General features: G+C 35.3%; 4 protein-coding genes across 4 annotated transcripts; all 4 read right to left on the reverse strand.

The window, feature by feature from the left end:
• Positions 1-3,502: 3,502 nt before the first annotated feature.
• LOC145806936 (uncharacterized) lies at positions 3,503-6,455 on the reverse strand. The gene is made up of 5 exons (XM_082904799.1): positions 6,149-6,455; positions 4,839-4,986; positions 4,650-4,742; positions 4,293-4,439; positions 3,503-4,184 (listed from the first exon to the last, which is right to left on the reverse strand). The coding sequence occupies exons 1-5, from the start codon at positions 6,453-6,455 to the stop codon at positions 3,503-3,505; spliced, it is 1,377 nt and encodes a 458-aa protein (XP_082760925.1).
• Positions 6,456-15,282: 8,827 nt separating this feature from the next.
• On the reverse strand, positions 15,283-17,943 carry LOC114275163 (patellin-4). The gene is made up of 4 exons (XM_028217155.2): positions 16,890-17,943; positions 16,044-16,165; positions 15,805-15,946; positions 15,283-15,676 (listed from the first exon to the last, which is right to left on the reverse strand). Exons 1-4 carry the CDS (start codon positions 17,691-17,693, stop codon positions 15,416-15,418), a joined length of 1,329 nt encoding a protein of 442 aa, XP_028072956.2. The 5' UTR covers positions 17,694-17,943; the 3' UTR covers positions 15,283-15,415.
• A 1,567-nt stretch (positions 17,944-19,510) lies between these two features.
• TTN8 (Structural maintenance of chromosomes (SMC) family protein) lies at positions 19,511-36,567 on the reverse strand. The gene is made up of 18 exons (XM_028217154.2): positions 34,985-36,567; positions 33,971-34,207; positions 32,528-32,761; positions 31,019-31,257; positions 30,045-30,311; positions 29,573-29,843; positions 25,207-25,331; positions 24,270-24,379; positions 24,075-24,182; positions 23,866-24,005; positions 23,610-23,699; positions 23,315-23,523; positions 22,984-23,153; positions 22,145-22,254; positions 21,691-22,070; positions 20,964-21,215; positions 19,877-20,104; positions 19,511-19,743 (listed from the first exon to the last, which is right to left on the reverse strand). The coding sequence occupies exons 1-18, from the start codon at positions 35,420-35,422 to the stop codon at positions 19,695-19,697; spliced, it is 3,657 nt and encodes a 1,218-aa protein (XP_028072955.2). The 5' UTR covers positions 35,423-36,567; the 3' UTR covers positions 19,511-19,694.
• Positions 36,568-42,980: 6,413 nt separating this feature from the next.
• Positions 42,981-46,376, reverse strand: LOC114275161 (ENTH/VHS/GAT family protein). Its single transcript, XM_028217153.2, has 3 exons — positions 45,630-46,376; positions 44,039-44,317; positions 42,981-43,580 (listed from the first exon to the last, which is right to left on the reverse strand). Exons 1-3 carry the CDS (start codon positions 46,119-46,121, stop codon positions 43,206-43,208), a joined length of 1,146 nt encoding a protein of 381 aa, XP_028072954.2. The 5' UTR covers positions 46,122-46,376; the 3' UTR covers positions 42,981-43,205.
• Positions 46,377-52,132: the final 5,756 nt, after the last annotated feature.

The following is a 52,132-nucleotide window of genomic DNA, read 5'->3' on the forward strand; positions in this document are numbered from 1 at the left end:
TCCAAAAACTACTAAATAATTAGATACAGATTCACTCTTAATTCCAGTTGGTGAGCATAAGTAAGTTTGAGTAAAATTGTGGCAGCCTTAATTTTAATGCAACAAAGGGAATGCAAGGTTTGGTGTACTCATAAACAACATGACCTATCTAACCAAACTTTTTTTTCTGTCTTCTTGTTTTTATTGATTGTATTCTGTTGGTGAAAATATCAAAAAAAAATTATATTTTATTGATAAATAATGCAAAAAAAAATGAGATACAAATAGATCAAACTGAGGCACGGATATCTCGTTTTCTTTAAAGAGATCAAGCCCACTGCGGTAGGAAGAACCCAAATACTGATGCAGTAGTTACAAAACTATGACTTGTCCCCTCCAGAATACAACAGTCTGACCACTTGTCATATGGTTCAGGCCAACTCTGCACAAGATGGTGAACCCAAAACTCCACCAAGAAAAACACCCTTCTTTGCTAGTAATCTCTCTTGTATAGAAAATAGTTGATGTGTTGGTGTAGAAAAGAATAGAAGAGATGAACTATTTATAGGCCACTAGGATATTACAAAATACATCAAAAAATAATGACCATGAACCTAGAGAAATTGGAGAGTGTATCCAAATATGAATTCACCACCAAATTCGTGAATTCTAATCAAACTACATTAATGAACAAGACAAAAGGACATCAAAATAATGAATCTCCATTCATGAACAAGATAAGATTCATGAATAAGACAAAAGAAGATTCATAAACAAAATATATAAATAAAGAAATAAAAGATATTAAAATGGTCCAACAATCCCCCACTAATTTTAATATGAACAAAGACAAGAGAGATTACCAAACAAAGATAGGCTACTATGCATCACGTCACGCCCCAAAATTCGGACAATTAAATATTAAATTATGACTAACCCCCAATCATATTCCATCATCCAAATCTTAGGGTGAAACAAAAAAAACTAAACGCCAACCAAACCATTCACCACAATTAATAGCTAACCAATACCTCCAACATTAAAGTAACAATACGTAATCAAAATAACTTAAATGATGTACGGTTACAAATCATACCAAAATATCTCAATACTAAGGTCAAAATAATAATAATAATAAATACATAAACTAGTATCAACCCTATGCTCAAGAAAACAAAAGAAGTCCCAGTGATATGCCCAAAATCTATGGTTACTCCACGTCACCACTGTAACATCAACTAATCCTGCAAAGGAAGCTCAATTGCGCTCAAACAGAACGCACCCGAGTTGCCAAGAGGCAAAATGGGTTAGTATACAGATATACTGGCATGAGTACAAGATTTAACACCCATGTGTCCACCAGACACAAACAAAAAACATTTAATTCTGGTTACGGGACAAGACAAATAGTTCCATCCGCACCGAGACGAATAGGTAGTTTCTCGAAATACGGTGACATGTAGTTTCTTGCCCGTACACAACAAAATATAAATTAAGTATAAAATAAACAAAATAAAAATAAAAATATGATGGGTCAGCCCTGCATAAAAAAAATTAGTAAGACTCACCATCCTGCAAAACAAATAAAGTGAGTATAATTTAATCATAAGTAACTTGTTGAAAAAGTATAAAAATGCACCATTTCATACTTAAATAATTCGAATTGATCAAAACTCAAAGAACAAAAGTTGTACAAAATCAAATTTCCTAAAAGACATCGCAAATGAATTTATAAAAAACTGAACAGGTTGAGAGAAAAACTTGATAGAAAAACCTAGACGGAATTTAATCGAAAAATCTAAAGCTGAAAACGAACAAAAATTGCCCTAAGGTGATTTTTTTTTGAAAAAGTTCAAAATACGAAAAGTGTGAAGAATAATGTTTTACTTCAGTTTACACGAAACCAATAAAAATGAGCTCGTTTCGTGGGTTAAAACAGTCTATAAAATCTGCATTACCAAAATGAATCAAACCGACAATAACCAAGCTCATCCGATTATAAGTTCTAATCGATCTTTTTAATAAAAAGCTAAAACACAAAAGTTGTCCAAAATCACGTATACATGCCTCTGCTCAAATTTCATAATTTATTGAGGTCGATAACTATTTTTCAAGATGTACAAATCAATACAATTCACGCTATATTAATAAACTCATAATTAAATTCTTTGTACCTTAACTCCACCACTTCGGCCATCCACTTATGGCCTACACATATATCCCATGTGCCTCCCGTATACCTAACACCACTTCGAAGCCAAACTTGCACGGGGATATCGTCTCGAGTTTAACTCACACTCCCCGGATGGTTAGTATATACGTACGCGCGTAAATCAAAACACTCGTCTACTCATGAGAACGAGGCAACAATATATATATATACACAACATCTCACTCATAATAATAAACATAACGATGTCAAGCCTAAGGCATTCAAATATATCTCATAGTCCTCACTTTTTTATACACCATTTCTCACCACCACTCAAATAAAACAACAATCCATGGAATCATGGTGGAGTATAAGGAATTTATCTATGGGTTCCTAATTAATTTTAATTTCATATAACCATGAGTGTGATTACAACCATAAAATAAATCCATATAAAAACCCTAAACATGGCATACACAACTAATCAAAATAATTAAAATCAATCAATCAACTAATAACCCTCAACCTTACCTACACAACTAAACAAAATAATTAAAATCAATCAATTATCTAAAAACCCTAAACCTTACAAACACAACTAATCAAAATAATTAAAATCAATCAATTATTTAAAAACCCTAAACTTTACATACACCACTAATCAAAATAATTAAAATCAATCTATCATCTTTAGGTAAATATAAAATCAAACTAACGTCAATAAATAAAAATAACGAATTAAATATAAATTAAGGGAAATGAATTTTTTACTCACAATATTTTTTTGAGATCAAAGAATCACTTAAAAGAATTAATGGAGTTACCAAAATAAAACCCGAATCTTTTTTTTTTCCTTCACCTCTCTCTTTCCTGTCTCTCAGCCACACACAGCGCGCGCACACGCACACACACACTCTCTCTCTCTCTCTCGGCGCCGTTCCTGCCCTGTTTCTCTTTTTTTTTTTTCTTTCTTTATTTTCTTATCAACTTCTAAACCTAGTTGATTACATATTATATTATATATATATATATATATATATATATAAACTTAAATCTCATACATAATAACCTAATAAACTATTATATAATATTATACAAAAAATTATAATATATATAAATATAAATATAACATAATGTATATATATATATAACACCTCTCTTTTTTTATTTAACAAATGTAAATATATAAATATTTAGATTAATTAAATAACACATTAAATTCTCATGTGACTACACAATTAATAAAGTTAAAAAAATAAAATAAGATAATAATAATCATAATAATAATAAATAATGATTTAAAAAAATTAGAGTCGCTACAATATACACACCTCAAAAGAATCTCGTCCCGAGATTCAATAGAAGAGAGTACTAAACAAAAAGTTCCGGGTGCATAAGTCGAACTTTCTCTTCTAATTCCCAGGTGATATCGTTCTCATCCTCGCTCCACTGCACTTTCACCAAGTTCACTTTCTTGGGCCACAACTGTTTTACATCTCGGTCTAGAATAGTAACTGATCGCACCACATACGTTAGATCGCCACTAATCTCTAACACTTCTGGTGATACTACTTGGGAAGGGTCTTGTACACACTTCCACAATAAAGATACATGGAACACATTGTGAATCATATCTAAAGCAGGTGGTAGAGCTAATTTGTAAGCCGCATTACCAATTCTCTCAGTGATCTCATATGGTCCCACAAATCTAGGTGCCAACTTTTCCCTCTTTCCGAACCGCATGATCTCCTTCATCGACGAAACCTTCAAAAACACAAAATCTCCAACATTCAACTCAATCCCCTTACGTTTTTTATCAGCATAACTCTTCTGACAGCTTTGTGCAGTCTTAATACGTTCCCGAATAATGTTCACATTCTCCGTGGTCTCTCTCACCAACTCTGGCCCTAACAATGGCACATCTCCTACCTTCATCCAACAAGCAGGTGATTGACATGGCCTTCCATATAAAGCCTCAAAAGGTGTCATCCCGATACTAGAGTGATAGCTATTATTATAAACAAACTCCACCAATGACAAGTGTTCTTCCCAACTACCACCAAGATCGAGGACACAAGCTCTCAACATATCTTCCAAGATTTGATTTACCCGCTCAGTTTGCCCATCTGTTTGAGGATGATAAGCCGTGCTCAGGTCTAACCTAGCATCCAAAGCATGCTGAAAACTATCCCAAAACTCTGCCACAAACAACAGATCACGATCCGAAACTATAGAAACTGGTGCGCCATGAAGTTGCACCACCTCCCGAATATACAACCTAGCTAGTTTATCCGCAGTTCGGTGAACACTGATAGGAATAAAATGAGCAGACTTGGTGAGTCGATCCACTATCACCCAAATAGATTCATTGCCTCGCTTAGACCGCGACAATCCATCCACGAAATCTATAGAGATGCACTCCCATTTCCAAGTAGAAATCTCAAGAGGCTGCAAAAGTCCAAACGGTCGTTGGTGTTCTGCCTTAACCTGTTGGCACACATAACATCGAGAAACATACTCTCCTACGCCTTTCTTCATGCCCTCCCACCAAAAGATCCTCTTTAGGTCATGATACATCTTAGTCCCACCAGGGTGAATCGTATATCGAGACCTATAGGCATCATCCATAATCTCTTTACTCAATTCAAAAATGTTAGGTACACACAACCTGTCCCTAAATCACAATCCCCCATCTGAGTCTACAGACCAATCAGTAGGACAATCATCGATCAAATCCACTACAAGGTCATCGAGCTTGCTGACGAGAAACCCATCTAAATTCTGCATCTGACAAACTTCACCCAATAACGTCGGCTGCACGGTCAAACTACCAATGTATGCCTTCTCCGCACACTCTATTGGTTGAACATCATGCGTCGAAATTAACTCCAAGGACTCTCATTCTTGAATCATCAAAGAAGCTATAATCCCATGTTGTCAACTAAGTGCATCTGCGACCACATTTCCTTTTCCCGGGTGGTAAAAGATCTCGAAATCATAACTACTGACGAATTCAACCCACCTCTGTTGCCTTATGTTCAACTCTTTTTGAGAAAAGAAATATTTAAGGCTCTTGTGATCTGTGTACAACTCAAAATGCTCCATAAACAAGTAGTGTCGCCACACTTTCAACGCAAAAACAACTGCTGCCAACTCTAAGTCATGAGTAGGGTATCGTCTCTCATGAGGTTTTAATTGTCGAGAAGCATAAGCTACAACCTTCTGATGCTACATCAACACACATCCCAACCCAGTTCCACTCGCATCAGTAAACACTACTAGCTTTTCCCCTTGTACCGGTATAGTTAACACCGGTGTTGTAGTCTACCGCTGCTTTAACTCCTGGAAAGCTTTCTCACAATCATCTGTCCATATAAACTTCACATTCTTATGGGTCAACTTGGTCATGGGTACTGCAATAGTGGAAAACTTCTCTATAAATCTCCTGTAATAACCAACTAGTCTTAAAAAAACTTCTCACTTCTGTAGGGTTAGTAGGCTGCTTCCATTCTTTGACCGCAACAACTTTCTCAAGATCTACCGTTATCCCTTGATTGGATACAACATGCCCCAAAAATCGAACTTCTTTCTCCCAAAAGTGACACTTACTGAACTTAGAATAAAACGGTTGCTCCCTCAAAGTTTGTAATACAACTTTCAAGTGTTCTCTATGTTCCTCCTCATTCTTAGAATACACCAGGATATCATCTATGAAGATAATCACAAACTTATCTAGATATGGTTGAAAAATTCTGTTCATCAAGTCCATGAAGTAGGCAGAAGCATTGGTCAAACCAAAAGGCATTACAGGAAATTCATACAACCCATACCGGGTCCGAAAAGCAATAAGCGGTATACTTTCCTTTGACACACCCATCTGATGGTAACCCGTTCTGAGATCAAACTGAGAGAAAATGGCTGCCCCCTTCAACTAATCAAACAAGTCATCAATTCTAGGTAGCAGGTACTTGTTCTTGATAGTCACCTTGTTTAGCTCTCTATAATCTATGCACATACGGAGAGTGCCTTCTTTCTTGGAGACAAAGATCGCAGGTTCTCCCCATGGAGAGTTACTTGAACGAATGAACCCTTTCTGAAACATCTCTTCCAGCTGCTTCTTCGTCTCCACAAGCTCTTTAGGCGCCATTCTGTATGCCGCCTTAGAAATTAGTGCAGTTCCCGGCACGAAGTCAATACGAAATTCTACTACCCGTCGAGGAGGAGGTCCAGGTATCTCCTGAAATACATCCTCAAACTCACGTACCACATCTACCTTACTAATATCCTGCTTAGGGATTTCTACCGAGCATAGAAAACTCGTCATCACCGACTCTTCTCTATCGCTAGAAGTATGGATAAGCTATGGCATACCGGGAATATCTATATTTACAGTCTTTCTAGCACAATCTAGAGTCACAAAGTATTTTCGCAGCCAATCCATACCAAAAATAATTGTAAACCCTTCAAACCCTAACACAATTAGGTCCGCATACAAGACTTTGTCCGCAAAGTCAATCTCAAAATCTTTACACATCTCATAAAGAGTAACTTTCCCTCCTAAAAGGGTCTCAACACGAATAGGTCTGGACAATGAGGTAGTTACAATATGTTCTCTTTCTACAAACTATTTAGATATAAAAGAATGAGAGACACCAGTAGCAAAAAGTACTCTAATGGGTTCTTGAAAAAGATTAAAAAAAATACCTCCCAACCATCACCTTCAAGTTAAACACACAAAAAGAATTCGACCATAAACTACTTAGAATAAATTCAACCACCAACCTAAACCAGCTAACCCATGTTTCCACAATCCGAGGATCACCTAAACTCTCACAAGCCTAGGGTAACCTAGAGCTCTGATACCAAACTATCAGGCCCCAAAATTCGGACAATTAAATATTAAATTAGGTCTAAACCCCAATAATATTCCATCATCCAAATCTTAGGGTGAAACAAAAAAAACTAAACACCAACCAAACCATTCACCACAATTAATAACTAACAAATACCTCCAACATTAAAGTAACAATACGTAATCAAAATAACTTAAATAATGTACGGTTACAAACCATGCCATAATATCTCAATACTAAGGTCAAAAAAAAATAATAATAAATACATAAACTAGTATCAACCCTATACTCAAGAAAACAAAAGAAGTCCCAGAGATATGCCCAAAATTTATGGTTACTCCACGTCACCACCGTAGCCTCAACTAATCCTGCAAAGGAAGCTCAGCTACGCTCAAACAGAACGCACCCGAGTTGCCAAGAGACAAAACGGGTCAGTATACAGATATACTGGTATGAGTACAAGATTTAACACCCATGTGTCCACCAAACACAAACAAAAAACATTTAATTCTTGTTACGGGACAAGACAAATAGTTTCAACCGCACCGAGACGAATGGGTAGTTTCTCGAGATACAATGGCATGTAGTTTCTTGCCCGTACACAACAAAATATAAATTAAGTATAAAATAAACAAAGTAAAAATAAAAATATGATGGGTCTGCCTTGCATAAAAAAAATTACTAAGACCCACCATCCTGCAAAACAAATAAAGTCAGTATAATTTAATCATAAGTAACCTGCTGAAAAAGTATAAAAATACACCGTTTCATACTTAAATAATTCGAATTGATCAAAACTCAAAGAACGAAAATTGTACAAAATCAAATTTCCTAAAAGACAACACGAATGAATTTATCAGAAACTGAACAAGTTGAGAGAAAAACTTGATAGAAAAACCTAGACGAAATTCAATCGAAAAATCTAAAGCTGAAAACGAACAAAACTGCCCTAAGATGATTTTTTTTTTTGAAAAAGTTCAAAACACGAAAAGTGTGAAGAATAATGTTTTACTTCAATTTTCGTGAAACCAATAAAAATAAGCTCGTTTCGTGGGTTAAAACAGCCTATAAAATCTGTATTACCAAAATGAATCAAACCGACAATAACCAAGCTCATCCGATTATAAGTTCTAATCGATCTTTTTAATGAAAATCTAAAACACAAAAGTTGTCCAAAATCACGTATACATGCCTCTGCTCAAATTTCATAGTTTATTGAGGTCGATAACTATTTTTCAAGATGTACAAATCAATACAATTCACGCTATATTAATAAACTCATAATTAAATTCTTTGTACCTTAACTCCACCACTTCGGCCATCCATTTATGGCCTACACATATATCCCATGTGCCTCCCGTATACCTAACACCACTCCGAAGCCAAACTTGCACGGGGATATCGTCTCGAGTTTAACTCACACTCCTCGGATGGTTAGCATATACGTACGCGCGTAAATCAAAACACTCGTCTACTCATGAGAACGAGACAACAATATATATATACACAACATCTCACTCATGAGAATAAACATAACGATGCCAAACGTAAGGCATTCAAATATATCTCATAATCCTCACTTTTTTATACACTATTTCTCACCACCACTCAAATAAAACAACAATCCATGGAATCATGGTGGAGTATAAGGAATTTATCTATGGGTTCCTAATTAATTTTAATTTCATATAACCATGAGTGTGATTACAACCATAAAATAAATCCATATAAAAACCCTAAACATGGCATACACAACTAATCAAAATAATTAAAATCAATCAATCAACTAATAACCCTAAACCTTACCTACACAACTAAACAAAATAATTAAAATCAATCAATTATCTAAAAACTCTAAACCTTACAAACACAACTAATCAAAATAATTAAAATCAATCAATTATCTAAAAATCCTAAACCTTACAAACACAACTAATCAAAATAATTAAAATCAATCAATTATTTAAAACCCTAAACTTTACATACACCACTAATCAGAATAATTAAAATCAATCTATCATCTTTAGGTAAATACAAAATCAAACTAACGTCAATAAATAAAAATAACGAATTAAATATAAATCAAGGAAAGTAAATTTTATATCCACAATATTTTTTTGAGATCAAAGAATCACTTAAGAGAATTAATGGAGTCACCAAAATAAAACCCTAATCTTTTTTTTTTCCTTCTCCTCTCTCTTTCCCGTCTCTTAGCCACACACACACTCACTCACTCACTCACTCACTCTCTCTCTCTCTCTCTCTCTCTCTCTCGGCGCCGTTCCTGCCCTGTTTCTTTTTTTTTTTTTTTCTTTATTTTCTTATCAACTTCTAAACCTACTTGATTACATATTATATTATATATATATATATATATATATATATATATATAAATATCATACATAATAACCTAATAAACTATTATATAATATTGTGCAAAAAATTATAATATATATAAATATAAATATAAGATAATATATATATATATATATATATATCTATATATATAACACATCTTTTTTTTTATTTAACAAATATAAATATATAAATATTTAGATTAATTAAATAACACATTAAATTAATTAAATATCACATTAAATTCTCATGTGACTACACAATTAATAATGCCAAAAAATAAAATAAGATAATAATAATCATAATAATAATAATAATAAATAATGACTTTAAAAAATTAGGGTCGCTACACATCATGAAAGTGTGCTCTGCACTGAACCTTTATTAGTGAAATAACAACCTCTACTCCAGAGTCAGTAGTGGTCTCAGACTTGAACTATGACTACTTAGGAGAAATAAAGTATTACTGCTCACACATAATAATCCAGGTGTTGACATAAGCTTTAATAGCAAGCACATTACGGCCTTGTTCTTATCCCAGTTTTCATGAGCATATTTGAGAATAAATCTTGTTCTCATAGAAAGCGACCCCACTTTCATGCTCACATAGGTGAAATTTGTCAAGGATGTTCCTGTAATTTACACACCCCACTCAACAAGAGCTACAGAATTTCATTAAGAGCATAAAAACTCAACCCTCCAACATTACAGGACAAATGCACTTACATCATAGGGATGGATAACAAAATATTAAAGAGTGCATTTTTTACAACAGCCATATGATTCGTTCTTCCCATTGAACCTAGTTACAGGATCTCTGGTCCCTAGGTTGGGTATCCTCATACATGATTTATGATTTTATAGGCTTCAAACTTATCTCCCTCGATGTATTCCAGACCCTATCTCTCGCCAAAGCCTTGGTTAACGGATCCGCAAGATTATCACAAGATCTTACATAATTCACAGTTATGATGCCATTACTTAAATAGTATCTCACATTACTGTGTTTCCTTCGAATAGGTCTGGATTTACCATTATAAAAATAGTTGTTCACTCTACCAATAACAGTAGTGCTATCACACCGAATTAACACATGAGGAATTGGTTTTTCCCAAAAAGGGATTTCATGTAACAAATTTCTCAACCAATTCACTTCCTCACATGTTGAAGCTAACGCTACAAGTTCAGCTTCCATAGTAGAATTAGCAATTATAGTCGGTTTTTTAGACTTCCAACATATAGCACCACCACTGAAGGTAAAAATAAAACCCGAGATAGAGAGAGAATCACCTGACAAAGTGTTCCAATCAATATCACTATATCCCTCAAGTACCGCAGGATACTTGTTATAAAACAAACCATAATCTTTTGTTCCAGATAAATATCTCATAATTCTTCCCATAGCTAGCCAATGATCTCGACTTAGCTTGCTAGTAAACCTACTAAGAACTCCAACAGCATATGCAATGTCAGGCCTAGTACAATCAGTAGCATATCTCAAATTACCAATCATGCTAGCATATTCCTTTTGATTAATTACTTCTTTTTCATTTGTTACAACAGATAAATGTATGCTTGCATCAAAAGGAGTAACAAACATGTTTGCAATCTAGAAAATTATATTTTTTTAAAATTTTCTCAACATAATGCAATTGATCAAGAAAAATGTTATCATTAGTCTTGGTAATTTTACTTCCCAAAATAAAATTGGTTTCACCAAGATCATTCATATCAAAGTGGCTATTAAGCATATTTTTAGTCTCATTTATAATATACAAATTAGAGCCAAAGAGAAGTAGATTATCCACATATAAGCTAATAATTACATGTGCATTCTCACAAGTTTTATGATATATGCACTTATCACATTCATTAGTCTTATAACCATTCTCAAGCATATAGGAATCAAATTTCTCATGCCACTGTTTAGGAGCTTGTTTTAAACCATAAAGGGATTTTTTAGCCAAAAAGTCAAAAAGTCATTAAAAAAACCAAAAAGCCAACAACCTATACCAAAAAGTCAAAGATTCTCTTTTCTCTCTACTTTTTGCACATCTTTTCGTAAAAAGCCAAAAAGTCATCTCAAGCATACTAGTTTTTTTTTACATCACATTTTAGCCAAAAAGTCAAAAAGTTACTAAAAAAGCATGTTCCCAAACAAGGCTACACACCTTACTTTCTTGGCCAGGCTCCACAAAGCCTTCGGGTTGGTTCATGTAAATCTCTTAATCTAGATCTCCATTTAAAAATGTTGTTTTCACATCCATTTGATGAATTTTTAAACCATAAATTGTAGTTACTGCTATCAATAGTCTAATGGATGTAACTCTAGTAACCGGAGAAAAAGTATCAAAGAAATCAAGATTAACTTGTTGCTTAAACCTTTAGCGACAAGCCTCGCTTTATATTTATCTATAATTCTATCCGGTTAAACTTTTTTACGAAGGACCCATTTACACCCAACAGTTTTACAACCTGGAGGTAAATCCACTACCTTCCATGTTTTATTTGAAAGTAGTGAATCTGTCTCATCATTTACAACCTCTTTCTAGAAAATAGCATCAAGTGATGATAAAGCTTCTTGCACCGTAAGAGAAATTTCTTCCACATTGTAAATATAATAGTCAGGGCCAAAATCTTTTTCAACTCTACCTCGTTTACTCATCCTTAGTTGAATTTGAAAATTTTCTTGTTCTTGAAAAACTTGAGATAGAGTAGAAGAGCTAGGCACGGATAAAATATTTTCAGAAATTATTTGACCCCCACTATTTCTAAATTTGAAAGGAAATTTATTTTCATGAAAAATAGCATCACCTGATTCAAAAATAATATTATTTTCCATATCATAAAATCTATAGGCTATACTATGCAACGCATACCCAAGAAAAGCACAGGCGGTAGCTCGTTCACCCAATTTAGGTTGTTTAGGATCTGCAAGCCTCACAAAAGCTAAACAATCCCAAACCCTCAAATAACCTAGATTTGGTTTATGCCCCCACCATAACTCATAAGGTACAATTTTAGTCTTTTTGTATGGCACTCTATTTATCATATGGCAAGCTGTCAAAATAGCCTCGCCTCAAAGATTTGAGGGAGCACCTGAATCAATAAGCATAGCATTTGTCAAGTCAATTAACGTTCTATTTTTTCTTTCAGCTACGCCATTAGATGAATGTGAATATGGTGGAGTAGTCTCATGAATAATTCTCAATGACTGAACAAAAGAGTTGAATCCAAGAGATTTATACTCTCGGCCTCTATCATTTCTAATTCTTTTAATCTTTTTACCGAATTGATTTTCCACTTCAAGAAGGAATTCTTTAAATTTCTCAAAAGCATCACTTTTATTTTTTAATAAATATACATTTGTGTATTTTGAAAAATCATCAATAAAAGTGATAAATTATCGGTTAACACCCCGAGTTAAAATTCCTTCAAACTCATACAAATCAGTATGAAATAATTCTAGCAATTCAGTATTTTTTTCAACATTTTTATGAGGCCTCTTAGTAATTTTTGCTTTACTGCAAACTTCATATTTCTCAAAAAAATTTGTCACTTAAGGAATTAATCCTAAACTACTCATAATTCCCACATATTTACTGTTAATATGACACAAGTGAGCATGCCAAAAATTAATAGAAGACAACATGTAAACCGAATTAGTAGATGGTTTATTAATCTCAACATTCAATTTGAACATCCTATCACAAGCATAACCCTTACCCACAAAAATACCCTTCTTGGTAATCATATTGATCAGATTCCATAGTTTGCTTAAAACCAGCCTTGTTTAACAAATAACTTGACATCAAATTCTTCCTCATGGACGGTGTATAAAGCACATCTTTTAAAGTAAGCACACATCCAGAGGTGAACTTAAGGTCAACCTCACCACTCCTAAGTATCTTGGTTAGACTAGAGTCACCAAGCATAATTGTTTTCTCATCATCAAAAGGAGTATACACCTTGAACCAAGTTTGATCATAACAAACATGTCTATTGGCACCAGAATCTGCCCACTAACCGTCCACATAATTAACCATGCAAAAGTCTGTAATCATCACCACAAATGGCTCCTTGATAACGTTAGCCTTTAGGGCAGGTGCACGTTTTCGAAATTTGCAAGTTCGAGCAATATGCCCACTTTTGCCACAGACAAAGCATGCAAAATTTTGTGGAGGTGACGGACCTTGGTTCTTATTTGGATTAATCTATTTATTGTGAGGTTTACCATAATTCTTCATATTCTTTTTATAAGGCTTCAAATAAGCATTCTTGGAATTGTAACCTTTGGGTAAGTTATTATTTGCTGAAACAAAGTTTACCTTTGTGGTAGAATTGTCATTACCCGCTTGTGTTATTAACGCATCTTGGCCTCTAGCCTCCTCTTCGACTCGGATGCGAGTGATCAACGCCTCTAAGGAAGTCTCCTTTTGTTTGTGGCGCATGCTCTTTTTGAATTTTCTCCAAGATGGCAGTAACTTGTCAACAAGTCCTACAACTACCAAGTTGTCACCAATCTTGATGTCTTCAGATCTTACTTCTGCAAATATCATTTGGAAATCTTGTGCTTGCTCCACAACAGATTTTCCATCTACCATTTGGAAGCAAAAAAAGCGGCCAACTGCATACTTTTTTGCTCCTGCCTCTTCAATATCATACTTAGTCTGTAAAGCTATCCAAATTTTCTTTGCGGAAGTATAAATGGTGTCATAGTAATCATAAAATTGATCAGCATGGCAATTTAAGAGATAAAAGCGACATTTATACTCATTTGTATTATAGGAAGCTACTTTTGCTTCATGTGCCTCGTAATCTTCATCATTCATCTCCTTGGTTGGGATTTTGTTTGGGTTCTTCTTGGTAAGAACATATGTAACTTTCAAAAGAGTAAAAAAGAACTTTTTCTTTCCATCTCTTAAAATAAACTCCCTTGAATTTGAAAGGCTTATTGAGATCTCCAATTCTATCATTGGTTTTTTCTGGTACTGGTTCCATGTTTTGATCTCCTTAAAATTGTTGGTGAAAATACCAGAAAAAATTATATTTTATTGATAAATAATGCAAAGAAAATAAGATACAAATAGATCAGGTTAAGGCACGGATATCTCGTTTTCTTTAAGGAGATCAAGCCCACTGCGGTAGGAAGAACCCAAATACCGATGCAGTAGTCACAAAGCTACGTCCCCTCCAGAATACAACAACCCGACCACTTGTCGTATGGTTCAGGCCAACTCTGCACAAGATAGTGAACCCAAAGCTCCACCAAGAAAAACACCATTCTTTGCTAGTAATCTCTCTTGTACATAAAATAGTTGATGTGTTGGTGTAGAAAAGAGTAGAAGAGATGAACTATTTATAGGCCACTAGAACATTACAAAATACATCAAAAAATAATGACCATGAACCTAGAGAAAACAGAGAGTGTATCTAAATATGAATTCACTACCAAGTTCAAGAATTCTAATTAAACTCCATTCATGAACAAGATAAGATTCATGAATAAGACAAAAGAAGATTCACGAACAAAATATATAAATAAATAAATAAAAGATATTAAAATGGTCCAACATATTCATTTTGATTACTTTTTTTTTTCTAAATTTATTTGCATGTCACTTTTGTTAAGGTTTCTTGTGTTTTTAATGTATAAAAAAGGGTATTTTTTTATCTTAAAAAAAGAATTTACTCTCTACATGAACACGCATGATTCTCACAACTTATTAACTTGGATTGAGAGTTGACCATTACATTTTGGTTAACAAATCTCATGGAACTATGGACATTTTCAAATGACAAGTAATTTGTACATATTCCAAACAACAAAAACAAAAAGCAACGACAACTTTATGCCAAGATTGAGTAGGAGTCAGAGCAATATGGAAATATGAATTAAAAAAATTAAATACTAAATAAAACAAAATGAGAAGACAAGAGATATATACACTACTAACAAATCCTTAGTCATAATAAGCAGACAAGTAAATCTTACAAAGTTCACAAAAACAACAAAGTGCTTAACCATACTAACATGAAAAACCAGTAATTAAATCCAGAAGAATTAAAACACCAATCACTTGGGGATGTACAGGGGAAGAGTGGGCTTGCTTTTGTGCCTGTAGAAAATCTTCTTCTTCTTCGCTGTTCCATTGCAAATGGTTATCACAATCTTCCCAGGTTCATATATGTAAAACGAATTTCTAGCACTTTCTCTCATTTTCTTTTCTTCTTGTAGCAAAACATTATATGAACAATCATCGTCTGGAATAAATTCCTCCTTGTAGGCCACATCAAATCCAACCACGGTTACATCCCAAGTAACTGTCACTCCGGCCTAATCAAACAAAAAATATATATATAGTTGTTGAAGAGTCAATTAATGTGAAGAATAGAACTGAGAAAGTAATTGTCAACCAGGATTGTCAAAAAACTTGTTAAAAAGAAGAATAAAAATTTGGGTACCTCCGCAATAGGAATTTGAATGATCTGCACTGCATTTCCTCTGACTTTCTTGCTTAAAGCTTTGTCACAGGGAGAAAACTCCATGTCCTTGTCCCTCTTGAGGCCACCATATTGTAACGGTATGTTCTCCGTGGATATGTACCTTATTATGGGTTTAAGGAAATTTGTTTGGTTTAAAGATGGAGAGATCATTAAATAGAAATTAGAGAGTGAAATTACTGAGATTTAATGTAACTCACTTAAGGAGGGTCTGTGTGGCTCTTGATGGCCTGGCAAAGATGAACTTTTTCTTTGTTCTCTGAGAGAACTTTGAGTGTAGGGCATGGCTCAGAAAATACCAAAATGGAACATTTATGAATATCTGCATTAATCCATAAAAGCCCATGTAACATTATTGTGCAAAAACTTTAAACAGAACTTGATAAAATATGAATCAAATCAATACCCAATAATCAACGAGATTCTATCAGCTCATAAAAAAAAGCACAGAAAAAATCAATATATGGTCCAAATTTGTTCCGAGTTAGTAGGATCATACATACAATGAATTTAACACTCAGCTCATTTCGGCAGAAACTTGAAATAGATCTTGATAAATTGAGAATCAAATCAATACCCAAGAATCAACTACTAGCTCAAAAAAAATGCAAAGAAAAATTAATATGTAGTTCGGATTTGTTTGAGTGTAGTAAAGATCACACTTAAAATGAATCTACCGCTTGGATTGTTTCAAAAAAAATACTCTTTTACTAGATTTTTTTTTTTTTTTGGGTAGAAAATGTTTTTTCTATATTTTGTTGCAACTTTAAAACTAATGCACTAGTGGTTGTGATAGTAGTGTGGTGATCATGATGGCGGTGGAGTGGTAGGGTGGTGTCCATAGAGTTTATTTTGTAAAACGTTTACACTTTCTTAAATGATTTTGTTTTTCATTGATCATGAAAAACGTTTTCTAGTAATTGTTTTCCATCATATCAAATTATTCAAAAATTAAAAAAAATAATAATAATAAAATTGAAAAAATGTTTTTTTTTTTTTTTTCTCAGAAACAAGCAGAGCAGAGAATAAATAGCAAAAGGACTTACATTCCTGAAGATGAGTTCAGGGTAATTTTCTTGAAACAACACCATGGTCTTCTTGTTAAGCGAACGCAGCTCTTTCATGGCAGGTCCAGGCGAGTTCTTCATATCCGTAATCTGCAGAACAGAGTCCACCCCACCCACCTTAAATCTGAGTTGCTTTATACACTTTTCCATGGATTGTACTTTCCATCTCAAAAACTCCTCACTTTTCTCTTCTTCCACCCCAAACCCATTATTATTACCATTCTTCCTCAATTCCCTCTCTTTAAATGCCCCAAACACATTGTAACACACTGGCCTCCCCTGTTTATCTTCCCCATTAATACACACCACATTTCCATCACCAGACCCCAATTTCTCCTCACAAATCACATCACAATTATACGCTTTTCGCCACTTCAATGTCCTCCGAAGCAAATTGAAGGCCTCAGAAGCGTTATAATCCTTGGCTTTCAAGAATTTCATCAGCACAATGTCAGTCCCCTCGTGAGCTTTACTCGGCAAAAGAGGGACTCCCCACAGAGTTATGTCTCTGAAATTTTCCCTCACATTGGAGGCGAATCTTCCCCTGTTTTTCCCGAGAATGTATTTTCCCAGAATCGCGTCTTCGACCCTGCACCGGAATTCCAACAACGCGTACTTTCTCGATTTCTTGAGCTCGATCGAATCTGGGTTTTCGAAGATATCTTGAGGGGTGGGATCGAGAATGTCCTCAGTGGATTCTTGGTACGACATTGTGCTTGATTCGTCATCGTCGTCTTCATCGTCGTCGGCTGATTCCGATGGGAACACTTTTTCCTCCGGCATTTCTGGTAGCCGGAGAAGCTCGCCGGAGGAGCTCAGGTTGGGTGCCGGAGAGACAGAGAGAGAGAGAGAGAACCCTCTTTCCTTTTTTCTAGAGCTTTGGTGTACCGCACAAAGATTAGAGCTTTCTTGGAGGTTAGGTTTTAATGGTCAAACAAGTATGAAGAGGAGTTCTCAAATTCCAACCGTTGGTTTCGCCGGCGCCAAATTTGGGATCTTTGTTTGGTTCTTGACCGTTACACGGCTTGTGTAGAAATAGCCTTAACAAATTAATGTATAGGTGAATAAGCTCTACCAGTAGATTGTTTAAGATTGAAATTTGTAAAAAAATATTTAAAATAAATAAATTAAGGGGAAAATTGTTAGTCAGCTGCAACTTGTAAGACCCAAAAAAAAATTACAAAATCATGAAAAAGTTTTTAAGTTTAATTATTAAAGTTGATCAGTTTTACCATTGATTTGAAATTTGTTTAATGTAACCTTCTCTAAATTAAAATAATGAAAAGTGTTTATATTTTTTTATATATTTATTTTTTGTGTTCAAAAGACACAATGTTAAATAGATCTTATATGAAGCAGTGGAACTTATATAAAATTAGTATTTCAAATAATGATGATATTCTTATAAAAAAATATGTAATTTATAGTGATGCTATATATATTTTTTGTATGAACTTTTTGTATACAATCTCTTTCGCATAAAAATCATCATCAATCGACACATACTGGTCTAATAAAAATTGGGGTGCTTGGGCAGAGCCTTAAAGCATGTTTTTTACCAGAGGAACAAAATTGGATTTCATGTGTTCAAACCATTGAGAAATCCAAATGAGCCGGTCATTCGTATATTTTTTCAACTAATGTTGTATTTGATTAAGGGATTTAAAGAGGAATTTAGAAAGTGAAATGGAAAAGATAGGTATAATGTGAATAAAACATATCTATATTTCATCTAATTTCACACAGTTTTTCCCTTTCTCTTTCCAAATTCCTCCTCAAATCCCCCAAGCAAACACAGCGTTAAACTGTATATTATAGTGAATTTTGAATAGTTTATATACCTGAGCACTTGATATATTGCTTGCATACATACATAGGACAAAATGAACTCGTACAACTCATACTTCAGGTAATAATACGAGTTGTAGGAGTTCCAACTACTACAGGTACGTAGATGCCATCGTACAGGTAATCACCTGTTAAAATCATTAAAAACTCAATACATAATGTTAATTATTTATAAAACCTGTATTTTTCTTTTTCAATTAAACTCATATCGCAGTGATTTTCAATAATTTTAAAAAGAAGTCAACTTTCTGGCCAACCAAACAAGCCCTTCTTTCAGCCAAAAAACACCTTCCAAGCCAGCCAACACAGGATTGATATGCCCCTCAAGTGGTGGGAGGCATGAAGGATTTTGGAAATACAAGGTTCCAACCACAACCTCAAGAAAGTCAATCTAAGCCCATTGCCAGGGAGACAAAATATACGCATTGAATTAAGAAAGAAAAAGCTAAGCAGAGGTATAAATTTAGGTTCATAGTTCAATCTCTATGATAAGATGGTGGATCTCATCCCTTGTAATGAGGTACCAAGTGCATTATGCAATCAAGAATCATGTCACACAATACAAGATACATTCATGGACCTGACTTTTCTCATTCCTAGATCATGATATATGCTTATTGGCCTCCCTTTCATATATGAACACATCCAATGAGCACAACAATGCAGTAGTCTCACGTCACAAGTACACAAACAATGCAGTAGTCTCACGTCACACATGCGCAGAGAGAGAGAGAGATCACCATTCTTCGAAGTTTAAGAAAAGGGAAAAAGGCACCATTGTATTGCACATCCTGAGTAAATGAATCTAAATACAACCACCTGCAATTTTTACAACCCTAGAGAGGAAACAAGGTCATCCAAGCTATGTCCTTGTATTTACAGTTTAAACAGCACATTAAAGTTACAAGATAATTGATGGAACCTATAGTCGAACTTTCATGACTCCCGATACTTGGTCAGGTCAAATGTCAATGTTCTTGAGCAACTGAAAAATAAATAAATAAATGCATTAGCACAATTTTGCAGAGCAGGTTTACATGGTTGACACACACACTACCACAACCCAAAATTAGCAAGAAAGTGAATAAAATTAAAAACCATGAAACGAAGAAACTAACCTCCTCTCAGAATCCCTATAGACCCCAACCAAAGCCTCAGCCTTGTCATAAAAGGTATCCTTTAGGGATATCACAATACTCTGGAACCCACTTCCACCCTCCATGCCTTGATTACCCCGAGATCCTTCACATGACTTTGATCGGATGAACCCAGCTACCTTAGCAACATTCAAATTATCCAATGCAGCATCCACCTCATCCAAAATAAAGAATGGTGATGGCCTATAACTGAAATATTCCATAAATGGAAAGTACTAAAACCATTAGTCCTTGAGAAAGAATGCACAAATTGAAAGACTAAAGACCAGCATAAAAATGATTTTCTTCCGAATTCAAATTGTTGTTCACTTAACTGCATGGAATATGCAAACATGATGTAGTGAAAATAAGCAACTAGAAATAAAACAGCATAAGTTCGTTCAGAATATTAAATGGTGACAGCAAGATTCGACATACCCAAAGTATTCTTTAAAATGTTACACCATAAATCAAACCCTTAAAAAAGGTGGAGCCACAGAGAGAGAGAGAGACAGACACACGCACACACACGGATTACTATCCAGCAGTCCAATAATAATGTTATAACCCACAAAACAAACAACTAATAAAGGAAGTTGCAGTCAGAGCAGAAACAAAAATATCTAGTGTACACGCATGCACACACACACACTAGAAGTGGTGGCACACGTGATGTGTGCATACGATCATTTTCTTTCAGTGAAATCAGATTGTGAAATGTATGATTGAATTCACCTAAAAACTAAAACATTTTATGAATCTGAAAAGATCAACAGCTGTGAGATCCAAAATTTACATATTTAAATAAAAATAAATAATAAATAAATAAAGGTCGCAACAACCACCACCTTAATTTGGGGGCATAACTGCCCTTGCTTTTATATAACTGCTCTTGTGAGCACTTTTGGAAAAGGGAAATCTGAGACAACCACACCAACTCTGGTGTTTGCTTTAGATAATAGTCTAGACATATATGTAGAGGGAGCGAGTAAGAGGAGGGCCATGCTTCCTTATATATGATAAGGTTCCTACAAAACACACACATAAACATCTACAAATTCCAATGTACCTGTGGATGGAGAAAAGTAATGCAAGTGCTGCAACAGTCTTCTCCCCACCAGATAGCTGTTCCATATCACGGAATCGCTTTGTTGGGGGCATAGCAGTGTATTTGATGCCATGTAAGAATGGTTCGTCCTCATTGTCTAAGTTCAAATATGCTGTCCCCCCAAGCTGGTGCGTGCTACTCTTCGTAAGTTGTTTGTAGATTTTGTCAATAATACCAGAAATGTGGTTGAAAGCTTCCATAAACAATTCATACCTGTTTCCACCAAATTAAGTTTTAACTACAGTTCCATCACTGTAAAATATACAAGGTAACCCAGAAATATGGCACAAAGAAGAAGCATAAAGAGCTTAACAAGTTCATGACTTGAATATGTAAAATCGCACATAAACTATAATTTCCTTTCTACACTTCATGCGAGTAAATATACTCCACAGACCCAAAGAAAACAAGGTACCAGCATCATTATACAAGTAGGAATTGCAAGACTAAATTCCAGACAACACAGCTAATTCGATTCATAAAACAATCATGCAAGCAAAGGATTTAAAACTTAAATTTATCTTCCTGCAAAATGCTGATGGGTATGCTGGTTTGTCAGACTGAACTCTTTTTCCATAATTACAGAGTATCACTAATAATATGTCTGATAAAAACATCATAATTTGTAAATAATAAAGTTCCAACTAGGAGTTATATCCACAGCAGGACCAATTGTATTCATTATTACCTCCTTTGCTTCACTGCATTATACTTGTCGGTTATTTCTTTCTCTTCTTTCCTCACAGCTTCAAACTCCTCGGTTACAGCTCTTTCCTTCTCCAGCAGAGCCTCGTATTGGTCCAGGGCCTTCAGATTTGGAGCTGTTCTTTCAATTTCCGATACTAGGGCATCAATTTTTTTTGCATATTCGGCATCAAGCTTTTCTCTCTGAGAAGATCGCTTGTCCTGCAGTTGAGATCTACTTAGTTCGCTAAAATCAAGAACTGGGCTTGGTGTAGGAGATTCAGTATCCATTGGATCAGAGATAGTAGGAAGGATTATGTTCTCCAGTTCACATTTCTCCAAAATCTCTTGCTTCTGAGAATTCAGCTGCTCAATCTGAGTCTCCTGTAAAACCAGGAAAACAAGTTTGGTGGCATAATCTTTAATACCTCACAATAGAACTCACAATTCAGTCAAACCTTTGATTTTATTTGACGATTAAGTTTACTTATGCTTGTCGTAGCATTAGAAATCTTCTTCTTCCATTCCTGAATATCCTTCTCACAAACTTCTGACTTGGACTTCCATTCTATTGAAGAAGACAAGGAGAAAAAACAAGTAGCAGAAATTATATTAAGCCATATTAGGAAAAGAAAAAAGATCAATGGTAATTGGCAAAATATACCCCAACTGGATCAAAGTAGTCATACAACTGAAACTTTTTCCATAAAGATAAAAAGTTCCGTAAATTTTCACTATGCAAAGTAACACCTCAAAATACTTCCACTACTTTTCTCCTATAATATGAATCTTTAGCCCAAACTACCAGCAACTAAACTAATGACTTCCAAGCCTCTGTAAACTACTGTGGATATAATTGGAATGTGTAATGGACCAGCAGCACATAATATAATGAAAATGAAATAACATAAACCAATGAAGTAAACACGACAAACATTCAATGTTACAAATTTAAAACATTGGATGAGTAGAGGCAATAAAATACGCATCAAGTATAGTTGGCCATCGCAGCAGCAATGTGCTGAGACAGCACAACATCAGAAGTAGACTTGACTATGCTACGATACAGATAAAGAAGAAAAAACCTACACCTCACACAATTCATGAAAAGCAAAAGTAACAAGAAGTATAAACAAACAATTGAACAAGAAAATGATAAAATCATTACACCAAATATTGCTTAAAAGCTCACTTTATGCTACTTATAAAAAATAAAAAAGAGGACACACACATCAGGTTATACCTTGTTAGTAACATAGTAAACTTCATAGAATATCTTGAGAAGCTGAAAACATACCCTTTACTTCCTCCTTCAAATGATTGACGTCATCAGTAGCTTTCCCCAATGCTGACTTAAGTTCATCCTCTTTTGCAACAACCTCATTTAAAGCATTTCTTAAAGCACTGAGAGAAGATTCCAACTTTGTAATTCGAGAATCCATGTCCCGCTTTTGTTCATACTCCAACCTGAAAAGCAGGGAGGGGGCATGTAAAACCCAATACTTCGGGTACTGAATAAGCAAAGGAGGTAAGCCCACACAATAACCAAACCAAACTAAGCCATGTGCCCCAATCAAATGGGATCGGCTATAAAAATAAAAACAGAAGCACGTCAGGAAATGACATACTGGTACTTCAACTTTGACTGCTGACTTCTCAAGTTAAACCTTTCTTCAGCCATTTCTTGAGCAGCCTTGAGCTGGTTTTCCTCATACTCGCGAATGTTTTTCACCCCAACAGACTCACTAAATTTCTTGTAGATCCGGTCGACAATCTCATTGATCCTCTTCTCTAGTGACAAGATCTTTGAAGCCCTTTCAGTAATAGCTTTTTCTAACTGCAAACGGTAGAACCCATCCAAGTCAATTGTGAGTACAGTCAATACTGCAATACACTAGATGCATAGAATAGTCACCAAAGGACCTTATGAAGTTCAGGACTACTACGATGAATTTCTTCTTTGATATTATCCTTTTCCTGCTTCAATTTTGAAAGTTTGTCCTCAATGCTTTTCTGCAACAAACAGTTCTTAGTAACCAATTGTACAAGAATATGCATTACTCATTCAGTTCATAGCGAAAGTCAAATTTAGACTGCCTCAATTCAAAAAGCCCATAAAAGGTACAAATCTGCAAATGCTTTCATAACACGATATTAATCATTTCAGACTTTCAGTTACCTTCTCAATCTCAGCATACTGAATCTTCTTTTCAAGTCCACTAATTTTCCCAGATGCTTCAGACTCTTTCAGCTGCATCTCTCTAATTGACCCAAGCTCTTCCAATTCCAACTCAAACCCCTCTTTCTTCTTTTTAAGTCCTGCAATATAGAAAAAATTATACTATTGCATTAAAGCTTAAAAAAGCACTGATACATCATTCCACAAACCTTCAATTTTTTTATCGTCCCATTTATGTGACCTTGCTTCCATTCCACCACTTGTACCACCAGTCATTGTACCTGACTTCGTCAGTAGAGTCCCATCAACAGTCACAACTGCAGGAAATAAACATTCATGTTTCAGATATAACCAAATGGAAATGACACCCAAAAAAATGAATCAAATCAAGTAAACATAGATACCTTTATGCCGCTCTCCACTCCAACTTAGAGCCTTAGCTTCACCAAGATCATCACAGACTAAGGTATTCCCGACAGCAAACAAAATAGCCTTCTCCAAGGCTGGATTGAAAGTGTGATTGTTAAGTTACAACTTTATACTCCATACATTTTTATTGTCCTTGCAGTATTATATAGTATATTTGAAAACAAAAGAATAAGCAAGTTCAAAGTGGATAAAACATCAAGCCTTCTCCAAGAACAGAGAATTATGTATGAACATCAAAGAATGAGTTGGAGTGAGCTCTAAGAGCGTCTATCTCAATCTCCAAAAACACAGAAAATATCTAAAATATCAGGCATCGTAAGTGTTATCAGCATAAATGAAATGACAAAGCAAAGTGTACAAGTACATAAATATATCAGAATGCTGGTGAAGTTGGTTCTGCAAATGAATAAGAACACCAAAATACCTAAGAGACTCCATCAAGATCATCCAAAAAAATCAGACAGTCATTACCAGGCAACAAATTCTTTAAGTTCAGGAGAATCAACATTAGATAAAGCATAATACACTTGAAGACGCACAATTGAAGTTAGAAACAAATCTAAGTGTTTGTACCTAGAAATACAAAGTTCAGTATTTAAAAAATGAAAGAGAGAGAGTAACATTTGCTAAGAGAGAACCACCAAAGAAGCAAGTGATTCTATAAAATGTACAACTATAAAATCCAAATTGCAATAATGAAATAAGTAAGAAGAAGATAAAGAAGAAGACGCTCAGAATCCTATTGATATACAGGCAGTGAGTACAGAAAATTCAAAAACTGAAGCACGCATGACATCTTACTGATCTACAAAACTCAATTATAAGATTATGCATATAAACAGGATTGCTAACATGAATTGTCATGTGATCATGATTTTATAGTGAACTTCCCAAGCCAGAAAAAAAGGATATTGGATGACATCAAAGACCAGCTTCGCCGTACCACGTAAGGTTCGTAACTTCTCAATGATTGGCTTTACACGGACAGATTGAAGAGGTATAAATGTCAGCGGAGGATGCCTTCTTTCTTTCAGATGCTGACAAGCAAACCAAATTAAACATCATTACAATTGTAGTGATCTTCATGGGCTACAATTATATATGTTAAAATCCACCTACTCTCCACCTACTTCACCCACTTAAACCTACTCCACTAAACCTAACCCACTACACCACTACCACCTCACCTACTCCACTAAACCTAACCCACTACACCACTACCACCTCCACTTCACCTACTCCTTACCTACTACACACTCACCCTCTTCTATATATAGGAATCATGAATCATTGCAATATATATCAATATATCAATCAATAATACAATTCTTTATTTCTTTTTTTTTTATACATTGAATTTTTACATGGTATCAGAGCCAAGTTAAGAAGCTAATAATTCTGCTTCACCGGCGGGCGGCAGAATCGCCTTGGCCGCCCGCCGGACCTCTACACATACCTTCACTCCACTGCCACGAATTATTCTTCTTGATCTTCTTGTTGTTGCTGATTCAAATGTTTGGTTTTCATCATATGAGGAAAATTCTCAGATGACATAATCACTACTGTTATATTTCTCAGAGATGAAGATTCCTTAATTTTCTTGAGCAAATCATAGCCTGTCATTCCAGGCATACAGTAATCTGTAATAATCAGATTCACTTCCAATCCCTAATAATCAGCCTCCCCTTGTTCGGCAATCGGTGAATTCGCATTCTACGACGTCGTCTTCGTCTTCGTCTCACATTGCTCATCATCAGAGTTCACAGGTCGAAGGATCGAATCCACACAGCAACACTTCAAGCTCAAGCTCGAGCTCGGTCTCGTCTGCGGAAAGATCTCTTCTTCCCAGGGGACATCAAAGAAGAAGCTGTTTCATGCGTCCTCCAGGGGCTATTCTTGCTCCTGGTGAGACTATCATAGCAACTGTATTCAAGTTTGTGGAGCCTCCAGAGAACAATGAAGAACCAAATTTTGGGGGACATCAATTCAGCTTGACCCTGTTGGAACTCTAACCTTGGAGTTTGATGATGGTGATGTTTTCCAGTGGAGCAAGGTCACAACATCCATTTGTAATCTTATCCTCGGTAAAGTGAACCTCAAGTGGTCTAACTTTTTATTTTTTTTTATTACTATTATTATTATATCAAATAATCAATGCACTCCTGTTCCCCACTCTACTTTCTTTATTTATTTATTTTTTTTTTCTATTTATTTTAATCCATCTTTTTTGCAAAGCAAACGAAAGTTTGCACACCCATCATCATTTTATTTTATTTTATTTTAACCCCCTTATCCTATTTTGATCATCATGTCTCCACTACCCAATTTTCTTTATTTTATATATATATATATATATATATATCTCTTTTTATTATATTATAAAAAAAATAAAAAAATCATCATCTCTCCTCCGTTTGATTTCAACCTCCATTATTTTTATTTATTTTCTCCAAACCACTTTCCTTATTTCCCCATCTTTCATTTTTTATTTCAAATATATTTTTATTATTTCTTTCCTTATTTTTCTTTCACATTAATTTTAGGCCAAGTTTGGCATCCTCCAAAAAATTCAAAAAGTCACTATCCTATTTAAGTCATATCATCTTATTTAAATCACATCATCTCTCTAACACATCACTTCAAACCCAACTCAAATCCAACCCATATTTCATAAAAAGTCAAAAAGTGTACTTATTTAGTCTTCCCAAACTTGGCCTTAATCTTTTTCCCATTCCATTCCTACCATATAGCTTTGCACACAACACCATATTTTATTCATCTCAGGGATCAACCCCGATCACAATTTTACACAAAAAAAACAAAAAAAAAAACAAAAAAAAAAAAAAACACCAAAAGCTTTGTTTTCTTTTCTGCAGCCGGCCACCCACCGACCTCACTTCTTCGCCTATTCCGCCGGTCTCTTCTTCTTGCCTCCGTCCTGGGCGGCCCTTGACGGTGTTGCCTCCGTGTTTCCCACTCCACTGGGCACGATCACTACTCCCTGCTCCTCCACTGCAGCATATGGCGGCCCTCCAAATCGGAACATAACGGTGGCCTTCCGCTTCAGCTCCTTATTTTCCGCCTTTAGCACACTGATCTCTGCTCGCGCATCCTTATACATGCGTTGGAGCAGAGCCAGCTGGGAGTTTAACTGCTGCACCTCATTTGCCCTACTCTGCAGCCGGTTCGACAAGTTTGTAACCGCAGTCATGGTTTCCACACATGACTTCAATGTATACTGATTGGCTTCCACATCCGACTGCACTGCCATTCTTTGCTCCACAAACCGCATCGGAAAGTTCAATGGAGCAAACTCCGGGGCGCTTGGTTGAGGTTCCAGTGCCACCGCACCAGTTATCTCTCTTGTTGACTCGTTGAGGTCGGGAAAGAGAGTGAGCAGCCCACGGGAAGACGAAGCCATTTTCTGGGCAACAGAGTGTTACAGCGTGTTACAGAGTTTCTCTCTCAGCAAAGGAAGAATTTTTCAGAGGTTTCTCTCAGTTTTTCTGTCTCAGCTTCTGCCTCAGCCTCAGCCTCAGCCTCAGCCTACGTCTTGGTTAAATAGCCGAGGCAGCCACGCGTCTCGCGCACCACTTGACGCCAGACGACAAACGGGCGCGCCAGCCAAGGCACTCACGTGCCTCGCCATCATGTCCGGCACACCTTTTTATGACTTGGGCTCGCCTTTTAATGGCACGCCTTTTTTTGACAGATTGGGCACACCTTTTGAGGGTGCGACTTTTTAAGGGTCCGACAAGACTCTGTAAACTGTCCCGACATTGATTCCGGTTAGCTCCTTCAAGGGTCCGACAAGACTCAATAAACTGTCCCGACATTGATTCCGGTTCGCTCCTTCAAAGGGTCCGACAAGACTCTGTAAACTGTCCCGACATTGATTCCGGTTAATTTCTACAAGGGTCCAGCAAGACTCCGTAAACTGTCACAACAACTGTCACAACAGTGTCTGTTACAACGGTCCGACATGACCCCGTAAACTGTCTTCTACATCGGTCCGACATGACCCCATAAACTGTCTTCTACATCGGTCTGACACGACCACATAGTGTCTGCTACAACGGTCCGACATGACCCCATAAACTGTCTTCTACATCGGTCTGACACCGCCATCCAGTGTCCTCTACACCGTTATGACACCACCATACAGTGTCCTCTACATGGTTATGACACCCCCATACAGTGTCCTCTACAACGTTATGACACCACCATCCAGTGTCTTCACCAATGGTCTGACACGACCATACAGTGTCTCTTATCCTCTTTTATTTTTATGTATTTTCTTATTTTGTTACTCTCTCCAAACTCAAGTTGGTTAGTTCCTATCCCCCTTGAGTTTGCGGGGGGCTGTTAAAATCCACCTACTCTCCACCTACTTCACCCACTTAAACCTACTCCACTAAACCTAACCCACTACACCACTACCACCTCACCTACTCCACTAAACCTAACCCACTACACCACTACCACCTCCACTTCACCTACTCCTTACCTACTACACACTCACCCTCTTCTATATATAGGAATCATGAATCATTGCAATATATATCAATATATCAATCAATAATACAATTCTCTATTTCTTTTTTTTTATACATTGAATTTTTACAATATATTTCTGAAATTCTTCTCCTCAAAACTCAAGATAATTTCAAAACTTTGGATTTAAATCCTGAACAAGTAGTGGACAAGATTCAACCACATTTAAAACGTTAAATATTGAAACAAATACACCATAAACATAATATAAAACAGCAGAGCAAACAAAGATAACTATTTGCATTCTATTAAACGCTGCGCCCTGATTTTAATATTAGCAAAAATATTCAGAAAAAATAATGAATCAGATTGACCAATACAAAAGATCAATCATGAATTTGGAATACTTGTATCCAATCCATTAACATCCTTGCAACAGACCAATACACCTGTTCCAAAACTGATGAAAAGCCCACTCAGTCCCAAGCAAAGGGAGTAGCAAAGCACAAATCTCCTAGCCACCAAATTAAAAATAATTGATCAAGTGAGATATGCGGCATACTTCAGATTAAATAGAGGGTGAGAGCGCCTCTCAGGAGAATGTTGATCTATAATTGTCGTGGCTAAGTATGTGTCATAGAACAACTTTATATGGGCAGTCTATATGCCAAGTATGACAGTGTTCCAAGTAAATATAAGAATAGGTTCACGTGATCACATCCTATAACAAGTATGAACAAGTAGGGGCAAAACTAAGCATAAACTGATTCCATACGTATGATACCTTGATGCATTCCTTTCCTGTATGTTCATCCTCAACTACTACTGCATCCATAAATTTGCCCATAGCCACAGTGACAGCAAGGTTATACTTTTTCTGTGTTGGCCTGCAAAGATCAGTCATGCGACCATGGACACCTGCAAACAGGCTCTTGAGAGTCTCAACTGCTTCAGATAACTTTGCATCCCTCTCATTTTCATATCTATCAGCCTTCAATTCACGTAATTGGCTATCAACTTCACCAATTTTGGCCTTCAACATTTCATATTTGCGCCTGTAACAGAACAGAATAACCTATTATAAGTTCAGAACGTATTCAAATACAGAATAACCACTCATACTGAAATGTAAAATAGGTGCAGCACGAGAATAGACCAACATATGCCTATGGCAGAATAGGTGGACACAAGACATAAACTGACATTCACAAAAACCGATAAGTAATATAATATCATACATCGTCAAGTTGACTAACCTTGAATTTCCAAGTTTTTCTTTCATCTCACGCTGTTCCTTTCTCACTCGTGTGAGTTCTTCCTTGTGTTTCCCAACAGCATCAAGAATCTTTCTTAGTCTTGCTTGCATCTGTTCCTCCTGCAACTCCAGCTCTTCCTTCCGACTTTCCAGCTGTTGAAGATTTTCTTCCAAATTCTTTTGAGCTTCAGTATCAGCATGTTGTTGCCTATCATGAACCTCTTTCTCATCTCTTAGCTTTGCGGTTTTCATGCCAGCCTCCTCCTTGCTGCAATATCAAATTTACAATGAAGTGTTTTTTTCATTGATAACCTTTATCAAAGTCAATTGATTAAGTAAAGTGATCAAACTAGTATTGCTGCAAAGACAGGGTATATGACAAGTAAACAGTGCAATGGCCAACTAAAATTTTGAAATGGTGGATTTCTCATACCTTAGAACATAAATAAATACGTAGTTTTTGCTAGAAAAAGTTGCAGAGATATTCTTTCTCATGATACAGTCTTATGCAATAACTTTTAGTAATTCAAGCATCTCCCGGAAATTTTTAGTATTACCATAACTCTTCAACTACCATATCAAAAGAGTTTGCACATCAATGAAAGCTCACCTTATGTAGAGAAAACCTAAACATGCCATCAAAATAACAATTACAACAATCGAGATTATTCATTTCATCCTCATCAAAAATGACAGGAAAATTGTTGCCTCAACATGTATCGACAAGCATCAAGAGTCTGATGCTTGCCAAGGCAACCCTTTTCCTCTCAAGACTCCTCCTGATGCTCGTTGAGGTAACCCTTTTCCTCTAAGGAAAGGTCAAGGCGACAACTAGTCCAAACTTCAAAAACACTTTGAAGAAAGAACTCATGTTTGAGCCAGGAGACACTAATGCCCCAACTACAAAATAGACACAGAACATATAGCAAGTAAGACTCCATGCTCCATAAGTTGAAAAGAACCCATAGGACTTACATTTGATGGTATATCTCTAGTTGACTGTCGGCCAACTGAAGTTTTTCACCACCATCTTGAACTTTTTCATGTAGCTCATCCAGTTTTTTAGTCATATCATGCAAGTCATTCTGCAGCTTTTTTATTTCATCTGCATGCTTCTTTCTTTCTTCTTTCTTTTTCTTAAGCTCCTTCTCACTACTTTTGATTTTTGAGTTGATGCGAGACATTTCCTCCTTTAGTTTTACAAGCTCAGGTTGCTGCAAAGAGAAAGTACCAGCATAAAATATAAGCTGTTACTACTGGGCTCTCAATAAAGTGAAACTCAAATATTCAAATGTCGTTTGCAACAAACTGTGGACAAGTGCAAAATTTAAAAGATAGAGGCTGAAGTCCGTGTGGAATGTCTCCACAATATACTTGTACATCCGAAGAAAACTCTATAAGATGCAGAAAATGGCCAAAATAAGGAAAACATAACAAAATCAAATCATAGAATTCACGCAATGGCACATAAAACCTTAGGAGCATGTTATGCAAAAAATTACTCCTTAATTTGAATTTATTTGACAAGTAAATTATAAGTTCAAGGACAAATCATCCATACGTATCAAATTGCTGAAAATTTCATTAAAATAACTATAAAATAATCCAACTGATTTTCCTTGCATTAACAATTTTTTGCCAAATTTAGTGATTTTATACTTTGGCATGCTTATATAATCCTGATAGATAGACACGCCTCACTAGTGTTTCTCAGCATTGAAGTTCTACCACAAAGAGACCATGAAACCCTCATCAAATTAATAAATAAACAAACCTCCTATAAATTACTTCGTCAAATAAAGTTGCTCAGATCCATTAGCTTCAACCTAATCATGTATATGTATAACAAGGAATTTGGCTGAAATGATAAACCAAAAATTGATCATACCTTCACCTCACCACCCCCTCCCCCCCTTTTCTCCCAGACAGAAAAACAACTTATTAATAAATATATAAATAACATGAAGCGCCCAACAGTTTACAATAAATGATGTCTTATTTCCCCATCAGTTTACAATAAATCACCTGCTGAAATGTTTAAAGATGCAACAAAAAGTTTGCCAGCTGAGGGAATGCAACAGGTCAAATTTTTTATGGTTTTTTGTGCACGATTTTTTGATTTTAAACTTTAACTAGTTCAGTGATACAACTTCATACTTTACCCTATCCCTAATAGTTTTGACCTACCTACCCGTATAATCGACCCTACCCTATCAAAGCTCTCTCAAACATTTTCTATTAGAATCGGGTTTGGTCAAATAGAATTGAGTCGGGGAATTTAGCCATCCCAGGCCCCCTAAACCCAACACCCTGCAATTTAAGTAGATGAGTGCCAAAACTCCCCGCAAGAACAGTGTCAAACCAAACATACCAAGCCATGTATACAAACTTTGCTTACCTGACACTTACAAAGGAAAGACCACAATTTAGAACCCAAAAAACAAAACAAAACAATGACAGTGAATGGGAAGGGCAGGGACTCACATTCTTATCAAGTCTACTTATTTTTTCAGCAACCTTCTTTTCACATTGTGCAATCTCTTTTGAATATTTAGCCTGTTCTTTCTTCTTTATGCTTGCTTCATGTTCATAATCTGTTACTTCCTGCACAAGTTCTTCACGGCTTTTCTTTTCAGTTTCAATGTCTTCATTAGCCTTCTCAATGTCGTTCTCTATATTCCACAGTTGCCATAAAAAGTGTTCCTTCTTCAAAGCTTTCTGCATGATAGAGAGAAGGAAAGAGTCGTCATTAAGAGACTTCTTAACTGCCAAAGATTTCAGAAATAAGATTCTATTATCATACCATCTTAGTGGATGCAGTACAACAATCTAAAAGGCCACAAGTTTTAAGGAAACTATTGCAGATATCAAACTCTTCCACAGCTTAAAAAATTGTAAATGATAGGAGAACAAGCATGTCTCTCTCTCTCTTTCTCTCTCGATCTTGGTGTCTGTGTGTGCGTGCACACATGTGAGTGACCAAGATCGAGAGAGATAGAGAGAGAGAGATTACATATAAAATCACTAATCATATTAAACAAACCAGAACTCTACTAAGTATCCATCCTATATTCTCAAAGACAGACACTAACTGTTGTTGAGATACGGAACAGTTAGAGATAACATGATAAAATCAAAACATAAGGTTATGTTTGGTAACATCACCAGTTTTCAATTTTTGCCCAAAAAAAAAAAAAAGGAATCATAGTACACAAAGATGCTTTGAAAATAAATGGAAAAAAATAAATAAGTAAATAAAGCAAATATGTTTGGTGGCCTTCCGGAGGAGGTTAAGGGGGGTTGGTCTGAAGGGGCTAACGGAGTGAACAAGAGGAACCTTATGGGGAAGAAGGATTGCCGGAGCGGAGTGGTCAGAAGGACTTGCTGGAGAGTGACCAGGGGTGGTCGGAAAGGGGAGTGACAAGAAAGGTTGCCAGATCAGCCAGACACATTTTTGTTTTTATTTTTTTTTCAAAATTTTAGAAACTATTGCTACTTTTTCCACCACAAAAACAGTTACCAAACATGGTTTATTTCATGTTTTCAAAAAAAATTGGGGCATTGGACACTTTTTGTCAGGCTACTTGCAAGAGCAACTCAAAGATATTTACAGTGCCACCACTTCAAACAGACAAATCTGAAAACAGACAACTAAACCTGTAAAGTAAATATTTTTATTAAAATAAAGGATGCCAAAAACAATAATAAAATAAAATTTGCTCTATATTTAATTAATCAAACTCTGCTAAACTGAGGGGAAAACTAAATAGTTATCATTCAAGTTTCATGTGATGAGAAAAATTAGATATGAATGTTACACTATGGTTTAAATCAAGAAGTTGCGGGGGTAAAACATAGTATCAACAAATACAGAATCTATAAAAGACATTGTATTATAATCCATTGATGATGAGTTATCATGCATACCAGTTGATCTTGCAAGCGAAGATGTTTTTCAGCTTCTTCTTTCTGTTCTTTCTTCTGCTTCCTCTCCAAAACAATAGTTCTTTTTTTCTGATAAACAAGTGCAGATTTTTCTTCAGCTCTGGCTTTTTGTTCTTCCAATTCCTCATAATCTCCCTTAAGTTCATCAGATCCAGAGATTTGCTCAAGAAGTGAAGTAAGTTCCCTGGGATTTTTAGATGCAATTGATTCGACATCACCCTACATGAAAAAAGTTGATAATTGATTAGGAAGAAGCTTCAGCTTCATGCTTTCAGTTAAAAGTATTCATAAGTGTAATGCGATGTCCTATAATGGGTATAATTCTGAACCTAAAAAAATGGGGGAAAGGAGAGGGTCAGGAAGGAGGGATTTGCATGATTTTAAGCATTATGTCAATCACATAAATGTTTGTTGGATTCGTGTACATACTATATGAGTAGTGCTACGATAACCAAATTTTTATACTAAAACTATGCATTGGAAAAATGTATGGAAGGTGGAATCCACTGCATCCATCGATGCAGTGTTGACACATCATTTGGTATGCAACTTTTGGTATAAAAATTGATCATCACTGCATTAAAAACTAGATACACATAAAACATGTTACTTGTATGTATGAGAATGTGTATATATTTTGTGCCATTTTCTGAATTTTATTTTTATTTTTTTTTTTTTAAAGAAAGTAGAAGAAGAATGAGGGATTCTTCAAGAACACAATAATAAAAATTATAATTTCTCTATAGTTCTTCTAACTTAAATTATCTACATGGTCCTTTTCTAGTTTATTTACCCAAATCTATTGTTTCTTCACAATTTTTTCTCCTTAACAAATTATTTATCCAAATTTTAGTTTCTTCACAGTTATTTTATCTCTTTCTCCCCTCAACTTCTTTCTACTTCTTCAAAAAATTTAGTTTCCTTTCAGTTCTTTTCTCTCCCTAAGCACCAAAAAAACCCAAATTCAAATACAAGCAACACAAGATGTAAATGCACCTGAAAAACGAGAAAATTGCGAGCCTTGACGAGAATTCCCAGAGACTTCAACTTAGAATTGTAATCGTCCCAATTCACAACCCTCCCATCGATCCTGTACTCGCTACTTCCAGAACTCGTGATAGTGCGAGTGAATTGAATCTCAGTCCCACTGCCCAACTGATACACCAGCCTGACAAACGCCCTTCGACCCTTCTGCTCCTTGTCTCTGTCGTCAAAGGCGTAGATCAAGTCCTTCAATTGGGAGCCCCTGAGTTGACCGGTACGGACGCCGAGAACGAAGCTGATAGCGTCCATGAGGTTGGATTTTCCGGCACCATTAGGGCCAATGATGGCAGTGAAGTTGAAGAAGGGGCCAATGGATTGGAGGCCTTTGTAGGACTTGAAGTTTTCGATTTCAAGTCGGAGGATTTTGCCCGGAGATGGAAGGGACGGCATGGTTCGAAACCCTAAAAACCCTAGGTTGGGAAGGAAGCTAGGGTTTCGGGGATGCGATGTTGTTTGGGGATTTCAAGTGGGAGAGAGTGGAGATTTGGCGGGGGTTTGGACTAGCCACTAGGGGAAATTTTACGGAGACGAGAGTGAGTGACATGTGAGAATTTTTTTACAGAAATGAGAAACACGAAAACAATGGACTGTTCTCTCTCTCTCTCTCTCTCTCTCTATTACACCACGATCTCTTTGGTTGTGTGAGGCTTGTGTACGCATAAAATCTCGTTTACGTCCCTGCTGAATTGGTTCTGCCTATGCGGAGAGGCGAGGGTATTTATGTAAAACTGTGAAACGCCTCGTTTGGATGTGCGTTTTTATTTGATTTTGACTTTTTTTTTTTTTTTTTTTTTTACCTTATTAGCTTCTAATTTTAGATTTCAGTACACTACGGAAAAAAAAAAAATAGACGCCAATAAACTCGGGGAAAAAAAAAAGGATTGTAATTGAAAGTTGATTAAAAAAAAACTCATCATCCAAACAAGACCCAAGGACAAAAGCTTCTCTCAGAAGTCGAAACTAAGGGGTTGTTTGGGGTGTCCTAAACAAGTACACTTTTTGTCTTTTTGGACTAAAAATTGAGAAAGAAAATATAGATGTTTGGGTTAATTTTTTGACTTTTTATGAAAAAATGTGTAATAAAAAATTGTAAAAATTGATTTGTAGAGAAAAATTAGGATTGGGAGTTGTGCAGCCATAATTGTTGACTTTTGGTGAATAGTGTTAACTTTTTAATTTTTTTAGTAACTTTTTGACTTTTTTACAATATGTCAAACTTGGCCTAAAAGGGTAAAATTATTTTCTATCTTGTGCATATTTTTTCAAGAAAGACTTAACCGTTATAATTAAAAATAAATATGTTAAAATAAAATTTTAATAAAAACATAAGCCGGTTGGTAGAGTTTCTAATTTGATAATATAATTGTATTTTGAGTTTGTGAGTTTTCAAATTATGATTTGAGTATAAAAAAAAAATTTGATTATAAGTTTTGAAAAGAATTTTGAGTTGAGTTTTTAATGTTTAATGTGACATGTGAAATAAGAAAAGAAATTTAGTTATAAGTTTTGAAAAAATATTTCAAAACTTAATGCAAATTGTTATAACTCATAACCAAATATATTACTCAAAATTCTATTAAAAATTCTGATCAACACTCATAAGTAAACTATTTTTAAAATTCAATTAAAAAATTAATTATTAACAAAAAATAACATTAATCAATTTTTTTAATTAAAAATATTACAAAGGCAATAATTTTTTTCCCAAAATAAATATTCAATTACTAATTTAAAATAACTTTTGATTGTATATTTGGTTCAAATTTTTAAAATATTTTTCAATTAAAATATTTTTATATTTTTAATAATGACTGTCACAAATTTTTTGTTATTTATTGTATTGTTATTTTTTAAATAAATAGCCAAAAAAATTATCAGATATTATCTATGTAAGAGTCAAACAAAAATTAGAATATCATTTTGTTAGCATCTACACAGTTTACCACACATAATTAAATTTTATTTGAATTTTTTTATTTGCTTTCAACAGGAAATTAGTCTACGATAACGCAAACATATGTATGTTTTTTTTCTTTTTTTAAATTCAAAGGAAATAGAAAAACAGGAGCAAAGCAAAAACAATAAAAACAGATAAGTTTCTCATCTCACTGATTCCAGTTAAGTCATCCATGATCAACTGCTTCAGTTGCTTAGGAGGGTGTGCAAGTAACACATGTTTAGCTTGTGCAACATCTAAGTTAGCAAGTTTATCAGCACATTTGTTCCCCTCTCCATATAGGGTGTGGCGCAGAGAACAATTGCACATATTCAGCAAGAATTTAGCGTCTTCAATGAGAGCTTTGGAAGGTGAGTTGGGGCCTAGGCCATCTTGAATCTGGTTGATTGTCAGTGCTTAATCAGTTTCGATTTCCGCATTTTTGGTACCTTTTTGGAAGAGGATGGTTAGGCCCATGTAGACAGCCCATAATTTGACTTCAAGGCTTGAGCAGTGGCCTAGCTTTCCATAGAATCCCCGTACCCATATCTCAATTTCGTCCCTCAGCAGTCCTTCATATCCAGCTTGTTCGATGTCTCATTTTGAGCAGCCATCAACATTCAATTTCAGCTTTCCTGTAGGTGGACAAAATCATTTGATTAGTCTATGATGAGAGGGATTCGAGGTGGTGGATAGATTGGAAGGCCTCATCAATTTCATGGACATAATTTTTTATACTCTCAAGACTGATTTGAATAAGTATAGATTGGTTTTCAAAAACAAGTTTGTTTCGATCCTTCCATAACTGCCAAAGTGTAACAATGAAAAAAATATACCAGTTTGTACCAAAATACTGGGTTTTAATATTCAAATTCTTAGGTACCGTTTGGTAACACTTACGTTTTCAGTTTTCTATTTATATTTATAAAAATTTTAAAAACTCAAATAAAAACTTGTTTAGCAAATTTTTGATTTATAAATCAGTGGTCTCAGTTTATAAATTTGGCCAAAAAATATAAACTGAAAAAATGTGTTTTTGTTTTGAGTTTTGAGTTTTTTTTTTTTTTACCACCCAACACTAGCTACCACCCGTCACCATTTTCCACCACTGTCTTCCACCACCACCACCCACCTGCCACCTACCCACCACCACCAGCCACCTGCCACCGCCATCCACCACTCACCACCACCAGCCACCTGCCACCGCCATCCACCACTCACCACCACCAGCCACCTGCCACCTACCCCCACCACCACCCACCACCACCCAACAGCCACCTACCTGCCACCACCACCCACCACCACCACCCACTTGCTACCACCCACCACCCCCTACCGTCACCCACCTGCCACCACCACCACCACCTACCCGCCACCACCACCCACCCGTCACCACCCACCACCACCTGCCATCCGCCACCCACCTGCCACCACCACCACCACCCGCTACCCACCACCTACCGTCACCACTTTTCACCACCGTCTTCCGCCGCCACGTGCCACCACTTGTCATTTCTCACTTTTTTTTATATTTTTAATTTTTTTAAAACATTTTGTCAATTACCAAACGTGTTTATAATTTATATTTTTCTAAAAATAAACAAAAATCAGTTTACAATATTTTTGTAAATATAAACTAAAAACGTAAACGTTACCAAACAGACTCTTAGTAACCCATTCAAAAGGTGGCTGACCACGTCCATCCTCTCCCCATTTAGTAACCTTTATTTGAACCCAAATGTTTTTTGAGGAGTTGCACTCTCGAAGGAGATCACGTCTTCACTAGCTAATCCACATCTGGGGCACAAGTCAGTTGAGGCCATATTCCTTACGAGTCTCAAGTGTTTAGTGAGCAACCTTCCCTTAAGAATAAGCCAGATTAAAGTTTTCAGCTTTTGAGGGACTTTGAGTTTCCAGATCCAGTTCCAATCCCCACCACTCATGTCCTGGAGAGCAATAAGTTTAAAGGCTATAGCAGTAGTGAACTTACCACTGGTGGAACCAACCCAAAAAGGAGCATTTATGAAGGTCACATGTATGTATGTATGAAAGAGTTATCAATTTATTTCTTAAAAAAAATAAAATAATAATATTAGAAAAAAGAAAAAGTAAAAAAAAAAAACAGTCAACCGATATCCAGGAGGATGTCCAGGGAGATGACCGATAGACTCAAAAAATTCAAAAATTGTACGAAAAATGTCAGAGCTTTGCATTAGAAGTTTGTTTTGGAAAGAGCTCTGCTAAACATGAAACATAAATGTGTTTTGAAATGTGTTGTGAGATTAATTTTTAAAAACTCTATCTAAACACCTTATTCATATGAGGGGGTGGAATTGTAATAGAAAAGTTGTACCAAATACAGCCATAGAGATGCTATGATTAATTTTATTTTAAAATTATATTTCTTAAATTGCAGTTTCAACAACTCCATTCAAAATTGGGGTATTTTTTTTAAGGTCCTTGATATTATAATTTTATAGTATAAAGGACATCAAATATTTTTATGATGTCTAAGGTCCCTCAACATCAATCCAGAGAAAATTGGTCTAGAGAAATTTCAATCTAGAGAAAATTAGTCCAGAGAAATTTCAGACCAAAATTCTCTGGAAAGTCTAATTATTCTCAGAATTTCTCTGGCCCAATTTTCAGTTTTAAGTACTGGGGACACCGAATCATTTTTTGTTCTGTATATTCATTCCTACATTTCAGTTGTCATATCTGTTTCTAAAAGTCTGAAACATTTATAATAAGTTTCATTTCTCATTCCAATTTTGCAGGGAATTGTGTATTTCATTCTTGCTGTTGCTGCATTTCTCAACTGCATAGCCTTTGTTGTGACAAAGAGAAATTGCTTTCTATTTTTGGGTGGTGCTTTCACCATCTTGGTTGGAACATATTTCGGATTTTACCGTACAAAAATTAAAAAGAAGTTCAACACCAGAGTGAACATCTACCTTGTATTGTTGATCTGGTGCTGACGATGACAGAGTATCATGACCATTTGCCAAGTCATTGTCATCATCTCGATCAACTGGTAACCTAAAGTCAATCAAGCATATTGCCCTTTATTTTCAGAGATTCTCTCACCCAGAGAATTTCTTTAAACTCCACAACCTAGAGAAAATTTCCAAACATATTTCCAGAGAAATTCTCTCAACCCAGAGAATTTCTCTGGACTCCACAACCCAGAGAAAATCCAGAAGCTTGCTTAATCCACCGAATAATTTCTCGTTGAAGAAAATCAGAGTAATCAAACCTCAAACATGACTAGTCTCTTACCAGAAGGAGGAGAACCCATCAAATGGCATCACCGGCCATCTTCTCTATTCCAAAAATAACATGCAAAACACTGAGGAAGCTGTTTATCCAAGGAACTGCACACGAGCATTTCATGATGTTCCTTCTAAGGATTCCGAATCTGAGAGATGTGCAGCTGAGAGAAGATTATTACCCGGCACCGGAGAATGACATGAGCACGGAGATGAGAATGGACTCGTGTCGTTATTTTGAGGACGCATTGAATGGACATCATATCCTTGACTAAAACAAGATTTGACAACCCTTTCATGTAGTAGTTCAAACCCTAAAAAAATCACTGAAACAACTCTTGTGACATGTATGAGTTTTGTGAAATTGAGATTTTCTAATTCTGTTGACAGTTTAGTTTTGATAATGCTTTGCAAGTAGCTCCTCTTCGAAGAGATCAGAAAGCTGCAAACCAGGCATTGATGATGAGGATGCGTTTTCACGGAGGTGGTCGTTGACGCGGGTCAGATGGAAGGACTGAAATTTCTCTGATATATGTTTAGGGACTTTAGACATCAAAATATAATTTTGTAAATCTCTTCCATTATGAAAAGTGAGAGAGGGACTCTAGACCGATTTTCCCTTCAAAATTCCCGTGACAAGTAAAACTTTGAATAGTGAAATTGGAAGCTGGCAAAATACAATATTTCCAGCTGTGCATTTAATTATTTTTTATTATATTTTTTATAATCTACACAATAGATTCGGGTCCTTTTTTTCAATTAAAAAATAGACCCTAGTATTAGGACAAAGTAGGTTAAAAATCTTATTCATTGGGTTTGTTTTCAATTTTTTAAAAATATTTTTCACGTAATTATATTTTTTTATTTTTCGTATTTTTTATTTTTAAAATTTTTAAACATACATAACATAAATATATTTAAAAAATATAATTTTCATAAAAAATCTTAAAAAATTCACTAAATACCAAAAATATAAAAAAATTAGTATATTTTTCACATTTTTATATATTTATTAATTTTTTAAAATATTTTTTTCGCAACTATATATATATTTTTAAATACATTTAAGTAAAATACATCTAAAAAAATATAAAAAATACTTAAATTTTTTTAAATATTCACTAAATACAAAAAAATTACAGAAAATAAAAAATTCAATTTTCAAAAAACTAAATTCAAAAAACTGCATATTTTAATTCTTCTGTACAGGGAAATTTTAACCTGTGTGTGCCCCTTACATCCTATCCATATAATATAGGGATTTTTTTTTTAAGGTCCTTGGTATTATGATTTTATAGCATGAAGGACACTCAATATTTTTATAATGTCTAAGGTTTCTCAACATCAATCTAGAGAAAATTCGACCCAGAGAAAATTCAATCCAGAGAAAATTCGATCAAGTGAAATCCTTTGGTCCAAACTCAGAGAAATTCTCTGGTTTGGTCCAGAGGAGAAATTTCAAACAGGTAGTAATTAGTAGAGAGTATTACCAACCTTATACTAAGCACTCTACGCAAGTTATAACCAAAACCATCACAAGCCTACATTAACTTGCTTACTGGTGTGTGAGTGAGAATTTAAAGGACTCAAAAATTGAAATATTCATTCAAAACTTTAGGAAATTCAGACTGTATGTCACTGTCTCTATCCAATATGGCCTCTACAAATGAAAAATTTCTCTGGACACATTATAGAGAGATTTCAAAATTTCTCTAGACTCCCCAAACCCAGAGAAATTCTTAGACAAACATTTCAGAGATTCTCACCCAGAGAATTTCTCTGGACTCCACAACCCAGAGAAAATTCCCAGACATATTTCCAGAGAAATTCTCTCAACCCAGAGAATTTCTCTGGACTCCACAACCCAGAGAAAATTTCCAGACATATTTCCAGAGAAATTCTCTAGACTCCACAACCCAGAGAAAATCCAGGAGCTTGCTTAATCCACCGAATAATTTCTCGTTGAAGAAAATCTGAGTAATCAAACCTCAAACATGACTAGTCTCTTACCAGGAGTAGGAGAACCCAGCAAATGGCGTCACTGGCCATCTTTTCTATTCCAAAATACCATGCAAAACCAGTTCCTCAGATCTGACTTCATTTTCTACACATATGCAAAGCTTCGTCTAACAGAGTAAACCCACCCACCAGAGCTACAGCTCACATCCAGACTAGGCACCACCTGCAAGGACACCAACCCATATTCTCTGCATCTTTGAGATGGTCGACTGCGCTCAAAAGAATCCACAATGGGCATCGGTGTCGTACGGCGTGTTCATGTGCTTGGAGTGCTCGGGAAAGCACCGCAGTCTTGGAGTTCACATCAGCTTTGTCCGATCGGTCACCATGGATTCGTGGTCCGAGATCCAACTCAAGAAAATGGAGTCTGGAGGTAACAAGAAGCTCAATAGCTTCCTCTCTCAGTACGCCCATTGAGTCTGGAGTCTGGAGCTGGTAATGGTTATGGTGAGAAGAGGAGAGGGGTGGTGGTTGGTGGTCCAGACGAGTTTTAGAAATAGCATTGTCATTATCTTCATCCCTATAGGATTCAAAATGAGGGGTTAGCTCTTCGTTTAGATCGGGCACGGAAAGTGGGAGAGGGACCCTAGACTAATTTTCCCTATAATATAACTTTTAGGTCCCAAAACCATGTCAATATTAATAATATGCTAAAGAAAATTTAAACCTGTTCCAATGTCAAGAATAGCATCAATAACAATACATATACCTCAACAGCAAGTTATGGTGCCAAAAGAAATTCAAACTCACCACTTCTGATTACACAAGGGCAGGGCCGAAGTCCTGTAGATAAGAACTGATGCAAGCATGGCGCAATAGAAACTACTACAACTGAGTTTGCCAGTATTTCCAAAGAACCATAAACAACAAAATCATTAAAGTAATTCAACAAACCTAGCAGAGATCAACATAAATAATTACGTACAGCGATTTCAAACATAAACTACCCTCACTCGCTACGTCTCATATCAACATTGGACTCTGTACTTTCTTTTTTTGAGGTATCTGGCTTCTCGGTTTCTTTGTTGGACTCTGGGCTTTCTTGTTTTTGAGAATCTGCCATTTCAGTTTCTATACGAGGTCCTCCAGCCTGCATTAATAGCAAATTGGCTTCTGGGCTATCAGATTTTTCTGGTGGTACTACCACTCCAGAAGAGAGAGCAACTTTCATTTCCTCGTATTTGGAAATGATTTGTTGAAGCTGATCATGAAGATTCAGAGCCTCAAAGAGCATAACTTCATCATCGGTGGTGCTCTCCACAATCATCTGAATGGCAGGCAATGACTGCCTGCACTTCTCCAGCATGCTTACCGTCAGATCATCCTGCAAGCATACCCCCCCAAAAAAAAAAAAAAAAGTTGGTTACCGTCATCTCTCCAACCATAGATTTGCTACAGCCAGCCCAAATGGATCCTTAATTGAGATTAAAAAAACAAAAAAAGAACAAGAAAACAAACAAAGTACATGTTTGATCTTTCGTTACATTAGGTACATAGGATTTTGGGATAAAATCTTCCACTTACAGTGATTCCTTTGGACTTCTCATTGCATTTAACATAGCACAAAGTGCTAAAATATCAAAATGACCGTAGTTTCGTCAATACATTAGAAAGGCCACTAAAACGCATTCAGGGAAAGATGGATAAGGGGGCATAATAAGTAAAAGGTAAAGAATGGTAGAAAATGATGCAAGCAACACATGCACACATCTAAAAGAATAACAAAAAATTGGAATATAATATAAATAGAATTCTACCTCACGACAGAACTAATGAATTTACCTTGATGGGTTTTGGTTCTGTTTCAGAGTTTAAAATGCTAGAAAGAATGTCAATGCTGTTTCGAGTGATTTCCATGGTTTCTTTCTTTTGTTCAATGGATTGGCTGCCATAAATAGTTGGAAAAGCAGCATTATCCCCTTCATTCAAACTCGAGTCAGGAATAGGGTATCTTTCAGGAGGAGAAATCGGCTCTCCATGAATAAATGACCCTAGCGAATACTGCATGGGGGACGAATTTCCATCTACTGGTGCTGAAGGTATCTCTCTAGTCTTCAAGTTCTACAACAATAACCCGCCAAAGAAAGGATGGAACATTAGCATTCAGAAGTATGAAAAGCAAGAGTGGAATTAAAACAAAATAAGAGACATCCACATGAAGCAATAAATAAAAGAGTATTAAAGCTGAAACCAATCTTCTTGGATCCAATCAGAAGCCTTAAAAATCAAACTGGGAGGCAAGTTGATAGATGTGCTGAAGGCAACCAAAATCAATACTTTATTTTTGGTTTGCTCCCTTCATGTAAAAGTGTTCTGTTCCATCAAAATGTTATGCAAGAACTGCACAATCAGGCTGCTCAGGATGGCTATAATGGAAATCAAATATGGAAGGCTAAAGTCACATTAAGCATTGCTAGATGAGGATAAAGAAGCAACAAAAGGCTTAGATAAAGAAACAATTGACAAATTCCAGCAATTGACTATCGCACGTGCAACTGTGATGAAGTTGAGAGATTAAAGAAAAATGTGAGAGTATGCAAGTATTTATCTTTCAATTTATACCAACGAACGGTATAAATATGAGCTCAACGTCCATAAAAGATAATATCAAGCTGAAACCACAACAAATGTTCACACCATGTTTAGCAGATCGAAAAACCTCAGGTGTTCGTTGGAGTAGATGGTGATAACAAACAACGGTAACATGACCCATATGTATTAAATGCAGCAAGAATGAGACTATCCTTGTAAACTGAATAAGAAAACATTATTTGACAGAATATAATACGCAAGTGTTTCTTTACAGAACAAAGAAGCCTAATCCATAGACCAGATGCAACACAGTTAATGGGAACAGCCTTGAAGGTACCAACAATCTTTGGGTTAAACATTGATACACTAAACCGAAACAACTAGGAGATGTAAACATATCAACCTATGTTGATGTCATAAAACTAATCATGCCCCTCTACTCTACTAAATTCCCTAGCGTTAAAAATATTGTAGCATGCGTGAGTATGTGAAGGAAAGGTCAACAAGGCAAGTTGAATTTCCTTCTACTCCTTGGGTCCCATGCACTTATTTTTCAAAGTAGTGGAAAAATCCTATTTAGAAAACTTTCTAAAGGCAACAAGCCTTCGCTTCCACCATTTTACTTCGCATGTCATAGTTGTGTGTTTCATAATTCGTTTAGTGCTAGAATTCAGACATGATCATCAATGAGTAACCTTTGCAATTTTTCTACAACACACAATTTCAAGATAATAATTCCTACCCTAAAAAACAAATTCAACAAAGATCCTAAAAAAATAAAGAATTACATGAACAGAGACAAAAACACATAACAAACTAATTATTATAAACAGAAAATTACCATATAAGTTTGATGAAACACGGGCAGATATTTGAGATCCTCCGACTCGCCCCATGCCCTAATCAACTGCAGAGCCTTCCCTCGATTGGCGAGGTCGGTCTTGGGATCGTCGATCATCCTAACCATGTCCTCCAACACCTTCTCAGACGCAACCTCAGAGAACACCTTCTCGCAATTCGACGTACAAGCCTCCAGCAGATCAAGACTCAGCCTCTGGCACGCCACGCTCTTCCCAGAAAGCTTCTTCTTGATGTTCTTCACGATCTCCGATCCACTAAACTCCTCGCTGTTGATCATGGCGCATATACGCAAATTCAACCCCCAATTCGGCTCCTCCATGTGCTCGGAAGTCGCTTCGTCCACCATCTTCGATTCCGGAGTCGGTGATTGCAGAATCTCCTTCATTTTGGAGCTGACCATTCGGCTCATTTGTGCTCCGCCTGTCTTCAATCGCTCGCCCAATGAGGACGAAGCTAGTTTCAGTTTGTCCATGTCGACAGTGATGAATTTGAGAGCCTGAGAGATATATAGAGAGGCCTGGACTGGTATGGCGGTTTTGTAAAACCCTAGTTTTGTTGAGTTGTGAAAACGTCGATCTTTCTTTGACTCTGCGTTTTTGCTTCGCTTGGTGAGGCGGTGAGGCAGAGAGAGAGAGAGAGAGAGAAAGCTTTGAATTGAATTGGCCTTTGAGGATGGCGACAAGAGCTGTGAGATAGAAGTGTGTGAAATTGAGCCGATCTCGATATCTGAGATACGCGTGGCTTCTTCCTGTCACCTCTTATTTTCGCGGGTCCCACCACTCAAAAATTATTTGCTGCTTCTAGGACAATCAGTGGTGCTGCCCACTTCAATTTTTATTTATCAAAATAATGAGATCAACTATTTATTTATGCATAATTTTGGAGAGAGTAGAGTTTTGGAATTATAATTTGAAAATAGGATTATATTTTAAATTTATGAGTTTTGAAATTATGATTTAAAAATAAAAAATTTATTTAGTTATGAAATTTGAATTGAGTTTTTGAAAGAGTTTTGAGTTTTTGAAATTAAAAAAGTTATTTGATTAAAAAATTTAAAACTTATAATAAAACACACAATTCAAAATTCTATTTAAAACTCATAAAAAATTAAAAAAATTCTTAAAATATTTTTTATGTAAAATATAAAAAAATAATATGTGTCAATTGCCCAAAAAAAAACACGAACATTGTTTTGGTTGACTGGTTAGACGTCCGAGAGGATGACCAGATAGGCGTGTTTTTAAAAGTAGGTGTGGAATCAATTTTTGAAAACTCTAACCAAACACTGCACTCAAACTAAGGGATGTAATTGAGTTTTGAAATCTCCACCAAACATAGCCTACATTTTTTTTTTATCAAATATTCACCTGGGTAGAGATGTCATCAGTTTGGTATGGTCGATATTTGCATAAAAAAATTTATCAAATCAATAATATTAATTTTATTATTTTATGCATTCATACATATTGGTTATCTCATCAAATTACACTGAACCGAACCGATTGAAACAGTTCGATTCAATGCGATTTAATTGATTTAGGACCTCGCAAACTTAAACTCATCATTATAATCACTAATCTATATATTTACCACGTCAAATATATTAAATCTATCCATTTAATAAATACTTTTTAATTCTTAGATTAACAAAGAAACAAATAAAAAAATATTAAGATTTGAAGAATAATGAGTTAGAGTTAAAATTATACATAAAAAGAATTTACAAACTTAGGTTATAGAGATAATAAGATTAATTAATTAAAATTAATAATTTATTATACTTATTAATATCATTATATTACTAGATTGTATATATTATAAATACAATATATGTTTAAGTAGTTGACTTCGATTTAATTCGGTGCACAAGGTACTTGAATCAATATCGAACTAAAAATCAAAAAAAATCAAATTTAAAAACCCCACAGACTAATTCTTATTTTAAAAAAGACCAAATATAACTGAATCTGTCTGATTCAATCAATTTAATTACTTTTTAATTTTTCTTACATCCCTACATTTATAAGAGTGTTTAGTAAAATTTTTAATCCTTAACATTTTTCTTTATTTATCTTCTTTTTTATCTTCTTTTTATAAAATAATTAGATAAGTGCCATGAGTTAACAAAAAATCACATGAATTAATGGGATACATAATATTAAGTTTTTATTATTATTTTATTTTATACTATTTAAGATCGCGCATTATTTTTTTTAGAAGGATGAAAGACGACATTAAATAGGAAAAGCGTCAGCAAAGACTAGAAGCTCTAACTTAGATGGAGCATCCTCCATCTAAATGTGCGGACCAACATTATAAAAAGTTAGGCATTGTTTGACGTATTTGGTTTTGATTGAAATAGTCGTAAAAAAAATAAAAATAAATTTTTTAATTTAATAAGATAAAATATTACACTTAAATTATAATTATTATTTATTTTTTTTCATAAAAATTAAAAAATTTAATCCAAACAACTAAAAAATAAACACGACTGATCAAGACGGCCTGAAACCCATCCAAAGAGTCATGAGTAGCTTGTGCTGAATGACCAAATCGAGACAAAACGTCCTCCGAGGTTTGAATTGCCTTGATGACATTCGCCGAATCATTCTCCAAGCAGATCTTTGAAAGGCATAAATCTTTAGCAAATTGCGCTGCACGCAATGCCGCCATGGCTTCCACACAGTTCACATCGTTCTATAATTGAAGCCCATCCGAAAGGGCAACCACAACCTGGCCATGACAGTCTCCAACAATGACATCAATTCCCACCATCTTCAATCGAGATTTTACTGACCTATCAAAATTAGCTTTGTACACTCCCTCAGTCGGTCGAATCCATTGATATGCCAGCAGGAGGTAGTGCATTGTTCGTTAGATACAAAAATATTAATGAAAATAAATATGTTGTTCTCGTTATGTATATTTATAAACAAATTTTAAATTTGAATACATATTAAAACATAAAATTTTGAATGTAATTATAAATAGCCCATTTGAATAAATAATTTCCTAGTAAACTGTCATGTTATGCACAATTTAATACATAGAGTGATCACGAGGGTAGTACTGATTTCACTTGATCATAACTTCTTGTTATTTTTTTATTTTTTACTTTCTAGATATAAGATTGGAAATTTAAATAAAATAAAACATATATTTTTTAAATACTATAGATTAAAAAAAAAAAAAGTCCTCATTTTAATATTAGGAAATTACAATTAAAAATGAATTATATAAAAATATTTCAAATTAATTGAAAGCCATTTTTAATTACATTGTGGGTGGGAATAATGGGGAAAAAAAATACAAAAGGAAACGACCTTTCCAATAAATCATAATTCATACCACAATTTATGAAAAAATAATGATCTTGCTCCTTTTTTATATATTTATGTATATTATTTATCAATAATGTAGAAACATTTTGAACTCTACCCCCTTCGACGCATCCCTCTATAAATTACCATCATAAACCTCATTGCGATAGAGAATGTAAGTGCGAGAGAAATAGAAATCACGATAAAATACAAATTTATAATGGATTGAGAACAACAATGGTGCATGCAATCGATAATATATAGTTTCTATATAGGATTTATGGAGGATGGATGTGTTACCATAGTGTGCAGAGGGGTTGGGGAGTATTGGTAGTGGTAGAGTAGGTAGATGGTGGCAAATGAGCAGAAGGGAGTGATTGAAAGGGACTATCAATGGGTGAGGAAATGGAGGAAAAAGATAGATGAGAGTGGAAGAAAGCAAAAGGGTGGCAAATGAGGGGGAATGAGTGATTGAGAGGGACCAGTAATGGTGAGGATGGAAGAAAAAGATGGATGAGAGTGGAAGAAAGTAAAAGAGAGACTATAGCGAATGGAAGAGAAAGGGAGAGATGGCCAATAAAAAAAAAGATTTGTTATTGAATTTTTTGTTTGTTTTCTATTAATTGATTATAATTTTATTAACTTTTCATATTGTTTGTAATTTTTCCTTCATGTATAGCAAACTTTTTTTTTTAACTCTTTTTATTTTTTTTTTAGTTTGGAATTTTTTTACGAATAATGTTTGGTAGCTCGAGGATTTTGCCCCCCGAATCTCCCTAATGCCCAAAACGACGTCGTTTTGGGCATTAGTTTTTTTTTTTTCTTTTTTTTCTTCCGTTTTCGATTTGAAACCAATCTGAGAAGAAGAGGGGAAGAGGAGCAGCTGGTGGTCGTTGCAGCTCCCCGCCGTCATCGCCTCGCTGTCAGCTCGTCGCAGCAGCAGCTCCAGCTCCGGCCGCCGTCTCCGCCTCCGGCCCCGCCTCCTCCTCTCCTGTTATTAGGCCCCCTCCAGTCCTCCTCCTCCTCCTCCTTCCTCCTCCTCGTCCTCGTCCTCTCCTCTCCTCTCCTTCTTATTCCTGATTTCTGCTTCTGAAAAAACATATATATATATATATATATATATAAAGAAAAACGACACCGTTTTCGATTAGGGGGATTTGAGCTACGTAACTTTCGAGCTACGTAGCATGACTGTTTTTTACTTAAGATGTGACTCGGATTCAATTGGTTAAAAATTTATTATATAATAAGAAGTCAAGCATTTTAAAACATAGTTTATAAACAATATTGGTATGTTTTATACAACATACTGTTGTTTACAAAAATAAATTACTATCTCATCTAAGGGAAGTTAGATGAGACCAATAAATCATATTAGAATAAATTTTAATCCCATTTTTTGAAAAAGTTTTTATAATTTTTTGATTGACGAAAGTCAATGGTTATTAAATTTGTATTTAGGGAGTTAAATTCATTAAAGGTGTACACGGATCAGATTTGTTCGGTTTTAGACTAAATCAGGAACCAAACTATTTTTTATGATTCAAGAAAAAATTGGAACAATAACCGAACCGCCAACATGTGAAATCATATCAGAATTGAATCATACAAATTAATTTGGTTTGATTCAGCTTACAATTTTAGAAAGTTTATATAATAATAAATATGATAAGTAATGTTAGTAAACAAATTATAGTAATAATTAGTTTGGTCAAGTTGGCTAGAGTTTATTAAATTTACAATGATGGTTAGTGTGCAAATCTTTTAAAAAATATTATATATACATTTTCATATAAAAATATAAAAAATAATAAATAAATATATCATAGTCTAAATAACAAATTATAGCAATTATAGATATCTCATTTTAATAAATAATTTCCTAGTCAACTGTCTTGTTATGCACAATTTAATACCTAGGGTGATCACGAGAACAATACTAATTCCACCTGGTCATAACTATTTGTTATTTATTTTTATTTTTTTTACTTTCTAGATATACGACTGGAAATTTAAATAAAATAAGACGTATATTTTTTAAATACTATAGATAAAAAAAAAGAGTGATGCACCAATAAATCCCAAATTAACAAGTTATACACTGTTTAGTCTTAAAAATTTTCTTATAAACTGAAAGGTTCCATTATAGAGAAATTGACCATAAAGGGCATATATATCAAACAAGAAGCTTTCTTATAGCCCAAAAAGCTTACTATAAGCTTTTTTTATGATTTCCCAACGTCATCAAACATCAAACATCACAAACATCAACTACAACTTCAACATTATTCATCAAACATTATTCTTCAACATTATTCTCCAACATGATTCATCAAACATTATTCTCCAACATCAACTGCATCTTGAACATTATTCTTCAACATCACAACATCAACTACATATTCAACATTATTCATCAAACATTATGCGTCAACATCAAAGATTATTCATCAAACATTATTCTTCAACATTAAACATTATTCATCAAACATTAGTATTCATCAAACATTATTCTTCAACATTAAACATTATTCATCAAACATTATTCTTCAACATGATTCTCCAACATGATTCATCAAACATTATTCTCCCTCAGAGACCACTTCGATGTCTACGGCGAGATCAACAACCACTAGTCAAATGCAAAGGCAAAGGCGAAGATCTCACCAAAACCCCATCTTCTCGGAAGCGATTCCTTGCCAATCCGTAGCCAAAACAGGGCTCCGCCTCCGCCGCCGCGGCTGCATCGTCCGATTCGGCTCTGTCATCGGACTCATCTTCCGATTGGTTCCATAAGAAAACCAGAGATCTACCCAATTTGTCCGATTGCCATTGTTGTGGACTCCGAATCAACACCACAAACCCCAAAGAGAAGCTCCAAACCCTAGACAGTTTTTGGCGGATCGTCCTCCTCTGCAAGAAACACATAAACCGCGTTGACTCGCCAAGTAGAGCACGAACAACGCTGAAGGGACCGTTAGAGCAGCGTCGCGCCAGAATCCATGGCACCCCGAGGAAGGAGATGAGGGGAGAGAAAGGCCGTGACCATCGTGGCCGTTGATTTTGGCCAGAAAACTCGAAGTTGGATATAGAGTGAGCGATTTCGAATGTGAGTTCTTCGAAATTTCTCATCCGAAGAGAAGGGAAGATCGGATCGGATTGA

This window comes from Camellia sinensis, chromosome 14, assembly GCF_055761805.1.
Source record: "Camellia sinensis isolate YWXY chromosome 14, ASM5576180v1, whole genome shotgun sequence".
Taxonomy (NCBI): domain Eukaryota; kingdom Viridiplantae; phylum Streptophyta; class Magnoliopsida; order Ericales; family Theaceae; genus Camellia; species Camellia sinensis.

Excerpts from the sequence above, each read along its gene's own strand:
- LOC145806936 (XM_082904799.1), bottom strand. The coding sequence starts at position 6,455 with ATGACGAGTTTTCTATGCTCGGTAGAAATCCCTAAGCAGGATATTAGT. Across the intron at positions 4,440-4,649 it reads ATGAAGAAAGGCGTAGGAGA|TGTTCACCGAACTGCGGATA; the intron begins GTATGTTTCTCG and ends TATTCCTATCAG. Across the intron at positions 4,185-4,292 it reads CAGCATGCTTTGGATGCTAG|TTGGGAAGAACACTTGTCAT; the intron begins GTTAGACCTGAG and ends TCTTGGTGGTAG.
- LOC114275163 (XM_028217155.2), bottom strand. The coding sequence starts at position 17,693 with ATGCCGGAGGAAAAAGTGTTCCCATCGGAATCAGCCGACGACGATGAA. Across the intron at positions 15,947-16,043 it reads GCCACACAGACCCTCCTTAA|GTACATATCCACGGAGAACA; the intron begins GTGAGTTACATT and ends ACCCATAATAAG. Across the intron at positions 15,677-15,804 it reads TTCAAATTCCTATTGCGGAG|GCCGGAGTGACAGTTACTTG; the intron begins GTACCCAAATTT and ends TTGTTTGATTAG.
- TTN8 (XM_028217154.2), bottom strand. The coding sequence starts at position 35,422 with ATGCCGTCCCTTCCATCTCCGGGCAAAATCCTCCGACTTGAAATCGAA. Across the intron at positions 23,700-23,865 it reads AGTATGCTGAGATTGAGAAG|AAAAGCATTGAGGACAAACT; the intron begins GTAACTGAAAGT and ends TGTTTGTTGCAG. Across the intron at positions 20,105-20,963 it reads TTACTTTTCTCCATCCACAG|TTATAGGCCATCACCATTCT; the intron begins GTACATTGGAAT and ends GGAATATTTCAG.
- LOC114275161 (XM_028217153.2), bottom strand. The coding sequence starts at position 46,121 with ATGGACAAACTGAAACTAGCTTCGTCCTCATTGGGCGAGCGATTGAAG. Across the intron at positions 44,318-45,629 it reads TGTTTCATCAAACTTATATG|AACTTGAAGACTAGAGAGAT; the intron begins GTAATTTTCTGT and ends TTATTGTTGTAG. Across the intron at positions 43,581-44,038 it reads CAGAACCAAAACCCATCAAG|GATGATCTGACGGTAAGCAT; the intron begins GTAAATTCATTA and ends GTATGCTTGCAG.